Here is a 71,750-nt window from a genome sequence, read left to right as displayed (position 1 = left end):
TGTATGGTGTTCCCCGGAGTGACATTGTTAGGAGCCTGGGCTATGGTGTCAGACGGACACTTGGAGTATTTAATTCCTATAGACCTCAGTTTCTACTCTGTAAAATGGGTGAATAATAGTATCTACTTCCAGGGTTAACGTGAGAAGTAAATGAGATAATGCCTATAAAGCACCTTCCAATCATGCTGGGCACATGGCAAGTGTGGCAAGTGTTAACTAGCATTAGCCTAGGACTTCAACTATGCAAGCTGAGGGTATGGGGACGGCTCTGTATTTATCTCAAGACATGAGATGGAATTACGTTTCTTTCTAAGTTGCTTAAGTTGTCACCCCACCTTTGTTCCCTCCTTCTCTTCCTTTCCTGTTTATTTTTCTACTTGTATTATCTAACTCGACAAACCTTCAGGGAGAAAGGTCACAGATATGAAATTACTTGGTGTTTCTTACATGAAAAGAAAAAGAGAATCAATATGGAAATTGAATTCTGTTCAGCATTCCCAATGGTTATTTATAAAATCTACCCGGAGGGAGAAACAGAACTCTAAATAGAAAAACCACGTGGAAACTTCAGTTTATGGGGCCCCAAAGTACTTTATTTTTGATTTATTACTATCGTTGCAGAGGCTATTCAATTTCAGACATGGGGATGTGGCCGGGAAACCCCAAGTGAATTCTGCCCATGACCTTTCTGGGGTCCAGCGGGAGGGGTGTTGCTGTGCTTGGTCTTCAGAACCCCAGCACACATCAAAGCCAGCTTGGTGGTGGTTTCTGGCAGCATACTTCCCTCACCCCAAAGCAGTAATGAAGCTACAAAGTGAAAGTGATCCTATGAGGGGTTCCTGGCTCAGTACGCCCAGGGCGTAAGAAAGCCATATCCGGGTTCCCCATCCATTGCCTGAGGGCAGGAAAATAGCCCTTGTTCTCCTGGGCTCCCAGAAAACACACTTTTATCTCCCTCCCTCTACAATGGCTGGAATGATGCCTCTCAGGAAAAAATAATTGGTCCTCATAATTACACTTGGCATTTGGGCCACACTTTATAGCCATTAATTAGTTAAATGTACTCAGCACCCCGTGAGACCAAGAAAGATCCCGGGCTCTGCGTTGTGCACAGGAACAAAGAGATGGGAAGGAGGACCTCAGACTATTGTTCAAGGCAGAGTGAGGTTGGTATCCAGACCCTGGTCCCCTCCAGACCGGGCACAGCAAGCTCTGGGAAGCCAGCATGGGTTTTACCTTTCCTCTCCTCCAGTCCCCCCAGAAGGACAATGAGGTGGCGTTTTCCTTCTGCTATGGTAATGGAAATCGGAATCAGTACGCTCTGAGCAATCTCTACATTCATCAGAGGCTCTGGTTAACAGGTCGCCAAGCATCTCTTGAGCTTTGACTATAAATGGATACGTACTTCTCTCTGTGCTGAACATCCTGGAAGAGAGGCATGCCTCCACTCCTTCCCTCCCCGAGTCCATAACCTAGTTGGACTGGGTACACAAAGCAATCAGAGAGTAAGCCAAAATGGAGAGAGTGGTATGGAATGGAGTTGGCTGAAGGTCAAATGAAAGAAGGACTTGAGGTTGAACTTGGGAGCACCAGGAGGGTGTGCACTGCGGATGTGATTGAAGAGGCAAGGGTACTGGTTGGGGAGGGGTAGTCTGGGGCCAGGAGGACTTGTTGCTCCAGCTCCCAGGAGTGCTGGGGGAGGATACCTGCCGCTGTCAGCCACTGCACAGGGTCCCCCAAGTGCAGAGAGTTGCCTTGCCCAAGGTCATGCTCCTGCCCACTGTGGCCTATCTAATGACAGAACAGTGCAGAAATGTCAAGGCCCAGCCTCTCAGCCCGTCTTGGGCCAACTCTGAAGGCCACTAACTAGGGTGACATTTTAACTCCAGAGCTCCCTGTGGGGTTGGCCACGGCTACTGCTGGGTCTGTTCTCAGCTCCACCTCTTCTTCTTCCCAGTCCTTGTTCCTTCCCTGACCTTCGGCAGGTGTCCCTCTCAAAGTCACTCCTGGAGAAACATCCTTTGTGCTAAATTATTCTGTCTCAGAGTTCAGTTTCCAGGGGACCTGTTGGCAGAAAGTGAGATGAGTGGACTTCCATCAGAGGCCACTCCAGAATGTGGAGGGGGAAAGTAGGGTGTGGGATCTGGGCAAGACTAACCAGGCTGGGATAGGTAAATGGGTAGAGGAGCAAGGGCAGCGATGGGGATGAAAAGAGCAGCAGGGACCAAGAGGTGAGGAGGAGCTAGACGGGTCGATGGCAGGGGATGAAGAGAATCCGAGAGCCAGTATGAAGAAGGAAAAAAAGACAGGAGTGGTAGCAAGTTATTTTTAGAGAAAGAAAAGGCAAAGATAAAAGGTTTAGTCTATGTGTTTTTTTAGGTTACCACATTCACAAAATAATAAGATTATTGAGATGGTTTTGTGATAAATTCTGTCTTAGACTTGAGTTTGAGTTGACACAAGACTTTCGAATGGAGATATCTTGTGGGCCATTTTGTGTATAAAACAGGCATAAGGGGCGCCTGGGTGGCTCAGTCGACTAAAGGTCTGCCTTCGGCTCAGGTCATGATCCCAGCGTCCTGGGATCGAGTCCTGCGTCAGGCTTCCTGCTCAGCAGAGAGTCTGCTTCTCTCTCTGCCTGCCTCTCCTCCTGCTTGTGCTCTCTCTCAATCTCTCTGTCACTCTCTCAAATAAATAAATAAAATCTATAAAATAAAATAAAACAAAACAAAACAAGAGTAAGCCTATCAGGACAGAAGAGGTGGGCTTGGGAGCTATGTCAGACTGTAGCTTCCAGAGACGGCCGAGATACCTCCCATCCCACATGCTCTTCTATACCGGGACCTGGCCACTGCCCGCATCGAGAGGTGGAGACTAATTCCCTTCCCCTTGAATCTGGGCAGGCTCTTGACTGCTTGACTAAGAGAAAGAAGGTAGACGTGATGCTGTGTGACTTCTGGGCATGGGTCACAAAGACCATGTGCCTTCTGCCTGTTTCTCTGGCAATGAAGCCTGAGCCATGGAAGAAGTCGGACTGCCCTCAGACTGCTCTGCTGCAGAGGCGGTGTGTGGCAGATGACAGCCAATGCCCAATGCCAACCGTGTCAGTGACCCACCGTGGGTACCCGGTCCCGAGGAGGTGACTAAAGCGTCAGCCAACATCTGACGGCAACAACATAGGAAATTTCAAGCTTCAACTGCCCAGGGTTGCCCTTCTCAAATTCCTGATCCGCTCTTGTTTTAAGCTGCTAAGTGCCGGGGTCATTTGTAATGTAGCGACGGGGAGGGGTACAGGAGTCATCAGCACTGGGGAGAAGAGGCTCACATCACTGTGTCTTGCAAAATAAGTTCCTGTCCTCCAATCTGGTTCTACCCGAATCTGCATCCTGTCTCACCTTCCCTACCCCACCACCATTCACCTTCCACCAGACGGCCTGGGTGGCTCAGGTCATGATCCCGGGGTCCTGGAATCGAGCCCCGCATCGGGCTCCCTGCTTAGCGGGAAGCCTGCTTCTCCCTCTCCCACTCCCCTTGCTTGTGTTCCCTCTCTTGCTGTGTCTCTCTCTGCCAAATAAATAAAATCTTCCAGGGTTCCAAATGGCCTGCAAAGGTCTCAAATTTCAGGATGCACTCAAATATCTGGTGGTGTGGTGGTTAATTGTGATGACCATAGGGCGCCCAGGACCAGTGGTCAAACATTATTCTGGGTGTGTCTGTGAGGGTGTTTCTGGAGGAGATTAACATTTAAATCAGTAGACTGAGTAAAGCAGATTGCCTCCCCCTAATGTGAGTGGCCCTTATTCGATCAGTTCAAGATCTGAATAGAATAAAAAGGCTGAGTAAAAAACAGCAACTCCTGCCTGGCTCATTGAACTGGGACATTGGTCTTTTCCTGCCTTCTGACTCAAACTGAAAAGTCGGCTCTTGGGGTCTCCAGCTTGCTGAATGCTGATCTTGGACTTGTCTATACTTACGTCTCTATCTATCTATATCCTAGTGGCTCTGTTTCTCTGGAGAAGCCTGACTAAAATAGGTAGGGCCCAGGAATGTGCTTTTTTAAATGAGACCCACCCACCCCCCAGGGGTGCTGGGTGGCTCAGTGGGTTGGACTACAGAGTCTTGATTTCCGCTCAGGTCATGATCTCAGGGTCAGGTCATGATCTCAGGTCCTGGGATTAAGCCCTGGTAGGGCTCCCTACCCAGCGGGGAGTCGGCTTGTCCCTCTTCCTCTGCTCCTCCCCCTACTCTCGCTCTCTCTCTCAAAATAAATAAATAAATAAATAAATAAATAAATAAAATCTTTTTTTATTATTATGTTATGTTAGTCACCATATAGTACATCATTAGTTTTTGATGTAGTGTTCATGATTCATTGTTTGCATATAACACCCAGTGCTCCATGCAATACGTGCCATCCTTAATACCCATCACCGAGCTAACCCATCCTCCCACTCCTCTTCCCTCTGAAACCCTCAGTTTGTTTCTCAGAGTCCATAGTCTCTCATGGTTCATCTTCCCCTCCAATTTCCCCCCCTTCAGTTTTCCCTTCCTTCTCCTAATGTCCTCCATGCTATTCCTTATGTTCCACATATGAGTGAAACCATATGATAATTGACTTTCTCTGCTTGACTTATTTCACTTAGCATAATCCCCTCCAGTTCCATCCATGTCGATGCAAATGGTGGGTATTCATCCTTTCTGATGGCTGAGTAATATTCCATTGTATATATGGACCACATCTTCTTTATCCATTCATCTGTTGAAGGGCATCTCGGCTCTTTCCACAGTTTGGCTATTGCGGACGTTGCTGCTATGAACATTGGGATGCATATGGCTCTTCTTTTCACTACATCTGTGTCTTTGGGGTAAATACCTAGTAGTGCAATTGCTGGGTCATAGGGTTAAATAAATAAATAAATAAAATCTTAAAAAAAAAAAGAGAGACACCCCCCCCCAGGTGATTTTGATTCTGACCCTGGTTGACAAACCCCCGCCTACAAGGATACAGTCCTTGGCAACCCAATATGCTGCTCCCCCTTTTGTTAAACAGAAAAATCTCACCAGACCCTCAAGAGGACAGTGACTCTGTTGCAGAATCCCTGTATCTTCTATATTTCTCTACCAGCTTTGCTAGTTTGAGCTTCAATTTTTGTAATTTGTATTATAAAAACAATAATTTTGTTCTCGTTGAGATATAAGTGTATAAAATTGAACATGTAAATAATTTATATAATGTGGTTTTACATATGCATGTGCATAAAATTTATCAGTTAAATAATAACAGTAGGAAAAAAGATCTCTTTCAGGTAAACGTCATCCCCGTCACCACCCTTTTCCTGCCCCCAGGGAATCTGATATTCTGCCCCACTGAGTTGAAAATTACTACTTTAGCCAGTAGGGCTTCCTGAAGACCCCCTATTCATACAAGTCGCTCTGTCTGAAAGGTTTTGTGTTCCTCTGACAATATCTATTAAAGATTTAGCATGTGCCAGGCACTGTGTAATGTACCATATTCCCCTCCCACAATTGATTCTTTCTCTGGGGCCACAGTCCCCGAGTTTGTACTTCTATTATAGCCTTGCCATTCCATGATCCTCTAGCCTCTCCTTCACTGGACTTTGCAGCTCCTAGATCAAGACTGTATCTTGTTAATTTTTTTATCTCAGTCACTGGCATGGTGCCCGGTATCCAGTAGGAACTCAATTAATGTTGATGAATGAGTTAATAAATGAATGATGATGGCCCAGTGTCTGGCACATCGCAGATGATCAATAAATATTGGTTAAAATGCAATTGAATTGAAAGTGCAGGCCACAGAAACAAGGGCAGAGAGATTTTCAAGAAGGAGGCTTATGGAGCACTGTCAAAAAGACACCAAAAGATCGAGGAGGGTGAACACTGGTGGAAAAAATGAAAACATTGGATTTGACAAAAAGGAAGTTAATGTTAAATCCTAGAATAAATAGCAGTAGACAAAATGTTTATCACAAAACCAACAAGGGAAGATCAGTATTTATTTACCCTCAGAGTGTTAGTGGTGTCTCTTTAAATCCAGTTACTGGGTAATATCCTTTGACCCCTGTGGTTTATGATGCCGCAGTCTTCCGCTAACTAGCTAGTTAAAATACCCATACATTTTAGGGGCGCCTGGGTGGCTCAGTTGGTTAAGCAACTGCCTTCGGCTCAGGTCATGATCCTGGAGTCCCGGGATGGAGTCCCGCATCGGACTCCCTGCTCAGCGGGGAGTCTGCTTCTCCCTCTGATCCTCCCCCCTCATGCTCTCTGTCTCCCATTCTCTCTCTCAGATAAAAAATAAAAAAAAAAAAAATAATAAAATAAAATAAAATACCCATACATTTTGAATCACATGCCCTACACCTAAAACTAATGTAACATTGTGTATCGACTATACTTCAATAAGCCAAAGTAGCCATCCGTTAGCTATCAAAGCTTAAAACCTTCCGTTCACGGCTGAGTTTTAAGTTTAATCATATGATTATCCTTTCTATTAAAAGATGGGGCCACTAGCTGACCTGTGGTCACTCCAGAGACTTTCTCTCTTGAACAAGTACTTATTGTGGTACAAATTCTGCTGAGTAGAGTCCATTCTTTAGCTAATGATGCAGCTTCTATTCATAGAGATTGTTTGTGCTTGTGGCTTTATTTTTAAAATCTTAAATTCTAGACTTGCCATGGCAGCTTCACTCCTGGGAAATTCCTCCTAGGAACCATTTAGAACTCTTCCTGCCGTTTGCTGGCTCCAAAAACAGCACTCACAGAGGCATCCAAGGGCTCTCCCTTGAGTAGAAACGGTGCCCAGAGTCTGTCCTAGAGGACCCTGGCTTACATTCTGTGGTCAAATCAAGTTGAGGGCTTCTTGACTGTAGGACCTTCCAGAGTCTTTTATATGCAAAGACACATGGGGTAGGGGTAGAGGCTTGGATAACATGGCATAAAGCATTTACTAAACTCATTTCACTTTTTTTTCCTTAGGACCATTTTATGGGATATTGGGCAATACTTGTATAGATGATGTTCATTCATTCACTCAACAAAAAACTGTGTGTTTGTGTGCTAATTAGGTGCCTGGTGATGTGCTGAGAACTGGACATAAAACGGTAAGTAACCAGACACACAGGCCTGTCCTTATGAAGACTTTGGGGGAGATAGACATGAATCAAAGGCACTCAATTGCAAATCAAATAATCACAACAGATGTAAAATTGTAAATGTGACAGGTGCAATGAAGGAGATGCACATCACATGGCCAGATTGGGAGAGGAAACCAAAGGGACCCTATGAAAGAAAAAGCTGGGTTTTTTTTTCCTTTGCTTCTTTCCCTGCTTCTATTCTTGGTAGAACCTGCACCCCTACTTTACACACGCCTAATGAATGTCCACCTTGTAAAGGTCAAGGAGTTAATGATATCTTTGGAGACTTCCAGCAGAATAGATAGATAGCATCTAAGGAGTGACCAGGTGAGGTCTTCATGAACGTTCTCCAAGACCACTGACTCCAAACACCTTGATGCTAAGACCCCTGACTCCAAGGCATAAATGACTTATGGAGAACACCTGAGCACTCGCCCTTGTTCGATCAGTTCCTGGATGCCTGAGAGACACATACACCAGACCACTGCCCTCAATTAAAAACTCCAGACCCCCAAGCAAAGACAAGACTCAGGATTTTCCTTTCCAAGTCTCCCAAACACTGTCTGTATCTGCTTTCTCTTTGTCTTCAATCATCTCTGCTCTCACTTCCTCTCAGCTCTTGTTTGATTTCCACCCTGCATGAAGCTAAGGACCCTCTTGGTCCTCAGACCCATCCTGCCTGCGTCAACATGACAGCCTAGAATAGGGAACCTCAGTCTGGTCAGGGGAGGCTTCCCTGAGGAGGTGACCTGGAACTGGTCCCTGAAGTATGAGTAGGAGTTCACATAATGATGAGAATGGAGAGGAGCATATGCTCTGGGATGGTAAGCATTCAGTAAGTGTGTGGGACAGAAGAAGAAGGCCAGTAGGGGATGAGTCTAAAATGTAGAAGAGGCCAAACCAAACAGGGTCTTCTAGGCCATGTTAGGAATTTTTGTCTTTATGTGAGGAGCAATGGAAGCTATCAGATTTGTGTTTCAAGGGATGCCCAGGTGGCTCAGTCAGTTGTCTGCCTTCGACTCAGGTCAGGATCCCAGAGTCCTGGGATCGAGTCCCACATCGGGCTCCTTGCTCAGCGGGGAGCCTGCTTCTCCCTCTCCCTCTGCCTGCCGCTCCCCCGCTTGTGCCCTCGCTCTCTCTGACAAATAAATAAATAAAATCTTTAAAAAAGAAGAAGAAGAAGAGGAAGATTTGTGTTTCAAGCTGCTGAGTGGAGAGTTGATAGGCAGTGGGCCAGAGTGGATCTAGGTGGACAGTTTAGAAGGCTACTGAAGTGGTCCCAGATGATGGTGGTGGAAGAGATGCTGAAAAGAATTCATTTTCTCAGGTCTGGATCAAGTCTCCCTTCTCCTACAAAGCAGCTGAACCCACAGAGCTGGCTTTTCAAAAACACACAGAGAGCCATCCACTTCACCAGAAATCTCCTCTCTGAACCTCAGGGATTGGACTGAGGAAGGGGGAGGTCTGCCCTCACCTCAATTCATTCCAGCAAAGCACTGTATGGAAACATTTGTCTTAGGAATAGAGATGCACTCGGCAGCATCTGTCACTGGGATCCAAAGAGAGCCCCAAGGTCCTCTTTCCAGTCTAGTCCCCACCTATAACCATGTTCTTTGGGGTCTGTCCTTTACTCTATGTGACTACAGGTTTGATTCCAGATATCTGGAAATTTCAAAGCTGGGAGGGATCATGGAGATCATTTCACCCTTACCTGTTGCAAGGATTCTTCCTACATATCTGAAGCTAATTCAAACAAAAGTCAATTCATTGTACCCCCAATTACACTAATGATTAAGATCGCAGATATAGCTTTCTCACCCTGCCCCCCAACCTCTGGGGTCTTTAGAAGTTTAAATACCATCTCACAACCACCCAGAATAATTCCTCACATCCTCATAATGCACATACTACCTCATTTCCTCACAATAGTTTCAATTGACAGAGAGGTTAAGTAACGTATCCAAGGTTACACAGTAGGGAAATGTAGGGTTGGCGCCCTTTACAAAACATTGCTTGGAACTTAATCAGAATTTTACATTGTGCACTCTGTATTGCCTGAAATTTTACAATGAACACATATAGCTTCCCTGAGTCCGCACTGAGCACTCCCATCATGAAACTTTTATACTTAACTCTTTAAATTTTACATTTTAATAATTCACAGATTTATTTTAAGTGTACCTGATTTTTGTCCCCATCCAAGCAATTCTGTGGGTCATACAATTCTCCCCATATTTTCACTGTGCTAGGCACAAGGGACATGCTTTAAAAAAATGGACTTAGTGATTAGTTAAAAGGCCTCATAATTTTCAAAAAGTCATGGAAACACTGTTTATGCTCATGTTATGTACACACAAAGATTTGCTGAAGCCCATTATTTCCACCAGATGATTTACGGCTGTGTCGAGGGGCTGGGTTTCTCCCCAAAGCTGGTCTCCTCTCGCTAACAGTGGGCTCACAGAGATGGCCTATGAGATCTCAGGAGCTAACTGCATTTGTGCGAGAAACGTTATGTACTAAACACATCAGGACACATCTGAATCTTTTTGTCCAGCTGAAACACCATTGGTGACAGAACGACTCACGTTCCATTCCTTTGTTCTGTTTTTTTTTTTTAAGATTTTATTTATTTATTTGTCAGAGAGAGAGAGAGAACACAAGCAGGGGGAGCGGCAGGTAGCAGGGAGAAGCAGGCTCCCCGCTGAACAAGGAGCCTGATGCGGGACTTGATCCCAGGATCCTGGGATCATGACCTGAGCCACCCAGGCATCCCACGTTCCATTGGCTTTGTAACCACACTGGTCTTTATAGGTGGGTTGATAGGACATGCGAGAGATAGAAGACTATATGGAATAGACTATCAAGAGCTCTAGGGTAGAATCTTAACCTGACACAGGCAGCACCATGAGGATTTTGCCTCATATCCAACAAGGGGCAGCAAATCAAGCTTTAACTGCCTGTGACTTTGGAAGCTTTGTACAGTAATTGAGAGTAATCGAGAGTCCCCGAATCCCCATATCCTTTGCAAGACACCTAATTTTTGTCTTTACACTACCTACAATCAAATGAAATGCTCTCTTCCGGTTGCTATGAACTAGAGTTTAAAGCACCATTCTTAAAGTCGGCAGATAATAACATAGTTACCATATATTTTTCCATTACAGTACTGACCTATGGAATTGTCTATACCACTTGTTACAGAATTTTCCCCGTCAAAGGATTTTACCTGTGCACAACAAAGGAGGGGAGAATGGCTATCAGTTAGGCAATCAAGAGTGTTACCCATAATATGTAAGCATGACTTCAGATCAAATGCTTTTCACAGACCAGGAAAAACACAACTCTTCCAGTGTACATATATTATTCTTCTTAAATATTTAAAAAATATATTGGGTCTCTCAACTGTTTCCTTACCTGAGAAAGAGGAGTATAAGCCTACCTATCTTCTGGGGCTATTGTAAGGGTGACATGAGCTAATGTGAGGGATGTTTTAGCAGAGTGCCTGGTAATGTATATGCACTCAATAACAGCTGGCTTTGGTTTTTATTACCTGTGAATAGGTTATGTAATAGGACTTACTTGTTTGGATTTCTACTTTTGGGAAGGAGTGGCGGCTGCTGGAGGTCTGTGTCATTTCCAGCAACCTAGTTCCTATGGGATACAGTGGAAAGCGCCCCACAGTGGCCATCAGTGGACCTGCTTCTGTCCCATACCCTGCCGATTTATGTGCCACACTATTGAGAATGTCACAGAACAAAGAATTGCAGGACTTTGTGGGAGGTAGATTCTGTCTAGAGGAGCTAGTCTTCTTCTAGTTTGCAGCTTATCTTTTCATTAATTTGTTGCTAGCACTTTTTGTATCTTGCCTAAAAAATCCTCTTCAGTTCCTCCAACCCTGCTGCCAATATTTTTACCTCTGTTAAAATTTTGTTCTGTCTTATACATTTTAGAGTCAATTCATCAAGTTCCATGAACATCTGTCTATGATTGGCGTTTCATTAAATCTATGGATTAATTTAGGGAAAGGTAAATGCTTTGATTCTACTGCCTCCTTCTTTAAAACAAATCGAACAAAAACTACCACCAGCAGCAACAACTATAATTAGCCTGAGTCTTGGTTTCCTAATCTGCAATTACAATCATATTTGTCCTAACTCATATGATTACTATGAGGATCAAATTGGATAATGCAAGTGAAATCGTGAAATGACATGTTTTAATTGAATCCTACTAAGCACCACAAGCTTTGCATGCATCATGTCATGGAATTCACCCACAAGGTAGTAGTAGAAGACACTGCTGGTTGACCCCAATGTCTACTCTCCCCCTTTTCCTTAGCAATAAGAGCCCTGATTTTTAGCGTGGCTAAACTAAATAGAGAATACACTTCCCAGCCTTCCTTGCTGCTAAGTGTGGCCATATGTCTATGTTCTGGCCAATGAGAGAGAAGTGGAATTTTAGTGAGTTATTTCCAGGTAGTGTCTTACAAGGAGGAGGACATGCTGTTGTTCCTCCCTCCTTCTTCCCTGCTGGTTGACTGGAATGCTTATTTGATGGCTGGAATTTGCAAAGCTGTATCAGATCATGAGGCAGTATAAGGGGAATAAAATAGAAGGAAATGATCCATTTCTTGAAAGTTTTCTGAAGCATTTAGAATGAGCTGGAGTTATTATCATGTCCCGTTCCAACCTTAACTATTTCAGCATGTGCTGCTGAGATCAAAGGCATTATCTTGATAACCACAGCATAATGATCAAACTCGGGAAATATAACATTGATACATTATTATTAGCTAATTCACAATATATATTCAGATTTTATTACTTGTCCTAGTATTCTCCATTACGGCTTCTGCCCCATCTAGGATATAATGTGGCATCATGCACTGATTTTATTGTCACTGTTCTTGAGCTTCCTTTACTTTGGAAGAAATTCAACATCTATTCATGATTAAAAACTCTTAGCAAACTAGGATAACAAAAAGCAAACAGACAAAACATGTAATAAACATCATCCTAAATGGAGAAACATTGGAAGCATTCCCTTTAAAATCAGGAATAACATAGGAGTGCTCACTATCATTCTATTTAACGTTGTGTCAAAGATTCTAGTTAGCAAAGTAAGACCAGAAAAACTTAAAATTGTAAGGATTAGAAAGGAAGAAATACTCTTATTACCTGCAGACAACATGATTGTCTGCATAGAAAACTCAAAGTGATCTACATACTAAATTAATATAAATGGGACAGCTTAGCAAGTGGCTGCAATTCAAGTCACTGATGACAAATAGAAAGTATAACTTTAAAAAAGACACTATTAACAATAGCAACAAACCATAGTAAAAAAAAATGCAAGGGTACTTATAAAACTACAAAAATTTTGCTGATGGAAATTAAATAAGATCTAATTAAATGAGAGGATATCCCTGTTCACTGAAAGAAGGCTTAATTTTTTTTTTAAGATTTTATTTATTTATCTGACATTGAGAGAGACAGCGAGAGAGGGAACACAAGCAGGGGGGGAGTGGGGGAGGGAGAAGCAGACTCCCCGTGGAGCAGGGAGCCCGATGGACGGACGCAGGGCTCGATCCCAGGACACCGGGACCATGACCCTAGCCGAAGGCAGACGTCCAATGACTGAGCCACCCAGGTGCCCCAAGACTTAATTTCGTAACGATGTTACCTTTCCCTAAATTAATCCATAGATTTAATGAAAAGCCAATCATAGACAGATGTTCATGGAACTTGATGAATTGACTCTAAAATGTATAAGACAGAACAAAATTTTAACAGAGGTAAAAATATTGGCAGCAGGGTTGGAGGAACTGAAGAGGATTTTTTAGGCAAGATACAAAAAGTGCTAGCAACAAATTAATGAAAAGATAAGCTGCAAACTAGAAAAAGATGTATCTATTCTACAGAATATTAGAATCAAGAATATATGAAAAACTCCTACACATATAAGAAAGATCTAACTCAGTAGATGAGCAGAAAACATGATCAGATATTTCATAGATGAAGAAACATATGGCCAGGAAACTTAAAAAGACATTCACAACCTCACTGTAATTGGAGAAATAAAACATCAAAACCACAGAGGGATATTATTTGACACCCATTTGTTTGGAAAAAAAAAAATTATAATCCATGCCAATGATGCGGATTAATAAGACCTCTTATACATTGCTGGCAAGGATATAAATTGATAAAAAGAACACTTTGGAAAACAATTTGGCATTCTCTTGTAAAACCGACCATTAAATATTCCTTTTAATCTCGTAGTTCTCTTCCTAGGTATCCCCTACCCACCATCTCCCTATCCTATCCCAGAGAAATTTTTGCATGTGTGCCTCAAGACACATGAATAAGAACCTTCATAATAGCACAAAAACAGAAAATGGCCCATATGCCCATCAGAGGAAGAATGGATATATAAGTGGTGGTATATTTAATACAATGGAATATTTTACAGTAATGGAAATAAACTATAGCTACATATGATAACATGAAAGAATCATAGTAACATTAGGAATGAAAAATGCAAGTCTCAGAAGATTACAAATATTATATTGTATAAAGTTAAACAAGGAAAAATAAAATACTATTAAGGTGCATGAACATGCACGCCCATGCATGCATGCACACACACATACAACACACACACTTTTAAAAATTCCTTTAAAAAATTCTTTAAAGTTCTTGGGGTGCCTGGGTGGCACAGTTGGTTGAGCATCCAACTCGTGGTTTTGGCTCAGGTTGTGATCTCAGGGTTATGAGACTGAGCCCCACATTGGGCTCCATGCTCAGTGGGGAGTCTGCTTGAGATTCTCTCTCTCTCTCTGCCCCTCCTGCCTGTATTCTCTCTCTCTCTCGAATAAATAAATAAATCTTTAAAAAAAGAATAAAAATTTCTTTAAAGTTCTTAAAACCAACCAAAACAAAAAATTATTAAACACCAGATTTAGGATTGTAGTTACCTATGAGAGTAGGCAGTGGATAAGGAATAAGGATAAGGTATTTAGGTAAATGTAAATTATCAGTAACATTCTATTTCTTGGACCAAGTGGCAGTTTCATAGGTATTCACTAGGTTGTTGATAAAGAAATGAAAAATTTAAAGGCCCATGGATGGGCCATTGACGATTATGTGTCATGAACTAAGGATTATGATTAATCCAATTCTAGGTACCCAAGTTCAGAAAGAAAATATATTAGTAATAGCAAACATGTTTATAGTGCTTACCATGTACCTGGCACTGTTCTAAGACCTTTATATGTTTTAACCCATTTAGTCCTCCCAGTGAAGATCCTAGGATTATTCCCATTTCATGGATGAGAAAATCGAGGCCCAGAGAGATTAACAGTAACTCTTCTGCCCACAGCAGAGCTGGGATTTAATCCACACTGGCTGGTTCCAGCATCCATGCTCTTAGCCACTGCCCTATAAGATGTCTAAATAAATGAAAGAGATAATCATATTAGGGCTTAGTCATGCAGGAGAAGTTATAGTAGAGTGCTTTCTGTAACAATGTTAAAAGGATGAACCGCATACAGAGCTCTGTAAGTATACTAAAAACCACTGAGTTCTATACTTTAAATGGGTGAAATTTATGGTATGTAAATTATATCCTAATAAAGCTGTTAAAAATAAAGGCCACAAACCACAAATAAGTAAGTGACTTTAATAATGCAAACTGGGTCCTAAATGATTGTTTGCTATTTTAGGATTTAATATATGCCTATGGGTAAAATACATGCTTTTTCTCCAGACCAACAAACTAAACCTCACTGTCAGGAGACCACTCACGTTTATGAAGGTAGATGAAATCGAAAATTTTAATCCACTCTTGTGGGTGGGAAAATATTTCAATTCCCAGCTTCAGGCCTTTTGCATCTGCCAGGAAATCAAACAGCTCTCAGTTCCCAAGATCAATTTCATATTGCAATCATAATTGTCTGTGTACTGAGGATACACAAACAATAAAACCTAGGAAGAGGGTGGAGTGAAGACATTTGATTGAAGACATACTGATACCTTTTAATTATGCAGTTTCTTCCACAACTTTTATTTTGCTTTTTCCTCTTAAATCTAAAACTGATTTTAAAGGATATGGAAAAAGCAATTCCTAGAGAAAGCTAGTTGTGGCCACTTTCCTGCTGGGCTGTGTCCTTGAGGGCCTTTGAATCAAAGCTTCAAAGGACCAACATTGACACCAGAATGCGCTATGGCAGCTTTTTCTCAACTCTATGTCTTGGTTTTTGACAAGGTGTTCACAAGGCCAGATGAAACCTTGAACTGGACCTCAACAACTCCATCACCAATGCCAGAAAAAGGGTTTAAGGTCCTGGCCTTCTAAACCATGGGTCACTTTTATCCTCTTTCAGCTCTCTTTAAAACACATGTGCAAACATAGGCTGATACGATCTCACTAAGCACCTTCATACTGTAAAGAACACAAAGGAAATGAAAACACTCATTTTGACTACAACATGGCCATATTATGTCATTATCCAATTCTGTGTGGACATACACACACACACACACATCAAGGTTATATTTTGGCTTTGTAACTAATAACAGAATCCAGGGCTTTTCTGTCTACCCATTCGACTTACCAGTCCTTGGCCACCAATCCCCTTAGGCAAGCTCTCCTGCTGCCGAGAGCTGTGTGCAGTAGCTTCCATCAAGCTCCCTGGTATTTCAAATGCTAAGCCACTAAGCCTAGCAGAGCCTCAGGCACTGCTGCACATACTGGTACCTGCTCCTTGAACTCTTTCCCTCCATTCTTGTGCTCCCTCAACCCCTGTCATGTTTGAGAAACTATGCTGATTTGGTCATTACTTTTTCTTTGATCATTCAGTCACCTATGCAGGTCAGTTTAGGCCAAAAATAGTCATTCTGGAGCCTGATTTGGATTGGCTATTACATTAAGTAATCAGATAATGGCTTAACTTCAATTTTGTGTTGTATTTAATATAACCTTGAAACAGATTAAAATCCCTAACAATGTAAAGCCTTTTGTTTTATGCTTTTACAAATAATGTGTTGGTTGTTGTTGTCTTTATCTCCTAACATCCAGATTTTTATCTTTAAATATCATTTCTCACTAAAAGCAACCAGATCTCCTTGGAGAAACTGGCTGATTTCATGTCTAGGGCAGGAAATGTATCAGATAAGCCTGTGACAAAATAACAAAGCGGGGGGCACCTGGGTGGCTCAGTTGGTTAAGCGACTGCCTTCGGCTCAGGTCGTGATCCTGGAGTCCCTGGATCGAGTCCCGCATCGGGCTCCCTGCTCGGCAGGGAGTCTGCTTCTCCCTCTGACCCTAACCCCTCTCATGTGCTCTCTCTCATTCTCTCTCTCTCAAATAAATAAATAAAAAATCTTAAAAAATGGGAAGAGAGTGTATAGGAAACAAGATTGACAGGAGTTGGTAATTGTTGAAATTGGGTGTTGGGTACACCGGAGTTCTTTATAGTATCCTACTTTTGCATTTTTTTTTCTTGTTAGTTTAAGGATTGCTAATTAAAAAAATGAAACAGTAATAGCATGCACATGGTAAAACAAGTTTCCTTTTAATAATGCAGAAAGATATACAACGGAAAGTTGAGTTTCTCTCCCACCCAGACCCTCCACCGGCCTCTCAGGGTAATCTTAGTAACCATAACCAAAGTACTCTCAATGAAGTTTCTATGAATGTATTAACAAAAACACGTGCACCTACGCATATATATTATTTTTTAAAACCACAAGTGGTAGCATGTTATACATTGTTCTATGCCTCATCAAGTTTTAATAGCTAGTCTTAATACAGCGAGTAAGTCTACATACTACAGTGCCGCGGATTTTTATGCTTTTACATATTAGGCTTCTTTCAAGCTTTGATCAAATCAAGAGATAAAATTCATATTCACCTTCCTCAAGATTATCTAGAAAGAGAAAGATGGCTAAGGCAGGGCTAAACATGTTGCAGTCCTAATCATAACACAGCTTTCAAGTTTAGGTTTCAGTTTTGGGGACATTCGCATTACCTTGAAAAATGTTATGTTAAAATCTCATTCTCTCCTACATACTGGACTTGAAAGAAGTGAGAGGAGAGGATCAACATAAGAACTCTCGTAACCTCTGCCAGACCTGGGAGGACGGCAAAAAGCCTAACCGCTGTGGTGAACTCAGCACTTCCTTCACCTGCCAAAGAGCAGCACCTGCCACAAGTGCTTTATTTACCTTTATGAAAGTTGGGTTTTGAAGCAGACGATGCCTGAAGGAGGCAAAGAGGTTCCTCTGGAGAGTCGGGAAGGCTGTGCTACTGGGTTCTTATACTAACCTGATGCCGGGAGGTACGAGAAGCCGCAGAAAAAACGCGACACGTCTGCATATGGAGCGTCAATTTGACTCGATTATTTAACGGGGAGGGGCATTACATATACAAAGCCAACGGACCTAGATCGCCAGATTTTGTACAAAATCCAAACGCACGCGGCTTCGCAACAGAAAACTGGGAGCGCAGAGACGCGCGCGGGCGGCGGGGCCCGGGCGTCGGGTACCCGCCCCTCCGGTTACGCTGGGTACTTGGGCTGGAGCGGGGAGCGCCAAGGAGAGCCAGGCCCCGGGCGAAGGCTGCAGCTCGAGTGTGCTGCCTCCCGGCTGCGGGCCCCCGAGAGCCCCAGGTGTTAGTGGGACCGGTACTTGGCGAACTGGGAACCCGCGGCCAGCCTGCCCCGCGGACCCCAGGGCCCCAGCTTTTACAGGCTGTTCTGAGGTCAGAGGGACTAAGATGGTGTCCGCTGGGAGCCCCGGGCCGCCTTCCTGAGGAATTCGCCCCGACAGCCCCTTGTCCCAGACAAGTAACTAAGTGGGCGGCCCAGAAGTTTCGGGTTCCAGGGGCCGAGGCACACCCAAGCACGCCGCAGGACCAAATAAATGAGGAGAGAACGCCGAAAGCGCGAGGAGGCGGAGCTAGCTCTGGGTCACCATCTCGCGACGTCTTAGTGACGTCGCACAGCAAGCGCGTGTTCTACTCTTTCACCTTCAGTCAGCCTTCTCAGTATACGAGCCTACCCCTTTAAGCGAATGATGGACAGTTATTTCAGCCTATCAACTTCCTTGTCAACATCCAATCAAATTTAAACTTCTTTGAGCCGCCGGAGGAGTTGGAAAAAGAGGTCGAAAAAGGGAACGCTTTCTCTCTCGCGAGAACGCTGTAAGCGGGCCTCTCAGAAAAAACGCCAGAACTGATGGCCCGACTTCCCAAATAGTGAGTTAAAGGACGGAGTCACAAACCAATGAAAGGAATGAAGAGGTGGGATCACTGCTTTTACCGCGCTAGAAGTACCGTTACAGGGCAGACTTTTTGTCCAATCAACGCCTCCAGACTTTGGGTCAGGTGACCCTAGAGTGCGAGGGGCGGAGCCACAGCCTGGCGCGAGGAACCGTTAAGATGGACAACAAATATAACCAATGAGGTACTCAGACTAGGGCGTTGGGAACCCAATAACAGTGGTTGGGCGGGCGCCTTTCCGGAGCGCGGGGAGATGTAAAGACAGACAAATCGTTTTCCCAATGAGACTGTAGAAGAGACGAGCTAATTGACCAATGAGGACTGCGGGGCGGGATCCTTTACCGCGGCGGAGTCCAAGATGGCGGCGTGCGGTTCCGCTGTGTGAAACGAGCGCGGGGCGGCGGGTTAATCATCTCCGCGGAGACGACCTCCGACGACCCGCAACAATGAAGGGAAAAGAGCGCTCTCCAGTCAAGCCCAAACGCTCACGTGGAGGTGAGGACTCGACTTCCCGCGGGGAGCGGAGCAAGAAGTTAGGGGGCTCTGGTGGCAGCAATGGGAGTAGCAGCGGAAAGACCGACAGCGGCGGCGGGTCGCGGCGCAGCCTTCATCTGGACAAGTCCAGCAGCCGAGGTGGCAGCCGCGAGTATGACACTGGTGGGGGCAGCTCCAGTAGCCGCTTGCATAGTTACAGCTCCCCAAGCACCAAAAATTCCTCGGGCGGGGGCGAGTCGCGCAGCAGCTCCCGGGGTGGAGGCGGGGAGTCACGTTCCTCTGGGGCCGCCTCCTCAGCTCCTGGCGGCGGGGACGGCGGGGAATACAAGACACTGAAGATAAGCGAGTTGGGGTCCCAGCTGAGTGACGAAGCGGTGGAGGACGGACTGTTTCACGAGTTCAAACGTTTCGGTGATGTAAGTGTCAAAATCAGTCATCTCTCGGGTTCTGGCAGCGGGGATGAGCGAGTAGCCTTTGTGAACTTCCGGCGGCCAGAGGACGCGCGGGCGGCCAAGCATGCCCGAGGCCGCCTAGTGCTCTATGACCGGCCTCTGAAGATAGAAGCTGTGTATGTGAGCCGGCGCCGCAGCCGCTCCCCTTTAGACAAAGATACTTACCCTCCGTCAGCCAGCGTGGTCGGGGCCTCTGTAGGTGGACACCGGCACCCCCCTGGAGGAGGTGGAGGCCAGAGATCACTTTCCCCTGGTGGCGCAGCCTTGGGATACAGAGACTACCGGTTGCAGCAGTTGGCTCTTGGCCGCCTGCCCCCTCCACCTCCGCCACCATTGCCCCGTGAGCTGGAGAGAGAGCGAGACTACCCGTTCTATGAGAGAGTGCGCCCAGCATACAGTCTTGAGCCGAGGGTGGGAGCTGGAGCAGGTGCTGCTCCTTTCCGAGAAGTGGATGAGATCTCACCCGAGGATGATCAGCGAGCTAACCGGACGCTTTTCTTGGGCAACCTAGACATCACTGTGACAGAGAGTGATCTAAGAAGGGCTTTTGACCGCTTTGGAGTCATCACTGAGGTAGACATCAAGAGGCCTTCTCGGGGCCAGACCAGTACCTATGGCTTTCTCAAATTTGAGAACCTAGACATGTCTCATCGGGCCAAACTGGCAATGTCTGGCAAAATTATTATTCGGAATCCTATCAAAATTGGTTATGGTAAAGCTACGCCCACCACCCGCCTCTGGGTAGGTGGTCTGGGACCTTGGGTGCCTCTTGCTGCCCTGGCCAGAGAGTTTGACCGATTTGGCACCATTCGCACTATAGACTACCGCAAAGGTGATAGTTGGGCATATATCCAATATGAAAGCCTCGATGCGGCTCATGCTGCCTGGACCCATATGCGTGGCTTCCCACTTGGTGGCCCAGATCGTCGCCTTAGAGTAGACTTTGCAGATACAGAACATCGTTACCAGCAGCAATATCTGCAGCCTCTGCCCTTAACTCATTATGAGTTGGTGACAGATGCATTTGGACATCGAGCACCTGACCCTTTGAGGGGTGCTCGGGATAGGACACCACCCTTACTGTACAGGGATCGTGACAGAGACCTTTATCCTGACTCTGACTGGGTGCCACCCCCGCCCCCAGTCCGTGAACGCAGCACTCGGACTGCAGCTACTGCTGTGCCTGCTTATGAGCCACTGGATAGCCTGGATCGCAGGCGAGATGGCTGGTCCTTGGACCGGGACAGAGGTGAGCGAGATCTGCCCAGCAGCAGAGACCAGCCTAGGAAGCGAAGGCCGCCTGAGGAAAGTGGGGGCCGGCACCTGGATAGGTCCCCTGAGAGTGACCGTCCCCGAAAACGTCACTGTGCTCCTTCTCCTGACCGCAGCCCAGAGTTGAGCAGTAGCCGGGATCGCTACAACAGTGACAATGATCGATCTTCCCGTCTTCTTATCTTGGAAAGGCCCTCTCCAGTCAGAGACAGACGAGGTAGTTTGGAGAAGAGCCAGGGTGACAAGCGAGACCGTAAAAACTCTGCATCAGCTGAACGGGATAGGAAGCACCGGACAGCTGCTCCCACTGAGGGAAAAAGCCCTCTGAAAAAAGAAGACCGTTCTGATGGGAGTGCACCCAGCACCAGCACTGTTTCCTCGAAGCTAAAGTCCCCTTCCCAGAAACAGGACGGTGGGACAGCCCCCACAGCTGCAGCCTCTCCCAAACTCTGTTTGGCCTGGCAGGGCATGCTTCTATTGAAGAACAGCAACTTTCCTTCCAACATGCATCTGTTGCAGGGTGACCTCCAAGTGGCTAGTAGTCTTCTTGTGGAGGGCTCAACTGGAGGCAAAGTAGCCCAGCTCAAGATCACTCAGCGTCTTCGTTTGGACCAGCCCAAGTTGGATGAAGTAACTCGACGCATCAAAGTGGCAGGGCCCAATGGTTATGCCATTCTTCTGGCTGTGCCTGGAAGTTCTGACAGCAGGTCCTCCTCTTCTTCAGCCACGTCAGACACTGCCACCTCTACTCAGAGGCCACTTAGGAACCTTGTGTCCTATTTAAAGCAAAAGCAGGCCGCTGGGGTGATAAGCCTCCCTGTGGGGGGCAACAAAGACAAGGAAAACACCGGGGTCCTACATGCTTTCCCACCCTGTGAGTTCTCCCAGCAGTTCCTGGATTCCCCTGCCAAGGCACTGGCCAAATCTGAAGAAGATTACCTGGTCATGATCATTGTCCGTGGTGCGTCCTAAAGTCCATGTGTAACTTGTATTTACTACTTTGACATGGTTCCTGTTTTGTGATGTGTAATGGGATACAGCATCAGATGAAATTTTCTTTTGAATTAGTTTGTTTAGTTCTAGCTTTTTTCTTTTTTATATTTTTATAAACCTTTACAATAGAAGTCAGGACAGTTTAGCTATTATTTTAAGTGAAAGGGATGCCCTGAAGGTAGCAGGCGGATGGATTTATTTTAATTAGGAGTTCCTACTCTTACGAGTAACTTTTTTCCTCTTTTTCTTCAGTTTTTTTTTTTTCCTTTTTTAACCTTGAGCTTAAAAAAAAAAAAATCCTCAGAGTTACAAACCCAAAATTTTTGAAAAGTCGGGATTTGGAGAAGAGCCCACTGACTTTATAAAGATGATAATATACACCTAAAAATGGCTTGATTGGTATGTAGGTAAATAATTCCTGTACCAGAAATGTTATTTGTGTGGCTGAAATTTGATCAGGAATTTTAAAAGTACAAGCTGGTAAATTGTATAGCAATGTAATTATTTTAATCAGGTATTTGAGTATTTCTCTTAAGATACATGGTTTATTCCCGGAGAGTTTGCTTTAACATACACATTTTTTATCATTAGTTCTTAAGTTCTGTATCCCGTATATGCACTTTTGGTTTGTAGCTATAACTGTTCAGTAAAAATTGAGGAGTAGGTTACAAACCATTTATGTCTTATGCTAGTATGCAAGAAGTGAGTAGGTGTTTTTAAAATCAGAATTCTTTGGTTAGTTATTGGTGTGTGGTGGTGTTTTTACTGACTTTCAGAGAGGTATAGCAGGTACAGGTCTAATTTAATTGTGCATATTTCAAAACTTAAGTGTTTTTCATCAAAGATGAGTTTTTTTGTATCCATGCAAATTTCTGATTTCAATAATAGAAAGAAGAGTTGTCTGCAGGCTCATAAGTCAGCTTTTGTTTTAGTGGGCATTAATCAGCCATATCTGGATTGCAGAAATTTTTAAAGTCATCGTGAAATGCCTTTGACATGCTCTTTTTAAATTTTGCCTGTATTTTTATTTTCATATATAAACAGTAGCGATGACATTACATTATTGAAAATGTTGAATATCTTTGAAATTTTGTGTTTAATATATTCACTGGTGTCCAACTACAGAGAACTGAAATGTCAGCGTAGGAGAACCTCTTTTTATTGTTTTATTTCCCAAACACCTGGAATTAATACAGAATAATTTAACCCACCCTCACAGTTTTTTTCAAAGCTGAAGGTTATATCAATTCCTGGTTCTTAACAAGGGCTTTTGCTGCAAAACAGTAATGGATGATTTTCTTTTTTGTCTTGTTTCTTTGATCTGTCCCTCTGTCCTCACCCCTAGTTTCTCAGGTCATTAGTTAAGTATATTTCCCCCTTTGATTTTAAACACTGAGGACTTTAGCTAAGGCCCTTGATATTTAATTATGATTAGAAACTCTACGACCTTTTGGATCATGGTCATGTTTCTATTCTGTGAAAGTGACTTATAGAAAGCCTGGCAGAACTCAACTGTTTTCTTTCTGTTATCAAAGCTGGTAGTTTTGAAATAGCACCAATAATAACCCAGGGAAATGTCATGTAATTTTTTTATTTTCCGTTATGACAGGTGTCTAATGCATGTCAGCATGAAATCCTCAACACTGCTGTGTCATCCTTTTTGGTTTTCACCATGCATTTATAAATTTTCTTTTTAAGTTGGGAGGTGTTTGTGGATTTTTTGTTTGTTTTTTAAACTGGAAAAACTAGCTATTTTGACAGAAGGAAGGTACTAGGCTGTGAGCACAAAGGTGTCCTTGGTGTGCCTGTAGGGAGAATATCTGAAATCCTACAAGTAAGACTTGGTGCTTTTGCTTTTAAAAAGCTTTGCTTGGCACGCTAATATGGAGGAGACACTGTTCAGAAACTAATGCAGGTTTGCAGTGTGTGTATACATGGGGTCAAAGTACAGTTTGGCTAGATACATTTTTCCAGTTTAAATAATCTCACTAACCATTAACTTTTGAATATCTTTTGATAAGGCTGGACAGATGATTTTGCTCTTTTAGAGAGTGAAGTCCACAACATTTAATTTTACTCTAATCCAAAGTGTGGTTTTTCCCATTTTCCTTTTTTTCTTTTTCTTTTTTTTGTTTTTTTTTTAAGTTGATGTGACAACTTACCGAAGAGTACTGTGGTTTTTGCTCCATGTTTGTTTGTTTGACTCTTTATCTGACATGGCGGCTTTTGTTAGATCTGCGCAATTTGTGCTTCTGTGTTTCTGAAACAATGGCTTGATACCATTTCTAAATGTATGTATTAGAAATAACTAATTATGTTTAGTTTGGTGCTTACCTACAGAGTGCCATCATTCAGATGAATCTCTTATTTGTGTTGCCCATTCTGTTGTGCAGGTTCATAATACTGTTAAACTATCTACTTAAGCCTTCAGGATGGAATGAAAGCAAGAGTCTAAAGCTATCTGGTTCTAATTCTCATTAGCCAGAATTTCATAATTTCAATATTGGATGTTCTTTATAACAACCACTTGTTTCTTTTACTTTAAAAAAAATACTCGTTTAGCTAAATTGATTTTTCTGGAACTCTGTTGAAATGAATGCAAAGAAAATTTCTTCAGTATATCATTTAATGACTTATTAAGTATTACTGGTGAAAAACATCAAGCTAATTAACACTTAGATCACAACTTCAAAGTTTATGGAAAGTTAAGCAATCATTCGGCTCCTAGCCAATTTTTTAAATATTATTTTGTTGGTTGTAACCGGGATTCCTATAAAGAGTTTTCCACACAAAAATTTAAATTCCTGGTTTAACATGTATACTTGGACTCTGTAGCTAGAGTTTTCCCTTTAAGGATTACATCTTAAAATGTCCATCCTCTGGCTGGTATAAGCTTTTTGTCACATTTTGAAGGTAACATACTCTGGCCCTTAATTCATTTAGATCATTTGAGATACAGTAGGAAAAGTGAGGTGTGTGTGTGTGTTGCTTTCAGAGTCAAACACTGTTTAGGTTTATTTAAAAATTTTATGAACAGGTTTTCACTGACAGTATTTGTTTTTTAAAATTTGAAATCCACGTTCTTTAGACCATGAAATTGCTCGTTATGCAGGTACAGCTTGAACTTCAGTTTGGGTTCATATAGGAACCATTCACCAAAAACTCTGTGGTAACAGAATTAGGAAATCCTCTTGAGGAGAGGGCCTTAATGACCTTTATGTGAAAAGTTTTGGAGAGAATTTCTGGACTTTTTTTCTGTCTCTGCTACGGTGTTTGGTTTTGAGATGGCAGTTAGGTATGAGAACAAGAAGAGAAGTGGAGCTGACCCTGTTAACATTCTGGTTATAATGATGTCCCTAAAGGGAGAAAATGATTTCAGGTAACCACAGCGAACTGTCTAGCTAAATAAAAAGGTTTCTATGTTTGATTTAAACAGTTGAAAAGTAAAAGTCCTAAAATGTTCTTTGGCTGTTTAGCAATTGTTCTTAATGAGTTTTCTTAAAAGAACAGCTGCTGTCTTTGGTAACACAGATGAAGGTGGATTTTTAAATGGCTTCGTATCTTGACCCCTTTCTACAACGGAATAGTTCTGGATTGTTCCATATAAATTATGGAATGAAACCAGAGAGGGTAAAAGTTTGACTAAACTCCACCTTTTTTTAGTTTCATTTTTTAAGTTATATTTAGAATATATTGATCATAAATTGATTATAAACTTTCTTTTTTCTGAAAATTTTTGACATGTTTTACTCAGTTACATGAGTATAAAGGGTATTTTCAGTCCTGTAATCTTTGCTTAATTGCAGTCCTTAAAAAAATCCACCCTGTTGTTTTACTTGTTATTTGTCTATTCATACAGTAAATTCATTCAAGGTATGTGCCAGTGGGTATTATTGGTGCTTTTTGAAGTCAAGCTGGACTATCCAGGAAGGTCTTGTTAATGTTATGTTCATCTATAATGGCATAGGGGAAATATATATATTTTTAATATTGTAAACATTTGTACTGAATAACCTTTTTTTCCCCCCGCAAGCAAAACTGGTGAACTGCGGATTGAAGATATGGAATTCAAAGCTCTAATGGACCTTTTTGAAGAGAAGTTGTGGCTTATGTGGAGTTTACATGGGCCTCTTGATGGAAGAAAGCTAATCTGTTTAGTATTTGTGCATTTTACTAAAATGGCAGCTTAAAGTTGTGTATCTGCTATTGTGATGCCAATGCCGGTGTTTTAAGTGGAAAAAAAATGACCTCTTGCTTTGTGCTGTGTACACAAGATTTCTGGAAAAGTAAAGAAAAACCCTTTTTATGGCTCACACAGCTTAAAAGTAGCTGTCACTCAAACGTGCGCTCACAGTTGAGCTGCTTTTGTTTTATTCTAAATAAATTGTTTCTTTTGAGGAAAATGTTTTTCTGCCTGGAAGTGAATTGACGGCAAACCTTTGACCCCTTTGTTTGCAGCCGAGGGGGTACTTGCTGCTGCTCAGATCTTGTATGTCTTGAGCAAGAAGCAGGGAGACCATCATTTTGACTATCACGGTGTGTCAATTCTGAAGGATCACTAGTGTTACTGTGACCCCCTTTGTTTGCAGCGAAGGGGATCCTTTGCTTCTCAGTCCTCAACTTGATGAGGAAATGGTGCTGTTTGCTGGCACGCAAGAAGCCGGGGCAAGCACCGTAAGCCTCACCACAGTGCACGAGTCGGGGGCTTTGCTGGTTTGAAGAGCCGGAGTTGCTGAAATTTAAGTTTTGATTTATTTTGTTCACCCATCACGTTTGGCCTTAGTTTCATTTTTAATTTGAAGAAAAGTTTGAAATTGCTTTATCTTGCACTTAACATTTGCACCAAATTGCCAAAAGAAGGAGAAATGCTCCGTTTGCTTTTTAAATGTTAATGATGATGTTAATAAAGCCTTTCCTGACACATTTGAGGAGCTCCTCCATCTCCAGGGGCTTCTTACCAGAGTTATGCAGTGATGGGTTTAGTTCTGAATGGATGAAGAGTTCCTGAGAGCTAGCGTTTGTAATTAGAACCGTTACTTGGTATCTGTGCCTTATTTGACCTGTGGTTCCACATGCCTTGGATGTGCATGCACCGTGACGGTTTCATAGGTACGAACGCACACTCAGGCCCAGTCACTTCGGTTGGTAGTACAGATTGTGAGGAAAAAATGGAGGCATCCTTAAAGAGGAGAAAGTGTTTGCCTTTAGTTCCTGCGTTATCCTGTACAGGGGCTCCTGAGCTTTGGAAGCTGTTCCCAGTACAGGAGAACAACTCCCCTGTTTGCAGCAGGAGACTTCGGTGCACAGTGACAACGCTGCAATTCAAGAGGAAGCCAGCAGTGCTGCACCAGTGGCTTCAGACACCATTGTCGTTTGCCAGTTTTAAACGTAACTAGTTGCAGACGAAGACCACCTTGAAATGCAGGCTTGTTGGGCTTGTTTTGAATTTTAACCTCGGATGGAAGAGCCCTAGTGCTGTCTGTCTCCATGCGGGATGATGCTTACTTAGGCAACAGGTGATTATCAACCAAGGATGCCACGGTTATGCTCTGCAAGGTGGTGTTCCAGTGGCAAACAGCTGTATAAACTCTTGTAAACAGGTAAGAGGGTTTTTAGAGGTCAAAAATGCATTTGATTAACAGGGTGAGGGCTATTACTGGTTGGGGTATTGTTTCTCTGATTGAAAGTCTTTAGGCGCTCTGCTGCCATGAACTAGCTTCCTCTCCTCACCAAAGTGTTGTGTTTGTAAAAGTCTAGGCCGGAACTTTTGTTGTACTTCGTGTTTATATATTTTTTTAGTTTACTTTAACTCGCGGAAAAATTTTTTTATTGTGGGAGCCAAAAGTATTAAAATCCTGGTTGTGGGTTTGGGATTTACAGCCTGATGTCCTTTAAAGTTTTGACATTTTCCATTAACCGTGGCCTTCACCCTCTGTGGTGATTTAATGGTACTGGAAGAACTTACTGCTGTAAAATGTTGCCATTACGAACGCTGATTCTAAACCTCTGGGTTAGTATATAGCACAAAAAGAAAAGTACCGTCAGACTGGGAATGATAGATAATTTAGCCAAAATGGTTAGTTTTCTTCTTGGCTTACAAAGAGATTGAGTTATCAAAATAGGCAACTATAGTTTTAGGGACGTGAATAGGCAATGTTACGAGAAATCTAGCTTTTGTCTGCGCTTGCCATTTTCATTGTCCATTTAGTCCTACCAGCCTTCTGAGCCCTTCCAATCCCTCTCCTCTCCCCCCAAATTAATCAGGTATGAGGCTTTGGCAACTTAATATAAGCATGGCTTTTTTAGTGTATGATACAACTAGGTTTCCTTTAAGTGGGGTTGAAATGTTGAATTTTTCTTTTTCACAAAATTCTGGTTTTTCATCTCTCTTGAAAGGGGAAAAGTGAAGTGCAGTGGTTGTTTTTGTTTTTCAGTTTGTCATTGTGTGACTGACAAGTTTTTAAAAGCTCTGCTTATGAGTTGGCTGTCATCTAAAACTGCTAGATGATCTCACCTACATTTCTTCAAACGTTTTATACCTGTTGGGAATGTCAGTTTCCAATGTATTTTCTTTCTCTGGCTAGTCCACACTGAAAGCCCATTAAGTAGTTTTTCCAACTAGTAAGCAAGTATTTTAAATCACTATAATGATTTAAGGAAGATTATGTGACACTCTACATATTTCCACATGTTTGGTATCTTTCTAAGGTCTCAGGTTTCATCTCAAGAACAAGAAGAAAAGGTTGCGAATTGAACATTTATTTATTTGTATATGAAACGATATCATGCAAAATGGAAGGGTACTCAGCATGACAATCTTTTGAAACTACTCATGAAATCATTTTATTTCTAGCTACACCATGAAGGAAAAATTCTTAATTGGGTTGAGTGTTAGATCTAGACTTCTGGTTTTATAAATTGGGACCTGCCTTTTTGAATTCTTTGTTTGGTTTCTCAGTATCTTTCGTATGGTCTAAATTTAGGATTCTGCTATAAAGGAAATTATTCCAAGAACACCTCTGAATTGACTTGTGCTCATTTTGAAAAGCCAGGCTGTGGGTATTAAAATTGAAAATAGGGAGTACCCTGATTTTTAGTAATACAACTTAGATTTTATAAATTGCCACTTCTGTAGCTTAAGTCACATTGTTGTTTACAAGCTGTTTATCTGAGGCAGTAAATTTAATGCTTATGGCTGGTTGCAGCATCTATTTTTCTTTTTACAATGGGTTATCTGATTATGGCTTATCTGACCACCACTTCCATCTCCCTCTGGTTCCCTAAGCAATTTATTGAATGACAAAATTCCTTCAAACCTCACACAAGATTGTCCTTAGCAGCCAAGAAGAGATTTTGAACTTGAGGTCAAATTACTTAACATGCTTCTACTCAAATGCTGTAACATTAAGCTTTCAGGTAGAGTTTCTGTATAATCATTTGAATGCTGACTGTATCTTAAGAAGTAAGGTGCTGAGCATATAGATGAAAGTATCAGTCTCTACACATCTCAGCAACTTATACTGTAATTGGGGAAACTAGATATCAACAAGTAAATGGTTAAATATCAGGGGAAAAGTTCACAGTTTAAGACAATTACAAGAGGGATGTCATAGGCCAGTTTTTGATTAATTGCTAATGAATTTTTACAGGTGATAACGGGTCTATGAGTATATGAGCTTAAAGGTTCCTTTAGGCTGGGATAGTCAAGAAAGACTACAAAATAATGTGTTAGGTGGAGAAGGATGTGGAATGATGAGGGAGATTGGGATTGAGATGTTGGGCAGGCAAGCATGAATAATAAAACAGCTTGTTGATCAGTGGAAAAGTTGAGCAGGCTGAAGCCTGGAAAACTTGTAAAATGGTCAGGTCAACAGAAATAGGGAGGGAATCCTGAAAGGCAAGGCGGTTTGAGGAAGGTGGGAAGTGAGGATGCATAATCAGTTTGAGGCAGGTTGACAGAAAGCGACGGTACTAATAATAGCAATCATTTATTAAAAATACCCATTTTAGGCCACGCATTCTGCCAGGGCCTATGCATACATTGTCTCAGATAGGTTTCACTACAGACCATAATCTGACAGCTAGAATTGATGGAGCCAGGGTTCTAACCAGGCCTTTGTTCCAGCTAGAGTTCTTGGTTGCTGTACTGTCCTACCTCACTACTTTTTTCTGGAGGCTGGGATGGGATAAAGCTGCAAACTTGAGAAAATGTCTGGGCAGTGGGTTTCAAACTATAGAGTGTATCACCATTTGTGGTTTTTGGGAAACATGCAGGCCTTTGGCTCCCACCCCACGCATTCTGGGATTTGTTAGGGCTGGCACGGCCCAGGAGTCTTTGTTCTTCTACGAGCTTCCCCAGTAATTCTGATGTAGTCTGTGGTGATTGGCCACATGTTGAGCATCACTGGCCCACAGAGAGTAGAGTGCTGAAGTGTAAACTTGGGGTTATGTCATATATACGGCATGGGAAGGGGAGATGGTGTGGAAAAGAATCCCAAGGAGAAGAGCCAGAGTAGTAGTGTTCTGTCTCTGAGGCTGAGAGGAGGTTATTTCCAGAAGATAAATTCAAAGCTGTTACAGAGACAAGCAGAATGAAACTGCAAATGCCATGGAACTTATCACTTAAAATCGTCAGTTAAGTAACTGTTTTATAGTCGTGTAATTATTTTTCCAAGGAATTCAGTCTAGCTTAGTATGTGATTTTTGCCTTATAACAGTCTGTAAGAAGGGCCACTCTTTAGAAAATTTATAAAATGCTAAAGGGATACCAGAAAAGTTTCGTGAGTTTGGCTAGGGGATATACAGCCAGGAACTGATTGGGATATCCTTGAGGTTTCGGATGTTAATCTAAAAATAATGTGACTGTAGTCTATTTTAAATTAAAATGAAAGCGATTCTAGGATTATGTATATGTGTATGTACATGAGCAAGTTGTTTTTTGTGAATGAACCGGCACCTATATATACTACCTCTTAAGCAGGTTACTGATAGGATTGAGGCAGAATGGAATTATAAAGTTGAGTGTATCTTTGACTTCTAAATGGTTAAAGGATTTCTTGTTTTGGGTTATCTAACCTGGGTTTGTCTTCAGTTAGTGTGGAATTAATTCATTCTTCAAATATTTATTTATTTATTTTTAAAGATTTTATTTATTTATTTGACAGAGACACAGTGAGAGAGGGAACACAAGCAGGGGGAGTGGGAGAGGGAGAAGCAGGCTTCCTGTGGAGCAGGGAGCCCGATGTGGGGCTGGAGCCTGATGCGGGGCTTGATCCCAGGACCCTGGGATCATGACCTGAGCCGGAAGGCAGACGCTTAACGACTGAGGCACCCAGGTGCCCCCATTCTTCAAATATTTAGTTATCTGTATGTACCAGGAATTATTCTAGATCTTGGGAGTATATTGGTGAAGAAAACAAATTTCTCTTTTCTCATGGAGCTGACATTCTGATGGAAGAAGGGAGATAGTGAACCGTAAGGGCCAGTTGCCAAGGACAAATGCTGAATGCAATAGAAAGCCACTGAAAGTTTTAAGGAGGTGGAGTGCTGTGATTTGATCAAGATTTGACTACCTGTCTCAGGAAAGTAACACAAATTTCCTTCAGCTATTCCCAAGATGTAGAATAATGCCTGGCATGTAATAGGTACCCAAATAGTTGAAGAATTAATTAGCTACACTAATTGAAGACAGACACAATATAAGTAATTCAAAATAGGAAATCTTTCAGCTGTTGACAAGTCAAAGATAGTATTTCCTCCAAAGATATGTTAGCATTTCAGATTCACTGTAAGACTGAAAATGTTCTTGTTCAGAGATCAGCAGTGTTCTTTTATTTAAATAACCATAGTAGAGATTGTATTTCTTCTTCAGGCTCAAAGTTGCTGGCCACCCGGAGATTTCAAAGCAGTCTTCTCCTAGTATATCCCTATTTCCTCAACATGTCGTTTCTTATTCTTTCTGTTTTCAGGCCACGGTCAGGAGAGCTTCCACTATAGTCATATACAGTTTCTGCTACATTAGCTTCTACGTTAGCATCACCTGAGGAACTTTTTAGTGCCAGTACCTGGAAATCACTCTCTCAGATTCATTTAAATTGATCTAGGTGGAGTGGGACTTTGCCAAGGCCCCGGTATTATTTTTTTGTTTTAAGTGCCCCAGATGATTCTCATGTGTAGCCAGGGTTGAGAACCATTGCTCTAGAAACAGATCTTAAACAGACTCACAAACACACAGAATCAACCTCTTAAGCACTGTTTGAAAATCAAAACCAAAAACGTTCAGAGTACAGTATATATGTTGCTTAGTCTTCCAGAAGCCTTAACCCTTTAAAGTGTGGACCTCAGACCAGCAGCATTACCATCATTTGAAAACTTGTTAGAAGTATAGAATTACAGGGTCTCACCCTGACCCATTGCGTGGAATGAGATCCCCAGGTAATTTTTATGTACTTTAAAGTTTAAGAAGCAATGCTTAAGATGTAGATACATAAATATTCTTTATGCTAAAAATGGGATGATTAGAATCTTATTTCTCATGGGTAAGATTTTCTGATTTGTTCATTAGTATGTGACATTTACTTTAAAACATTTAGAAAATATTTTCATCAAAAAAAGTAGGAACAAAGAGTTCTTAGGTAGTGAGCTTCTGGTGACCAGAAAATTACTAGAGGTCTCTGTCACCAAGACAGGGGGAGGGGTTGCTGTTGCCTGTCTTGGTTGGTTCTTGCTTATTTTGTTATGCTTCTGTCTTTTTTTCTCTCCTTCCTATTCTCTTCTGGTCCACTCTTTTCCTTGTGAGATAAAACATGTTATTTTTTACAGACATGGGTGAGGATAGTTGAGACACTATTTGCTGATAGCTGCCCCATACTTGAGAAAATTTGGTAGAGGTAGGTTTAGATCTCTACGGGGATGGATATAGACAGGATTGAGGTGTAGGTTTGAATTGCTTTAATTTTTAATTGTAATATGATAGTAACTTCATAAATAAACTGCTTTTCCTCACATAGCAACAAGAATCAAGAATCTAATTCATATTAATCAGTGACAAATAACATAATAAATATTAAGATTTCATATATTAAAGGGAATGGTCTGGTATGAATGTTCAGGGAATACTCTAAATTGCAGTATATCAGTTTAGATACAGGAATCATTTATACTGTGTAAATTTTTATGATAAATGATTCTAAAAAACATTCACCAAGCAATCCTGTTGATCTCAAATGAAGAAATGCAGCAAGATTATTCACATTCCATAATGTTTTAATTTTTAAATTGGCATATGTGCTTTGGAGGCATTTTTCATCTAGCACAGCAATGTCAGCTTCTCCAGAAAACTTCTCTAGGGTTCATTTCTGACTTATAGATTTCTCCTGAGACCTGAGATGTTTGTTTTTAGTGGAGACTTACTACCTATATCATCATTTATCTCTCCCGACAAACTTCATTTGTGAAGTTTACCCTCTGTGATGTTATAATCTTACTGAAAATACATTTCACAAAAAAGAATGAATTCATCCAACTTTTAAGGTTTGATGGTTGACGATACTTTATTTCTGTGATACATGAGTGGTTTTTCTCTTCAGTGTGTGGGTGTAAAGGTATTTTGAACCTTCAAAGACACCTTTTCTTCAATTTGCTGCTGCTTAAGTTTAGAGATATCTAAAGCTCTAATAAAATGTTTTTAACGTGTATGGTATTGGATCAACCTCCTCCACTTTTTTTAATAGCCTTTTTTAAAGGAGGGAGCGTATTTAAGTATAATAATTGGTTAAACATCTTTTTTTTCCTCCTGGGTTTCTTTTTAGGAACTACTGACAATCAAAAACCTATAGCCGACTTTGGGATATGACTTTATTATTCAGCAACTAAAAGATGAGTTCTAATTGGCAGACTTCTGGCACTGGCACTTGTCCTCCTGTTTCTATAAAAACTGGGTTGGAAGTCAGAGCTGCACAAAGGGAAAGGGTAAGTTTCTTTTAAACTCCATATTTATAAACCCATATCTTATTAACTGTGGCATGGTGTCAGTTTTCAATAAATCCATGAACTAGAACGCAAACATGAACTACTAATTTTCATTTCAGTGGAAACTGACATCAAGTCATTAAATATAATAGGAGGGTTTAAATATGGATTTATTTTTCTTGTGACTCTGACTTCACATTTCTTGAAATAATTGAACTCAGTATGACAATTCTCACTTTCAGTTATTTCTAATTTGGGGGTTATAAAATTGATTTTTATCCTCTTAGATCTTATTCTCTTGAACCTTTCTGGTAAGTGAAAATTGGAAGATAAAATACGTACAGAGGACATTTTAAAAGTCTGCATGAATTACAAGTCTCTTCTTTTGCGCTAAGTCCGATTTTTTCCATTATAAAACAAGTACTGTACTACTGACCAGTTTTTTAGTTTCTCTCCTCTCTTTGCCAAGCAGGATGAGGTCGTCTGTTGGGCACATACATTTGTTTTCATCCAGGCAGACATCCATTATTCGTAGACCCTAAGACACCTGCCAGTTGGTGAGTCATCTTACTGCTATGGCTTCAGAGGGCTATGCTACACAGCTGGGGCATTTAGGCTGGAAATTGTTTAATCAAGTGTGATAAACTCCAGTCTACAGGTTGGTGTATGCAAATAATTTATGCTAAACTCTGACTAGTTTTGAGATAATTGGAAGGAAGACAATTTGGCCCTTGCTCTTTAACACTTAGCTTTCTCATTTCCTTGGTCCTGACAAACTTCTCTTCCCTGCTAAAACATTAATGTTGGTTGACATGAACCAAAGAGTGGGACATCCTGGCTTTATTTCAGCTCAAATCGTCACTTCTATAAAAATAGTAGAAGTGAAAGCTGGAAGTCTTCCATTACTTCCAAGTCCCTGGTCAGTTAATGCCTGAAAGTGGATTCTCATTAAAAATGTATGCCTCCCTTCCTTAACTACTAATGTGTATCCTGTTTCTGTTTGCTTGCTGGGGCTTGAATGAGGTAAAAATAGAATTGAATTTGTGATTTTCTTTTTTGGGGGGGTGGCTAGAAGAAAACTTTAGGTTTTAGCGTGTGCTGTCAAATATCTAGACATTCTCTGCTCGTTAGTAAGGGTGGCCAACTCATCTTGGCTTTAAAACTGAAAGTCCTGTGTCCCAGGAACGCTCTTGTTTCCAGCCAAACCCAGACAGTTGGTTACCCTATCTTAGTTTATTCTCTGTATCCCTAAAAAAAACTTCACTAGCTTACTATTGATCATTATTTTGTATAGAAGATTTCACAATATACCACCTTCTGTTGGAATGTTACCAGAGATTAGGTTCTGTTTCTTTTTCTCTTCCTTTGTTTTAATTAAAAAAAAATTTTTTTTTAAAGATTTTATTTATTTAAGAGAGAGGGAGAGAGGGAGCACGAGCAGAGGGAGGGGCAGAGAGAGAAGCAGCCTCCCCGCTGAGCAGGGAGCCCTATGCTGCGAGTCTCCGATCCCAGACCCCTGGGGTCATGACCTGAGCCGAAGGCAGACTCTTGACCGACTGAGCCACCCAGGCGCCCCTCTTTCTTTTCTTTCTTTCTTTTTTTTTTTTTTTAGAAATGATTGTCATTTGAGTCAGTGACCATAGGTAATACCAGCTTCCTCTCAGAAATGAAACATGAATTTTAACTAATTTATTTAAAATTGATTCCAGCCACTTTTGTTATTTTTCGTTTGTGTATATGTTAATAACTTAGGTATAAATCTGAGACCAGTTGGGTAGATATTTGTGGGAAATGAGTAGGCAAATGAGGTAAATATGTGTACATAAAGCCTACAAGTTGGTTTTGGGCTAAGAGAAACACTTAAGGATTTTAAAAAGTTGGGCTTTTTTTTGTATTGAAGTCTTTAGAGAAACTACTGTCCATGTTTTTGTATTGTCTTGCATAAAAATAACTAAAATACTAATATGGTGTGTATTTTCTCATGGAAAAAGCTGATTTTACAGTTGGACAAGTTTATTAGCTAAGCTAATTTTTTGCAAACAGCATCACATATATTAATATGCCTAGATTATTTGGAAAATATCACAAAATTATCACCTCAGTCCATTTAAGTGTAGCTGTTGCTTTCATTAAATTTTAACCTTCTAGACAATCATTAAGGGAAAGCCAGGGGCCGTGATCTAATCAACACTGGTAGTTAGGTTTCAGAATTGGCTCTGTTAAAGACTAGCTTTGTAACTTTAGGCAAATAACGGTCTTAATCTGCTTTTGTTCCGTAAGTATAAAATAGGAATAATAATACCTCTTCAACTTCCTTACAGGCTTGACATGATGATAATGAGATAATGGGTAGGAAAGAACTTTCAAAAGTTAAAGGTACCATAAAGGTAGAGTTTTAGTATCAGAAATAGTACTTAATGAACAACATATGTAGAAAATTCCATCTTTTGTGATGATTGTATGGCACTTCTTAGAGTAATAGCTGCAAGAAATGGTATCTTAACAGTTTTATTTATTCATTTATTTTTTAAAGATTCCACTTATTTGACAGAGCCCAAGCAGGGGGAGTGGCAGGCAGAGGGAGAGGGAGAAGCAGGCTCCTCACAGAGCAGGGTGAGCCCAGTGTGGGGCTTGATCCTGGGACCCTGGGATCATGATCTGAGCCGAAGGCAGTCGCTCAGCCAACTGAGCCACCCAGGCACCCAACAGTTTTAAATATAAGCCAATAAGTAGTTGAGAAGAAAGTATGCTGAATTTTTATGTTCAAATTATCATAGCTCTGCTAAATAAAAAAACATATTTATGTATGTTTCAAGGCTTAATATAAACATTCCAACTAATATTTTAGTACTGAGGAATTAATTACAAGTGGCCTATACTCAAGCATTACCTTCTTTGGTAAGATTCAGTGAATATTGAAAGACCTAAAAAAGTTAATTATCGTTACAACTACATTGTTACTGCACTGTACCAGATGTCTTTTGTGGCTTTAATTTTAATTTGTTTTGGTTCTTAGGTACTTTGCATTCTCCTTTTCATTTCAATCTAGATATTATAAAATTTTATGCCAATTTGAGTTAGAACAAATTTATAACTGCTTTCAATTAAATCAGCTTCATAATCTTGTGGTACTGCCAAGAAGTCAGAGTGATCTAGAGAGGACAGTGTAGGGTTTCCTGTCAGTCTGTATGAATTGTGACTTCACTGTTTACTGGATGTTTAATTTCTTTGACTTTAAGCTTATTCATTGGAAGATGGCATCATAGTATCTGTTTCTAAAGGTTGTGAAGATTAAATAAGATAATATATAAAATGTGCCTCCCTCAGTGACGGGTATATATTGGATGTTGAAATAAAGTTGTTCACTACCCTACCACTCCAGACACACATGGTTGTGTATCCTAAATTTAATATTTGTTCTCCTCTTTGTCCCTAGGAATCTCTTGAGGGGGAAGGGGAAAGAAAGTCAATGAACTGTTTTGATTTTCTTGAAACTGAGTATATATCTGAGATAGTATTTCTAGATTATGGATTCCTAAAAATGTGTTGACATCTTATAATATTGCCCAAGAAAAGTAATAGATGAATAGGAACATCATAAGTTAGTTGTTATTACAAGGAATACATTAGTTATAGCTGTCTTTTAAGTTCTTGCAGCCTAGGGAATCAGACTTTCTTAATCCACACCACCCAGGTTCAGAGGGCTATTGCCGTTGAGCAGATGAAGAGTTGCTCTGTTGCGTAAGATTCATAAAGCCCGTCCAAATCAGAATTTAACTTGGAGTTCTTTAGTTGGTCCTACTTAAAATGTACAGTCTGCTTTCTTAGGAGGAAAGAATCTCATTGTTCTAGGTAAAGTCTCTTTTGAGAAAAGTATTGCTCACAAGAGAAGGGGGATAGATGAGAGTGGTTTCTAGTAAATCGCTGATTTTTTGTCTTCTGTTTTGACATGGAAGGGATGTAGAAAGCAGAAGAAGGGAAATTAGCAGCTGCTGTGTCTGAGGGTTATTTTGCTTAGTACAGGAGTATTTTCATTTAGGCCTCACAGTGTATCCGTGAGGTAGGCTGGTACAGTTATCCTCAGGTACAGGGGAGAAAACTGGGGCTCAGATTGAATGACTTTGATGAGATCAAAGGGTAACAAGTGGCAGAACGGAATTTATTATCAACTGTTTTTGCTGTCTGTATGTGTAAGAGGAGTGGTGTTTGCTTTTTTTTATATTGTCTTACATCTAAAATACAAAAAGAATGTTAGACATTTATATCTAAATGAAAAATCTATGTTTAAAATAGGACCAACTACTGTTTTTAAGGTCACTGAGATTTGAATCCAGATTAATTTGGTTCCACAGTTTATGCTGGGGAATAAAAAGATGGGTAGAACACCATCCAACTTGCTGATCTTGCAGACTAATGGAAGAGTGACAATATGAGCTCATGTAGTGCTCTTTTAAAAGGTAGATGGGATTCCGAACAGAGAGTGACTTCCTGCTGGGGGAAGTCTCCAGAAGAGGTAGCCTTTGAGTGAGTCAGCTTGTGAAGGGTGAGACTGTGTCCAAGGGAGAAAGGCAAGCTTTGTAAGTGGTGGCAAACCTTGCACAGAGACATACACAGGGAGTGAGCGGGTATGGTATTTTGGAGCTAAAGCCAGGCTTTCAGTTTAGTCTTATCCTCTGTAGTGAATCAGTAGATATTTTAAAGCAGAGAGGAATGGAAGGATAGAATAATGATAATAAATTTTAATTTTTTAATTAGTTTAATTTTAAATGATTTATTTTAATTATTTAATTTTAATAACAGTAGTTTGAAAGAGTCTTCTGAAAGAGATTGTAAGGGAGCTTGGTGTTACAGAGAACTCTAGGTATTTTCTTTCCTCTTAAAATAACCCAAATAATGAAATGAAGGGCTCTCTATTCACATGTAATTGCTTAGCCTGAATGACATTATTAACTAGTTAACATAATTATTCTATATTTAAAAAACATAGTTTAGGGCTGCCTGGGTGGCTCATTTGGTTGAGCGGCTGCCTTTGGCTCCAGTGATGATCGTGGGGTCCTGCTCAGCGGGGAGGCTGCTTCTCCCTCTCCCTCTGCCTGCCTCCCCCTGCTTGTGCTCTCTCTGTCAAATAAATAAATAAAATCTTTAAGAAAAACCAAAACATAGTTTAAGTGTATCTTCCATTAAAAGCTACTTATTCAACGTTCATATAAAACTTGTAGTTCCTTTTTTTTTTTTTTTTTTTAAGATTTATTATCCATTTGAGAGGGAGAGAGCATGAGTGTGTAGGTGAGGGGCAGAGGGAGAGGAAGAGAACCCCAAGCAGATTCCCTGCCAAGCATGGAGCCCAACATGGGGCTCGATCCCACGACCCCAAGATCATGACCTGAGCCGAAACCAAGAGTCAGACGCCCAACCAACTGAGCCACCCAGGCACCCCTAAAACTTGTAGTTCTAAAGACACATCTAGATCATTTAGCTTGAATATTTTATATATTCTCTCTCTCTCTTTTTTTAGATATTATTTATTTATTTGACAGAGAGAGAGAGAACAAGCAGGGAGAGCGGCAGGCAGAGGGAGAGGGAGAAACAGGCTCCCCGCTGAGCAGGGAGCCTGACGCGGGGCTCGATACCAGGACCCTGAGATCACGACCCGAGCTGAAGGCAGATGCTTAACCGACTGAGCCACCCAGGCGCCCCTCGCTTGACTATTTTAGATAATTAGATGTAGTGAAAAGTAATATAGGGGCGCCTGGGTGGCTCAGTCGTTAAGCGTCTGCTTTCGGCTCAGGTCATGATCCCAGGGTCCTGGGATCAAGCCCCGCATCGGGCTCCCTGCTCGGCGGGAAGCCTGGTTCTCCCTCTCCCACTCCCCCGCTTGTGTTCCTGCTCTCGCTAACTCTCTCTCTCTGTCAAATAAATAAATAAAATCTTTAAAAAAAAAAAAAAACATAATATTGTTTGGATGGGCAGGAATACTATTCAAATGATCTTAAAATAAAGGTTTGGTTTTTTTTTAGCAATTTTTTTTTTAAGATCTTATTTATTTGTCAGAGAGAGACAACTGACTGAGCCACCCAGATGTCCCTTTTTAAAATTTTTTAAAAAGATTTATTTATTTATTTTAGAGCACGCACACGAGCGGGAGTGGGAGAGGGACAGAGAAATTCAAGCAGACTCTGCACTGAGCATGGACCCCTACACAGGGCTCAGTCTCACGACTCTGAGCTCATGACCTGAGCTGAAACCAAGGGTCGGGCACTTAACCAACTGCACCACCCAGGTGCCCCCCCCTTTTTTGGGCAATTCTTATTTTTTATTACATAGCAATACACATTTATCATAGAAAATTTAGGAAACAAAATAATGAAAACAGATTACTTCTAATTACTTCTAATAAGGAAAGATAACTTTCTGGAGGATGTATACCATTCTAATCACTCAACAAGGCTTTAATACTCATTCAGATTTCAGAGTCCTACTCAGCCAGTGGCTACATTTAATACTTCTTTAAGCTAATGAGAATGGTTTTTCATCTCCACATATTTTAGTGGCTGAATTACCAAGGCACAGTTGAGAGTTTGGTCAGTTTATTATTAAGTAATAATTTATTATTCGGATTTTTACTTAATACCTAAGGTAGTTGTTTTGACTGATGAAGATTTTAGCCTGTTTGATTAAATACTAACAAACGGCTTAGTTTAAGTGGCTATTACTCTTCTCTCACTATTAATTAGACATTCCTCAGAATGCAAAAGCAAAAAGGAACCTTAAAAATTATCTGGTTTGCCTTCTCATTTTACAAATGAGGAAACGGGTTTCTTCCAAGCTTTTGTTTCCAGTGACTTCTTAGTTTAGATTGTGTTTTGTTAAGCTCTTGCTTGATTGCAGTCCTTTTCCTTTCTGGTCAGGCTCTGTTTTTCCATCTCTCAGCCAGCGGTACAAAGAACAGGGAAACTGAAGAGAGGAGAAAGCATATGCCAGAGAAGTAGAAGGAGCCAGTGTATGTCCGGGTGTGATCATATAACCAGCCTGGAAGGAAGGAGTGGTCTCTGTTAGTGAAGCAGACCTTTCAGGTAGTAATTCTCAGCCATCGACTGCATCGAGGGGAGGAGCCTCCTGTACTTACTAGTATGTATTGTGACCCATTAGGAAGTTAGTCTAGCTGCTTGCCTTATTTTCTATTGATGGAGTTAAATCTGTTCCACTTGAGTTAAGGACTTGACCCTGTGGGGGAAAAAGTCGTCATGGACTCAGAACTCATCTGCAGTCTTACTGTGGAAATTGGGGGAAATTAGGGACGTATACAATCTGATTTTACGATATTTTTTTTTTTTTAAGATTTTGTTTATTTGAGAGAGGGAGCACAGAGGGAGAGGGAGAAGCAGAGACTCCCTGCTGAGCAGAGAATCCGATGTGGACTCGATCCCAGGACCCTGGGATCATGACCTGAGCCGAAAGCAGAAGCTTACCCGACTGAGCCACCCAGGTGCCCCTGCTTTTATGATGAGTCTTACTAGAAAGCCACTGTTCTTACGAAGAAAATAATTGTGAATTACTACTATTTTCCAAAGAAAAAAGTGAGAGTATTGATTATCTTTTTTCCCTCACTGAACAAACATTTCAGTACTTACTACGTTCCCAACAGTGTGCTAGTTGTTGGAGGAGAGAATGGTAATGAGCCAAAACAGATGTGCTCCCTGCCCTCACAGACTGTACAGTTTCATGGGGAGTTGGGTATTAACTACATGACTTACATGTGTCATAAGGGCTATGAAGGGAAGGTTCAGGAGGCTGTGAGAGCATGTGAAAAGGAAGTGACTACTTGGGATGCCTGAGTGGCTCAGTCGGTTAAGTGTCTGCCTTCGGCTCAGGTCATGATCCCACGGTCCTGGGATCAAGTCCCACATGGGGCTCCTTGTTCAGCAGGGAGCCTGCTTCTCCCTCTGCCTGCCACTCTCCCTGCTTATGTTCTCTTCCTCTCCCTCTCTCTCTGACAGATGAATACATGAAATCTTAAAAAAAAAAAAAAAAAAAAGGAAGTGACTACTTAGGTGGGTTAAATGATGACTGTAAGTCCCCCTGAAATCAAGATGTTCTTTTAAAGCAAGAATAAGTGGGTCCACAAAATCATTTGGCTAATGGCACATACCAGAACTTTTTAAATGAAACACTTTTCTTAAAAACCTGTGAGTGTATGGTGGCAAAGAATATTTGTGCAAGGAATTGGCTTAAACATTGTTGTACAAGTCAGCCCTGTGAAATGGCAAATAACGTCCTAGTATTATTATTGTGATAGTTTTAACCTCCGAGGCTTCGTAAAAAGGTCTTAGGACTTCCAGGTATCCACTGACCACACTCTAAGAACCTCTTTTCTAGAGTATTGTATGCAAATTATGTTTGTAGATGCAAATTGGTTTTTAATCCTAAAATACCTTAAAAAGTTAAAGCTGTTCTTCTGATCATTTATTCAAAGAAGTTTTGGTGCTATGTGCCAACACAGTTCTAGGTACTGGGGGTATATCTGTGAATGAAACAGATGGAAATATCTGCCCTCATGGAGCTTATGTTGTATCTTTTCATTTATATTTTGGAACATGATTTCTCACTGAATGGGTAGTGTATACCCTCTTCTCTTTTTGGTCTGATTGTGTATGTCTTTATCTCCTGTCCTTTGTTTTTTTAATTTGGTTCTGATATAGACATTCAGTTTTTTTGTTTGCTTCATTAGCTTTATGTTTCCTGTTCTTGATGTAATGAATGAATGGCATGTTTTATAGCCTCTTAAATTCAGCTGACTTTAACTTGCTTTTTACTATGTTAACTCCTTGTTGGATCAATGACTTCAAATGTTTCTTGGAGTTAAGCAAAAAAGTGGAGAGAAACTAACCAGGACAAGTCTTTGTATTATGTTGATTGTGATTGCCCTTTAGATATCAAAGAGATAGGTAGGTGACAGTCTCAAATTTCTAGAAAGGAGGAAGTATAGAAAGCACCAGCACCCTTTCCTATCCCTTGTCATTCTTGCTTTAGTCCCACCAGTACAGGAGATGTATGGAATTGTAAGATAGGGATATTAGAAGTAATGCTCTGGAAAAGACTAGTAATTCTTAGATAAGGAAATAGATTGTGCTGCTAAAAGGTCAGGAGGGTGTAGGTAAAAATAGTGGAAATGGGTGGTGGTGGTGGTGGTGATCTTTATAAATCCTAGAAAACTGGTAATAAGCCTTTGATTTCACATACACATTTAAATTTTTATTGTTATGTTAATCCCCATACATTACATCATTAGTTTTAGATGTAGTGTTCCATGATTCATTGTGTATAACACCCAGTGCTCCATGCAGAACGTGCCCTCTTTAATACCCATCACCAGGCTAACCCATCCTCCCACCCCCCTCCCCTCTACATTTTATTTTTTTTTAAAGATTTTATTTATTTATTTGACAGAGCGAGAGAGCACAAGCAGGGGGAACAGTAGAGAGAGAGGGAGAAGCAGGCTGTCTGCCAAGCAGGGAGCCCGATGTGGGGCTCAGTCCCAGGACCCTGAGATAATGACCTGAGCCAAAGGCAGACATTTAACCATCTGAGCCACCCAGGAGCCCCATCACATACACATTTTAAAGTCAAAATGTTGTTTCTGAAAGATTAAAATATATTTAATATATTTTCTTGCCAGGGCAGGGAATTATCTGGCATATTTTAGAACTCTCCATGTATTTCCATACAACATTTAATGAAATAATTAGTTTTAAATCTGTTTCTCTTGGGGCACGCAGGTGGCTCAGTCGCTTGGGCATCTGCCTTCGGCTCAGGTTATGATCTCTAGGTCCTGGGATCAAGCCCCGCATCGGGCTCCCTGCTCATGCTTCTCTCTCAAGTAAATAAAAATTTAAAAAAATTTTTTTAAATAAAAAATAAAAAATTTGTTCCTCTTACTCATACTTGATAACTGAGATATTAGTAAATTTAAAAAATTATATTTCTAAGATCCAGTTGCCATTCAGTAGGTTAATCATGTGTAGTTGAGTATTTAGTTTTTTATTTATAAAATTCGCAAATACGAGTGAAATGTAGGATGTGGGGCTATTTCATATTGACTGTTTTGTGGAAGTATTAGCTGTCATAAGCTTAAATTTACATGGTTACTAAGTAAGTTAAATTCAGAGTTTCATTAGTATTGAAACATCTACTATATTTGGTTAGAATAATCAGCCTTTTCCCACCACCGTAAAAGAAGACTGTATATTTGTTCTGATTTTATTAGATCTCTGTGCTTTTTTGGTAACAGTATGGAAAATCTGTTTACAAATGCACTTTCAACCCTAAACAGTTTAAGGCTCCTGCGTGTATATTTTTAAAAGAAATGATGGTTGGTAGTTGAGAACCTATCATATTCTAACGACTTTAAATGTAAACAGCTAAGTTGACATTCAAAAGACAGGGTTCCTTTGTGGTCATAGCAAAAGCGTTGTGAATGACAGAGAAAGACAATACACCAGCCATAATCCAGAAGCATGTGCATCCATCTAAATGTCCACTCCATGCTGAGTGTTAATGTATGTAGCCAGCAGTCTGAGGAGTAGTACACTGGCAGCTGGTACAGACTGCCTAAGCTCAAGTGCCCTGTAAGCGTTTCCTCAGTGTTTACAGACTGCCTACCCCAGATTCATCTGAGATGCATGTTCATCGTGCAGATTCATTGGCTTCCCTTAAGCATAATTCATCATGGCGTGACCCAGTCGAGTCTTAAAATAAAATTGTAGTCCAAATTATTTTCTTGTCTATGGCTGTAACCCTTATTTTAAGCAGGAATGTCTAATAATATTTCCTTTGATAATTTAAAAAAACTAAGAAGGTAGGGCTCAGCTTCCATAAACAGTTTTGCAAATGAGTTTTTTTATAGTCTATCAAACTCGATATTTAATATAGGGTTCTAAATTTTTTTAGATGTCAACACTTCTAAACTCTTCTGCATCATTTTTTGGGCAAAGCCATATATGTTTAAAAATGAGTGTAACATCCTGTCTAAAAAGTACCTCTGGGGCACCTGGGTGGCTCAGTTGGTTAAGCATCTGCCATCGGCTCAGGTCATGATCCCAGGGTCCTGATATCGAGCCCCACATCGGGCTCCCCGCTGAGCTTCTCCCTCTTCTTCTGCTTCTCCCTCTCCATCTACCTGCTGCTCCCCCTGCTTGTGTTTGCTCTCTCTCTCTGTGTCAAATAAATAAATAAAAATCCTTAATAAATAAATAGTACCCCTGATATCTCAGAACTAGATTGTTGAGCTGAGTTATGAATCTTTTTCTTTTTTAATTAATTTATTTATTTTAAGAGAGAGGGCACTTGAGCAGGGGGAGGGCCAGAGGGAGAGAAACTCAAGCAGACTCCATGCTGAGTATGAAGCCTGACGCAGGGTTTGATCCCTTGACACCAAGATAATCACCTGAGCCGAAATCAAGAGTTGGATGCTTAACTGACTGAGCCACCCAGGTGTCCCATGAATCCTTTTTATTAGGATTACTACTCTAAGTATATTATTGGTCATCCTGTTAAAACTTGAAATATACCCATAAAGCCATTAATTCCCAAGTTCCTTGATGCTAGTTCAAATTAGTGGTTGAAGATTCTGTACGTGACTAGCGGGTGTTGAACCAGAACTTCCAGCTGTTGGGCAGACTTCCAAGGTGTACAGAGACAATGATCTTTGGTCATCCCTGGAGTCACTGGAGCCACCGGCTGGCTATTAGCAGCCTTTTCATCTTACTTCTGGTGTGCTATATAAACATTTTTTATATGTGCTATGGTGGGAAAAATCTTGGGAAACATGGTTTAGGAAATTTAAACTTCATTGCCCTTTTTTTTTTTAGGTTTTTAAAAAAATTTATTAGAGAGCAGGGGGAGGAGCAGGGAGAGGGACAAGCAGATTCTGAGCACAGAACCCCATGCGGGGCTTGATCCCACCACCCCGAGACCACTACCCGAGCCAAAACCAGGAGTCAGCTGCTCAACCGACTGAGCCACCCAGGCGCCCCAAGCCTCACTGCCTTTTAAGACAGGTGCTCTCTAAAGTCGCTATGTAAGTAAGATTTACCACGAGTGCTTTAAGTATTTGCTTTATGCTATGAGTTTCATTAAAAGGATTGTGCTCTGGGGGCACCTGGGTGACTCAGTCATTAAGCGTCTGCCTTTGGCTCAGGTCATCCCAGGGTCCTGGGATCAAGCCCTGCATCGGGCTCCCTGCTCCACGGGAAGCCTGCTTCTCCCTCTCCCACTCCCCCTGCTTGTGTTCCCTCTCTCACTGTCTCTCTCTCTGTCAAAAAATAAATAAAATCTTTAAAAAAAAAAAAAAAGGATTGTGCTCTGTGTTAGGATTTTGAAGCTTGATTTTTTTTGGCTTTGTGAAGAAAAGACTATTCCACCCCTACCCTCTTTTTAACCACAGTTGAGAGCTATTTGGATTTTATTTTTGATGTTTTTATAGGGATTCATCAATCTTAGGAATACTGAATAAAATTATAATTCTTTGGGGCTTTATTGTTTATGGGGAAAATAATCAGAGTAATTAATGATCTGCATTATTTTCTTTTGATTCTTTAGGGTATAATACATTCCTCAGGGTTTAGAGGACAGAGAACTCTGCTCTGCCTTCTTACTTCTCTCCACCTACCCCAGCCTCCAAAGTGGATTTATAGCAAATCAAAAGGTTGAGTTGTTTTATTTGTTTTCCAAATAAAATTTCAGGTCATAGAGAAGTTTTCAACTGATTGGCCAAGATGATAAAATTGTAGAGGGCATGGTTGATAAAAGATGGAGTGAGGAGCAGGTGGAGTATTTGTTTCATGTTGTATCTGAAATGAGGATAGAGTAGAGAGAGGGAGTGACCATTTCATGAGGAGATGACCTTATCTGGATTAATGGGACAGAGACAAGCTTAGATGGATGAATTTCCATTTTAGCCATTGTCTGCTCTTATAAAACACAGGTGAAGAGTTAGTGTAAAATTACCAGTTTCCCTCCATGGTATTTCTGATGAGGTGTGAAGCTGACAAATAATAGCAAGAGAGAGATGTACTTCTCCTTTAGGAACTACTTAACTTACTCTGGAGTAGAACTAGCTTATGGTTGTTCAGTGTTAGAAATGGCTTTCCTTGAGTTTGTCGAAAAAAATCACTTTTGTGAAATAACCTACTTGATTGAGTGAAGCTTCAGTTTTTTTTAAGGTCATTTTTACTATACCACAGCTCAGGATGTCTTCATTTAAAGGTAAAGCAGAATATGTATGTATGTATGTATGTATGTATGTATGTATGTATGTGTGTGTGTATAATGGAATATTACTTAGCCATCAAAAAAATGAAATCTTACCATTTGTGAGAACGTAGATGGAACTAGAGGGTATTATGCTTAGCGAAATTACTCAATCAGAGAAAGACAATTATATGATTTCACTCATGTGGGATTTAAGAAATAAAACAGAGGAGCATAGGGGAAGAGGGGGGAAAATAAAATAAGATGAAATCAGAGAAGGAGACAAACCATAAGAGACTCTTAACCATAGGGAGCAAACTGAGGGTTTCTGGAGGGGAAGGGGTATTGCGGGGTGGGGTAAAGGGGTGATGGGCATTAAGGAGGGCATGTGATGTAATGAGCATTGGCTGTTATATACAACTGATGAATCACTGAACTCTACCTCTGAAACTAATGATACACTATATGTTAATTAATTGAATGTGAATTAAATTAAAAAAAAGGTAAAACAGAGTTAACCAGTTTTCACAATAACCAAGTTATAGTGACTTAACCAAATTTTCAATTAATGAAGTAGAGAAAGAATGTACATTCTAATCTAAATTTAGAGGTTCTAGACTACTGTCCTTGGTATTAATTTCTGGCAGTGTATGACAGTGCTGTGCCATGACCCAAGGTGCTATGGAAGAACTGTAAGAGAATATAAGAGAGTAACTTTTGTCTTTTCTGTGTTCCCCATAGCAGCTAGGAGAGTGCTATGCTAATAAGTTGCTTGATAATTATTGAATGAATTCCGAGTTATGATCAATAATTATTGATGGTGGTTTAATGGAGTTTTCAGATTATATTTGTGATTGGTTTAAATATGTATAAAATATATATATTTGCATAATATAGGCATTCATCAGTTGGCAGTGGGTAGGGTATGTGGAAGAGAGGGGAACTGCATATTCAGTTTTATAGGCAGCTGATAAAACCTTGGTTTTATTTTTAAGTGAAACTGAGCCTTTAGCATTTTTGGGCTCACATATCAAATGCCTTGGATACAAGATTAGAAATTTCACATTCCTACTTATATGTTGGTGAGTATGATTATATGCTTTGTTTGCTTAAGGCATGAATTTTGTATTTATATTGCTTTTTGCAGGTTCATTTTTGTTAACAGAGATTAAATAGAAATATAATAAGGTTTTAAAATATCAGTACTTTTTCTTTTTTTTTCTTTTTAAGATTTTATTTATTTATTTGACAGAGAGAGACACAGCGAGAGAGGGAACACAAGCAGGGGGAGTGGGAGAGGGAGAAGCAGGCTTCCTGCTGAGCATGGAGCCCGATGCAGGGCTCGATCCCAGGACCCTGGGATCATGACCTGAGCTGAAGGCAGACTGAGCCACCCAGGTGCCCCAGTACTTTTTATTTTTCTACAACCTTCTAAGGCTTCCATCTGGGCCAATTTGTAGCTCTGGATGCCATCCACCAGCAAAAAACAGCACTTGGGTTTGGATGAGCAGTGACATTTGGCCTACACTTAGGTCTGTTGACCACCCTGGGTCAGGAAACCTAGAACAATCCTAAAAAACTGTCCTAATCTAAAGCAGATCCTATTATTAACTAACACTGAATTTGTCATGGAGTGTTAGAAAGGAATAGCAGGGGCTGTGGGGTGGAAGAAGCTCTGTGTGTATGGGGAGTAATTTTTCAGTTTTTTCCATTTCAGTCCCTGTCATTTTCAGTCGAGATCTGATACATTTTGTTGCTACTATGTTTCTTATCATATTCAGAGTTAATGAAGGTCTATAAATAATTTTCTTGCCCATATGCTCTATTGCCTTTTTTTTTTAAGATTTATCTTTTTGACAGAGAGAGACACAGCGAGAGAGGGAACACAAGCAGGGGGGGAGTGGGAGAGGGAGAAGCAGGCTCCCTGCTGAGCAGGGAGCCCGATGTGGGGCTCAATCCCAGGACCCTGGGACCGTGATCCGAGCCAAAGGCAGACACCTAACGACTGAGCCACCCAGGCGCCCCTCTATTTATATTTTTTAAAAGGAAAGTATTTTTTAAAAACTCAGTAATATGATTCCTTTGGGTTTCTTATGCTTTTTTTTTCTTTCCTCGAATTATTAAAATATGCTGTATAGGGGGCGCCTGGGTGGCTCAGTCGTTAAGTGTCTGCCTTCAGCTCATATCATGGTCCCAGGGTCCTGGGATTGAGCCCCACATCGGGCTCCCTGCTCGGCGGGAAGCCTGCTTCTCCACCTCCCCTGCTTGTGTTCCCTCTTGCTGTTTCTCTCTCTGTCAGATAAATAAATAAAATCTTTAAAAAAAACATGCTGTATAGGACTAACTTGTTTTTCTTTTTCATTTCCATACAGGGAAGGAGAAAAATACTGTTAATGTAATTGATGTTACAGTTTTTAACTAGTGTTAACTGAGGGTTATTGTGAAAAATTTTATTGTTTGCTAGATTCCTAATTTTAAAAATGCCTGTAATGTTTTGTAGGAATTTCAACTTCTGCAATTTGATAATAACAGATCTAGGTAAGTACAAAATGAGCATCTCCTACATGCGGAAAATCTAAATTTGGTTGAGAATGTAATACTTTATAACCAGTAAACCTTTTGATTTAGTTAAAGCTGAAGATGATAAAGTGACTGCCCATACCTGTCGAGAGCTGAGTGAATCTGTAAATCAACATCTTTGATGTTTCTTTGGTCCTTGCTGCTGGAGTCAAAAGTTAGGAACAAATCTAATGGCCTTTGTAAAATTCTCTTTGTTGTTTCACAGAGGAATGGCTTACATGAGTAATGACCTTACTGAAGTTTCTCCCTTTAACAAGATGCTTAGCACAGCGTTGCAGTCAATGGGAGATCATGGTATAGAGAAGGAAATTTAACTGAATTTTGTATTATTTTAATCTTGTTTAAGATACTGTGAGCAGCTCCTAGACTAAAAATCTATAAGCTATCAGCAACAGCCTTATCACTTCCTTTGACTATTTTGTAGAATTTATAAAATTTATGATTGCCTAGATAATATTTTCAGAATTGGTGGGCAAAAATTCTTTCATGAGCTCTCCTTATCCTCACATACAGTGCTAGGGTATTGTGGACGTTGGGTAATAAAAGGCTTGTAAATTTTTTTGACTCATTAACCATAAGAAATATGTTTTACATCACAAATATATGACATAGGTGTGTGTGTGTGTGTGTGTGTGTGTGTATGAACTAAACATTTAAAATAAAGTGATGCACAGTGTTTTTTAATGTTCTGTTGTAGTCTATTTTTCTTTTCCTAATAAGATTTATTTATTTATTTTTGAGAGAGAGATCGAGCGTAGCGGGGAGGGACAGAGGGAAAAAGAAACTTAAGCAGACTCCATGCTGAGCACGGAGCCTGACACGGGGCTCAATCCCAGGACCCTGAGATCACGACCTGAGCTGAAACCAAGAGTTGGACACTCAGCCGACTGAGCTACCCAGGCACCCCTCATCTGTTCTTTTTCATTAAAAAAATTTAAAAGATCATGACCCAACAAATTGATTCAATACCCACACACACATCTCTCGTTCTTCCCTTTAGAGTAATAGTCCTCACAAAACTTGCCTTGTCTTCTCATGTATTGAACTCTTTAAACATTTTAAGATGTAGGGGCGCCTGGATGGCTCAGTCTGTTTAAGCGTCTGCCTTCGGCTCTGGTCATGATCCCGGGGTCCTGGGTTCGAGCCCCGCTTAGTGCTCCACACTCAGCGGGGAGCCTGCTTCTCCCTCTCCCTCTGCCCCTCCTGCCCCCACTCGTGCATGCTCTCTCTCTCTCTTTCTGAAATAAATAATTTTTAAAATAATAAACATTTTAAGATATATATAAAAACATACAAAACTTGAAATCTCTAAACATGTTACTGTTTTTATCTTTTGAATAAGATACTCTGTGCCCTGGTATTTGTTACCTCCCTATATTTTGGGCCTAATAGGCTTGGAAAGTTTTAAGGCATCACGGGGATGGCCATTGAAGAAGGATCAAGATTGAGAAAATGCATCGGCAAGCTATATTTGAGTTCTGTTTTTTCTAGCTTGCTGACCTGGGCACCAGCCGTAGAGCTGCTCTGCTAAGCACATCTGGTGTTAGTCTCCTGTTACCAGCCCCTACGTCACAGTCCTGGGCCTCACTTTAAAATTCGAGCCTGCTTTCCAGGTGTGAGGTGTAGGCTGAGCTAGACCACATGGGCTGAGGTGGGCTCATAAACACAAGTAGGAGTTGGTTGTATATTTGTATAAACTTTTCCTTTAGAAGAGATACACCTAAATTGAACATCAGATAATGGTGTGTTTTTTCCATTCAATAATAATTTTTGTTACTAATTTTATACTTTCCCTTTTGCTGTTTGCCTTTTCTAGGTCTTACATTTAGGTGCAAACCTAAATATTAGCATTTAGTTTTTAAACAAAGATAGTGAGGCAAGATTGTATTTTTCTCTGTTTCACTTCAGGACTGAAGGAAGTAAAAGGAAGTTTTAGGCTGAATACCTTTTTGTGGGTGATTGGAAATGCTGTAGTAATTTAGACATTTTAACATTGAGAACCTGTAGTATGTAAAATACTAAAGTTTAAGTCTGTTTCCTCGAAATATTTCTGTGTGAGTAGTCTTTTGAGAGTCTTGGATTAAATGTTCAGCAAGCACGGAATGTCCATTTAAGTTAAACCTGCATACAAAACAATGCTTTAGTCTTAAAGCTAGCTTAAATATCAGAACTCCCCCAATTTTTCCTGCGCTTGTATTTAATATTCACCAGTGACGGGCCCCACACATCCTCTCCACAGAGATTCTGGCCTGTAGGCCAAGTATCCTCCCACCCTTGGACCAGATAGAGTATGAAGGGCCTCCATCATCCCTCTTGGAAAATCAGAGATGCTGGGAAGCCCTGGACAAGCTGTGTAGTAGCACATCTGAAGAGCAGGAGGGTCAGGCAGCCTTCAAGCTCTGTAATGACTCCTGCTCAGATAAAAGATGCTAGTGGTTGGTTGGTTTGTTTAAGGCATCATCGATCTTTGAGAATCTTCTAAAACGCTGGATTGTCTCCCTAGGCAAGTAGATATACACACAATCCCTGCTCTGAGACTCCCAAGATACTGTAAGAAGCTGCTTAGTTAACCTCTTATTATCTGTTGAGTGAATTCTCAGATTCTCCTGGGTTGGTGATGGGATGTGAAAGTGAGTGTAGGAACAGCAGAGATCTCATCAGGCTTTTAACCTGATACTGTCATTGCATGTTACCATTCATAATGGATCAGCATTTTCTTTTAGCTATTGAAGTTTGCTCAAAATATGGCTAAGCTGTTACCTGCTATAGGTGGTCCAGAAAGGACAGCCATCCCAGCAAAGAAACCGGCAAGTCCCAAGAACCTGTGTACTCTAGAATTCCCAGACAGATCAACCTGTAGGGATTAGAATCCAGTGTTAGCCATATTGAAGGTGAAACTCAGTAGAGACCTGTGCCTGCAAAGAGATAAATACTATGAACGATTGACTTCTGAGGTGATTTGGTTGGCCTTTTGCCTTGATATTCTACAAGAGCTGAGGCAAACAAGGAAGAGTTATTGTGCTAGGCAGGCAGTGTTTTCATTTTATTAGTAAGGAACATGAGGCTTCTTATTTTAAATCTTTGAGACAACTCAGGGGTACCTTTCTTCCCTGATCCTCATGGCTCTTCTCTATTAGGAAATGGTATTTACATTCTGAGCTGACAGTGGTATTCTCAAATCCACCTGTGGCTAAATACCAGCTATTGGTTGTAAGAAGTCAGTTTTTCCAGGTTGATTTCAGCTTTAGAAAGTTTGGTTTTTACATAAGCTTCATATAATATCCTACAGCCCTTACGCGAATATTGATATCAGGCCAGAAGAATCCATGAAATATTTGTGTAAGTATTTCCATTCCTTTGGGCCCAGGACTTTAAGTCAATTTGGGGTAAAAGTAGAGAGGAAATGAACAATGTCCCTATTAGAGTACATAGAACTACTCTCAACAAGAGAGAAGCCACACTGGTCAGGAAGTCACTTTTTCTCTCAAGGAACTCAAGATGGTGTCTTAGAAGGAGCCAAAGAAATTTCTGGAGCTGAAGGAAACAAGTAAACACAAACCTAACCTTTTGGGGGACTGAGAAAGTGAAATCCTGCTGATCCCCTTTTTGCTTTCATTTCTTTTTTGTCTCATATATGTTCTCTCACCATTCCTCCCCCAAGGGTAAGATGAAAACTGGACAGGATACAGCTACAGGGTTTCGGAGGCCTTGCATATGATTTTTTTTTTAATTATAAAATTAACACAAAGTATGTAATCTCTTTGGGGAGGTTATTATTAATACGTGCTTTTTTCTAAATGGTCTAACAGTGTTAATGAGTATGTCTACTCACCAGTACAGGAAGTATCATTGCCAGGTAACCACCAGCGAAAATGGCAAAGAAGATGGTATAGGTCATAAGTAATGGAAATGTGGTCGCCAGAGGAGCAAGGAGGTTAGTGATGCCGCAGAGGATGAGGTAAGACTTGTGGTAATGATACTTCTTGATCCAGTTTTGATCAGCAACCCATCCAGAGATTATCTGACTGACTGCCTCAGTGATACCTGGAACAAGATTGAGAAGACCTTATGAAATCCGAATTCCGTTTCCCTAGCCCCTTTGGAAAGTGTAACTGCATAAGACCTCTTTTCCTGAGTAATACAACTTCTTCCTGAGGTGAGGACATATGAGCAAAAAATGGTCTCATCTGTCTGTCATCAGATTCAGTCATTTATTTACCTACTCCAAATACATCTAATACAATGCCAAAAAAGACTCCTCTAGAGTTGGGTAGAAGACCCCTCAGGTGGTTTTTTTTTTTTTTTTTTTTCCTCGTCGGGTTTGGAAAGCTTGTACCACCTAACTGGGAATCCCTGGTTACAGAGGCCCCAGCGCTCAGGAAGCCTTCCTCAGAGAGGTCCTGCAGGTGAGGGAGTGAGAGTTCTAAAAGACTGGTAGACCCTCTGGGCAGTGCTGGGGAGTCAGATGGTGCAAGACTGGACATTATAAATAATAAAGTCTTATGTTGAAAATAAAAATAGATGTTGGGACTCTTTCTTATGGTTGTACCTGAGGTTTTGGTAATTAAATGCTCCCCTCAAGGTTATTATGCTTGGAAATAGGAAATCTGTTTTGTTTGTTGTTTTGTTTTGCTTTTTTTGGAAATAAGTAGGAAATCTGGAAATGTGTGATCATTTTGAACATTGGAGCTATGGTGTAAACTTGAATAAAATTTGAGAATCATATTTTTCTTTCATGATAACAGGATATTCTTATTTTTTATCGATTATAAACTAATGTAGCAGTTAAATAATAGAACATTTTCACCAAGAGTAGCATGAGCTACAGTTGCTTTGTACTGTAAATTCTTCCTAAATTGCTTCACAAAAAAGGGTGGGGGACAGAAAATGCATACTACTATTTCTCTTTTTACAGTTACTTCCTAGGATACATACGGAAACTTTTTGTTATGTTCTTTGGTCCCATTGCATAGCCTAATCTGATCTAAATTGATGACTACCGGACATTTTAATTAAAAAAAACAGTTTAGTTATGTATTTCTTGCGTACACAAGCTTTAGTTGACTGAAGTGTGTCTTTGCAGTTGGAATGGCGTATAGTCAGTTTTGTAAGGACTGTGTAAGCAGTCTTTTCAAGAAATTAGGGAGAGAAAAGTTAACATCAAGCTACATAGAATTTCCACGTATTTAGAATAGTCCCGTTCCATGTCAATTCACTTTTTTAGGCTACCTATTTTGTCCATTGAGAGAATCCACCTCTTTTGAATTAAGCATTTTGCTTCCTTACGTTTTTATAAATACTCAACTAAAATGATAGTTTTCATTTTTAACTTAGTATTCTAATTAAAAAAAAAAAAAAAATGATGCCCAGTCCATTAGTGAATGACCTTAACGGGCATATTTATCTGTCTTACTATGAGTGCAAGGGGAAAAATTCTTAGCTACCCATACTAATAGAACATTACTGAATGCTTATGATGGGCCAGGCACTATTCTAAACTCTACATGCATTGCTCATTTAATCCTGATAACCTTTTGAGGATAGGTACTATTATCCCTGTATTACAGATGAGGAAATTGAGGCACAGAGAACATGAGTAACTTGCCCAAGGTCCTACAGCTAGGAAATACAGAACAAAACGTGAACCCAGGAAGTCTAAGCTCTAGAACCAGTCTAGCCCTGTGCTGTCTGCCTATGCTTTTCCTGCTTCCTGGAGGTGGCTGTTGCCTACTTTTTAAAATCAAGTATTTATGCAATAAATACTTAATGTGTACTGTGTCAGACAGACACTGACATGAAAACGAACAAGACTTGCTTAGGGGCCACTGGTGTAGAGCTCCTGTGTGCAAGGTGCAGTGACAGAGATCTGGGAGGGACATGCCTGGTGCTCCTGCCAGCCTCAAAAGACTTCCTTTTTCCTGGCCCTCCCATAACTCCTTTTCTTAAAAAATTGTTTTTCTTTAGTTTTTTATAAAATCGAATAAATTTTTGTAAAATTCATTTTTCCTTTTGAGTTTGAAGTCAAAGTATGCTTTCTTACCAGCTACAGAAACGAGGAAGGAGGCATCCATGATGTCAATCCCCAATGTTCTGGCTCTGGCCACCAGGTGAAAAGTAGGGATGAAATATGCCAACTGACTGAGGAGAAAAGACCAGGTAAATATGTAGAAGAAAGGATTTTTTAAAAGGGAGAGGTCACAGAGTTTTTGTTTACAGCTCCATGAAATAGCCTCTTTCTCATAACTGTCCCCGTTAGGCTCATTGTTGAACTCTCTGTTTTGTGAGACTGTTAAACTTGTACCAGGTTGTCCGGCCTTTTGCAGAGCACTGTCCCTGATGGTGGCTTCTTGTGTCTCATTGCAGGATGACGTTTCTGTTGCACCCACTGCCCCTGGATTACTTGCAGATAAGCTGCTGCCTTTATTTTTAATATCAGAATTGTTCTTGCTTTTGATATGGATGGGTCTTAGGAGCATACTAGAAGGCACCAAATTCAGTGTGATCCCTGCAAGTAGTATAAGAGCACCTAAATGGGGGAGAGAAAGTGAGAAGTTAGGTTAAAAATGACCCCTCTCATTTCGCAATACTCTCTGTTCTTAGGCTCAGAAGGGGCCCCACCACAAATATATTCAGTCACAGTGCAGTGATTCCTGAAAACACTACTTTGTCCCCTAAATTTAACTGAAGTATCTAAATCTGTTGACTTCATTTTTAGCCCTACACACCACTGTATCCTTGTGAAAACAGGGCGACCTTTGAAAATAGAAAACCAGAAAGCTGCACCAGGAGATGATGTGGAAGGAGAGAGTGTTATTTGTGCGAGAGGAAGAAAGAATAGTTTTTTGGGGGAGCGTGGAGGGGGGGGTGGATATTTGAAGTGTTAGAAAATTACGGTGTTTTAAATAGGGATTTAAGATATCCTGAAGTGGGGATATAGATTTAAGGATAGAAAATACAGAATTCTAGAGTTAGATGATGAGAGTCATTCAGAAACTGCCTTAGGAGAGGGGCCAGCCTTTCATCTCATGCCATTTTTAATTTCCTTGAAAGAAGACAGATGCCAGTCTTGCCTTGGAAGCTGAGTAGTTGCTTGGTTTCAGCGTGGTCTGACCAAAGCTGTGAGTTGTGTGTGGTGCTTTCAGAGATGGAATTGGCTGTAGATTCTGCTGTCCTGTCTTACGGATTTGCCAGCTGGTTCTGTTTACCATGAAACCACTGGTAGTTTTTCACTTGGGAAAGGAAAGCATCAACTGTAAGGCTCTGTAGGTAGAAATAGGTTTGTATATATTCCTATATATGTACATGTACATATACATATATTTTTCCAGTAATTTAAGATTATTTCAATCCGAATGTTTTAGGTCAGGCACAAAGAAAATCGTGGAGTGAATGGTTTTCATTTGTGAAAAATTTATAGCTGATGGTATATAAAAGATTTAGGAACATAATGCTCTGTTTACGCCCTTCTTTTTCTCGGTCTATTTTAGTGAGTCAGATGGATGAGGTATTTTTTAATGTGGAATTTTTTAAGAGAATATTTGAAAAGTGAGTGCTTTAGCGGTAGAGGAGGAGGAGGGAATCCGTGTGTCCCCAGGAGTATCACTTTCCCTGCAAGGTGTTTTGCCAGCTTCACAGAGTGGCCTCCATCCCCTCAGACCTGAACCGTGTGAAGTCTGAGTTGCTGGGGTGGTCCGTGGCGAAGCCTGCAAGTAGTTCAACATGCCTTCTGCTGTGTTCTCCAAGGAAGGGGAGGCACAGGTTTATGCTACTTTAGAAATCCTGCTTATTTCTTCCTTGGCTCAAAAAGTCTTCACTTCCACTCATTAGAGGGAAAGAGCTGAACATACCTTGTGGAGTTGATGGTTCAGACACAGAATGACTTACCTGTCCAGTCATATAGATCTATCAGGACTTTTGTAAAAGGTGCTATTAGAAACGTCAGTCCCATCCCAGAACGGGCAATAGCTGTAGAAAGAGCTAATCGTTTCTCGAAGTATTTGATAGTTACCACAGCAGCTGCTTGGTACAAGAAAGCAGAACCCAAACCTAAAAAGAAAAACAGTAGCTTGGAATCACATGAAGTGGCTTGGTACCAGATGAGATATTCTCCTGGAACTGAGATAATTTAAGTAGGCCTTTTGGGCCCATGGACAAGACGGTAAAAGAGAAGGTTCCTAGTTCCATCTTTTACAGTCTTATTTTTACCATGAACTCACCAGGTAGAAGTCCCATAGTCACACAAAGAAAGGGAATGTTAGTAGCCCAGCTGCTGATCAGATATCCACCAGTAACAAGGAAAACCCCAAGAATGGAGGCAGTCTTCTCTCCAATTATGTCACAAGTAATGGCAACCAGGGGACCTCAGAAAAAGGAAGAAAGGCAAGTACAGGTAAATACGCTCTGGCATTTCTTATCTTCTGATGTGCAATTTAAATGAGCAACTGAAGGAAAACAAGAGGACTTGACTTTGGAGTATTGTATATCCTTTAGAAAGGTGTCTGTGTTGGGTTTCATAATATTCCCAGGCCCACACTATTGTGCTTTTTGGAAAAAGAGTTGTTTGTTTTAAAGAGGATTGTAAATAAGCAGGTTTGATAAAACCACAAAACGAGGGGCGCCTGGCTGGCTCAGTCAGGAGAACACGTGACTCGATCTCAGGGTCATGAGTTCGAGCCCCACGTTGGTGTACAGATTACTTAAATAAGTAAAGCCTTAAAAAAAAAAAAAAACCCACAAAATGAGATTGCACCTAGTTACCTTTGACTAGAACAAAGTTTGATCATTAATCTACCCTATCATGTTTTAGCCCCAAATAGAAGCAAAGGAAGAGGAATTGGTTCTCTGTGTTGTTTTGAATATGCTTAGATGTTGGGCTTAAGAACCCTGTGGTCTGATTTCCCAGAGAGACTGGCTCACTGAACCCGTGTTCAGGCACTGTGAAAGAAACAAGGTGTGAGAAATTGAATCATGGACTTAAATAGTTGGATTCTTAAGCTCTTTTTGAACCCTATTTCTTCTGATTTTGTCAAATCAAGTAGAGGCTAAACACTTCAAGTCCGTAACTTTTCTCAGCTTTACCTATTAATGAATCTGAGTTTTAGCAACGCTTCAGTCTTAAATGACTGACAGATGAATCTTCTTGGGATTGCCCTTTGTGGTGCTTTTCCTTGGACAGCAAGCTTATTGCCAGCTTTATACCTGCAGAAAAACGAAGTGATGACATGATGGATCCAATCCAACCAGTTTGCTCTGAGGTGCTTTCAAATTCTTCTTGGAAAACCACAAAGAAAATTGCAAACGTCTTGACCATCCCCATCACAAACATGTTTACCTAAATCAAAGCAGACCAAAGAGTCCAAGTCAGGTGGTGAGTGAGCCATTACAGAGAAGTTTACAGCTGCTCGTTCTTAGGACCCTGCCCCGCCTGGCCCCAGGTCACCGGTATTTACCAGTTTGTTGGTTCCACGTTATGCATCTTGTATTTTGTGGGGCGGCCATCCTCTTGGAGTGTCTAGGTACTTGACACAAAAGCATCTCCTTTAATATTCATTCCAAGGCTATGGAATCAATGTTTTTTTTTGGAAAGTGAGGTTTAGAGAGATTGAAAGTCGCTCAAGATGGGGGTGCCAGAGGTGAGATTTGAACCCAGATAGACTGACTCCAGACCAGTCACTGTACTGTTCTGTTGGAATCGCATCCCTTAAAGACAGCTAATTGCATTTAACTCTTGTGAGAGAAGCACGTTGGTCCAAAAGATGAATTGTTCCCATCGGTTCTTAGATTAGCTTTGCTTTAACTTTGCTCTTAAACTGAGTGCCCTTCCTCACTTGATATATAAATAGGGAGGCCATATATCGTCCAAATGGAAATACTTGAGGGCGGAAAGGAACACTATTAATTTATGCCAGAACAGCAAGGGTAAACAGGTTAGAGGGTCAGCTTATGGTTGGTTATGTGCCCCATCCTTTTCTTTTGTCCCAACTAACCCTCCTTGCCAGTACCACCATTCTCCCTTCCACTAGGAGGAATATCCCTTTTGAGGTCACGTTTCTTTCTGTGGCATATTAACATTTGTTCTTAGAATTCCCATTACCCTGGGGGCAGTGAAGAGCAGGGGTCAGCAGGGGGAACCTGAAGGGAGGCCGCCGGGCCAGGGTCTGTAGGCACTTAGCACGGGAGCTGCGTGCACTCGCTGTCTCCAGGTGCTTTCAAGCTTCCCCTTTTTTTTTCGGTGGCCTTAGCTTTCCAAGGCCACTTTCTCCGCTTTCAACCTGGCCACGCTTCGCTGACCAGCCACAGACCTGGGGCTTCCTTTCACCTATTCCACTTTCTCTGTATTACCCCCTTGTCGTTCACTCATGTCACTCTGTACCTGGTCTGTAGACAATCATTCACTTGAGGTTTAAGTTACCACCCACGTATTCATAATGTCATGGTTACAAGTACTGTTCTGCGGTCAGCCTGTCTTGGCCTGAATCCTGGCTCCACATCCTATGAGAGGTGTGACCTTGGGCAAACACTTCACAGAAGTTAAGCTTTCTTTTTTGTAAAGTGAAGATAAAGGAAATGTTACATTTATAGAACTGAAGATTGAGAAAATTCAGGTAAAGGATAGCACTTAATACTCAAAACTTAACTGTGATTTTGTTACCTCACGTAACCATTCTGCTTTCTCAAGAGCTTCAGACTCGTTTGTATAACCACCATATCTAACTCAGGTCAACCCATCCAAAATTAGACTCTTCTTTCCCTTATCCCACACCTAGTCTTTTCATTTCTCCTTTCATTGGGCCCATCCACTTGCTCACCCAAGTCAGAGCCTCTCTTTCCCTCAGCCCCCGCGTGCTACATAACCAACAGCTTCCTCCTCAATCCCCTTCATTTGACTCTTGTTTCAAACTAGTATTAGTTCTTGTCTGGAGTAAGGGACTAAGAACCAGTGGTGCTCCGAGGTTGCAAACGTTGGGCGTGGCGAGAAGGGGGTCCCTTAATGTACTTTTCCCATTTTGATTTGATAGTAGCAACAAAATTGTCCTTATTCAGAGTGAACAATGCCACGGACACCTGGGCTCTACATTCACAAGTGAAAAAGACATTTTATCAGGCCCTTGTTCAGGCGATTTATAATCCTCCTGTTCCTCAGAGTTGCTTCTATCAGGAAATGAAGCTAGAGAGCATAGCAAACCACAGGCGGCCCCCACTTGTTTTTCTCGATTCGGAATGCAGAGTGGTGATTGCAGCCTCTCATGAGCAAGGGACACCACAATGAGGCATCATCATTCTGTAAAATTTCCTTCCCTTTTTTCTGTGGACATGGTTCCATGCTGGTGTCTAGACAGTGCTGACCTCTCCTTTCTTAGCCACCTGAATTTGGCTAGCTTCTTGTATCCCCTCCCCCACCCCGCCCCAGTTTAGGACCTTTCCTCTCCGGTCTGTCCTTGATGTCTGGGCATAGCAGCAGTGAGTGGATAGGACTTGTCTGTGATAAGTGGGTCTGTGCTTTCCACTGTGTGTCAAGAAAGCCAAGGACACAGCCTTTGCATCAGCTCTGCCTCCCTCCCTTAACTTGTAACCTTCCAACTTTGTTTCTATTTTGACTCCGATATCAAAACTCTTTTTCTCAAGATCTGAATTTTCCCTTAGTTATCCAAGCAGACTAGGTACATCTATATTCTGCTACTTCATTACTTCATCCTGGCTTTCAACTAAGGTAGGTGGGTTTCAGTCCTGTTCCAGAGTCCACCTCAGACATTGTAAATGGGCTCACCCAAAAATAAAAGCCCCTAGAAGTTCTCCTGTGGCTGACCCAGCCCCCTTATTTTCTTAAATATCTTTAAAGTATCTTTTTTTTTAAAGTCAGCTTTTTTTTTTTTTTTTAAGATTTTATTTGTTTATTTGACAGAGAGAGACACAGCGAGAGAAGGAACACAAGCAGGGGGAGTGGGAGAGGGAGAAGCAGACTTCCAGCTGAGCAGGGAGCCCGATGCAGGGCTCGATCCTAGGACCCTGGGATCATGACCTGAGCCGAAGGCAGATGCTTAACGACTGAGCCACCCAGGCGCCCCTAAGTATAAAGTATCTTTAAGAGCACCCCAGACACACACACACACAAACACTCATACACAGTAAGAGCTCCCTCACCAGATCACTCATTAGAATATTGTCTTGGGAAAGGGCGCTGGATCAGCCAAAGGGGCCCCTTTTGAATAGAGAGCATCAGGCTTGGTCAGAAATGATTGGGTAATTGTTGTTTAACAACAACTTCCGTCTACTCTGGGTCTCTCTCTCTTATCACCCCAGCTCTTCCTTCCTGGACTACACAAACTAGAGAACAGTCTGTCAGGTTATCTCTGCTTCCTCACATCCCACCATTGACTGTAGGGACGCTCAGCAAGGCTATCAGAAGCTTCCTTGTTGCTGAACAAACCCCGTCGTCAGTTCTGGCATTTCACCTCGAGGCAGCATCTGTTCATCGCCCTTAGCTCCTGGACATTTCTGCCTTTGCTTCTGTGATGCTGCATCCCTGCATCTCCCACTGCTTCTTAGTTTCCTCCGTGGGCTACTCGCCGCCCGACCCCTAACATCAGTTTTCCCCAGGCTTCTGCTGAGTTGCTCTTCTCCCCCTCCCTGGCGATTTTCCCCATCCAGCCCTTTGGTTCGAGCCAACCAATGTATGCCGATGACGCACAGATTTCAGTACGAGATCCCGTGCTCCACCTGTGCGTGGGCTGCTGAACACATTTCTGCTTACGTCACAGGTCCCATGGTCCCTGCCCAGGATTAAGCTATCCAAGCATCTTCAGATGTTCTTCCCTTCTTCTTGTGTCCTCCAACTCAGTGAGTGATGCATTATCCTCCAAGTTGCCCAAGCCAACAACCCAGGACTCCTTGACTCCCTTTTGCCCTGATACTCTGTTCCTGTCCAAATCTTATAGGTCCATCTCCTCCCTATTGCACGGACCTGTATTTTCTCCATCCTCACTGCTGTTGCTTTAATTTAGGGCCTTTTTTGCTCACCTGGATTATCACAACACCCAACCAGTGGATCTCCATGCTTCCAGGCCTATCCCCTGCCAATCATCATCCACCCTGCAGGTAGAGCTATTTTCCGGAAATGCACATCTGATCCCATCCTTTCCCCTGCTTGCTTTTTTTCATTAGCTCCTCAGCCTCAAGATAAAAACCAGTGTTTTAAACATGCCCCTACAAGGCCCCTACCCATCTCCAATCTCATCATAATCACTTGCTTTATTCGTAAGTGTGTCCATCAGTCAGTTCATCCCTCCATCCATCTTACCCATCCACCAACAGGTATTTATTGAATGCCTACGATGTCCCAGGCTGTTTGCTATGAGGGGCTGGTCTTACAATGGTGAGCAAATGGTGGTGAGACATGGTACCTGCCATCATGGGACACTCAGTCCAGTGAGACAGACTGAATACAGAAAAAAACAACAAAACTCATGCAAATATATAGTTACAAAGTGTGGTAAGTTAGAATGAGTCCTTTTTAAAAAACTTACTCTTTTGAGACGCCTGGGTGGCTCAGTCAGTTAAGTGTCTGCCTTTGGCTCAGGTCGTGATCCCAGGGTCCTGGGATCGAGCCCCGCATTGAGCCCCAGGGATCAAGCCCCGTAGCCTGCTTCTCCCTCTCCCCTGCTTATGCTCTGTCAAATAAATAAAATTAAAAAAAAATAATAATAAACTTGGGGCGCCTGGGTGGCTCAGATGGTTAAGTGTCTGCCTTCGGCTCAGGTCATGATTCCAGGGTCCTGGGATCAAGCCCCACGTTGGGCTCCTGGCTTAGCGGGGAGCCTGCTTCTCCCTCTCCCTCTGCCTCCCCCCTGCTCATGCTCCCTCTCTCTCTCTATCTCTGTGTCTCAGATGAATAAATAAAATCTTAAAAATAAATAAATAAATAAACTTTTACTCTTCTTAAAGATTTTATTTTTAAGTAATCTCTACACGCAACATGGGGCTCAAACACACAACCCCATAATCAAGAGTCACATGCTTCACCAACTGAGCCAGCCAGGCGTCCCAAGAATGAGCCCTCTTTTTTTCTTTTAAAGTAGAGCACTCCCAAAGAACATTTTGTTACTGGATATTTCTTTTTTCTTCTCTTTTTTTTTTTTTAATTCTTAATAATTGTTGAACAAGGGGCCATGCATTTTTATTTTGCACTGGATCCTGCAAATGATGTAGTCACCCTGCCTGGAGTTTAGGGCTGTTACCACCCCTCTTCTCGGAGGGTGAAGCTGGCCTTGAGAGATTCAATCACTTGTCAGGGGTCCACAGCTACATGACAGAACCAAGATGAGCCCTTGAGTGACTTAAACTCCATCCCTGTTTCTTCAGGGTTCTGGCTTCTCCTTGCTCACTCATTTTCCTCTCCCATGCACTTGATTTTTTAAACTCTACTGAAGAGCCTTTCTGTACCACTTATTTATTAACTGGTTAAAACATAATTACTAGGCTGATAATCTGAAAAGAACATTTTATAATAGGCCACAGGATAGACTATAGAACTATTCTGTCCAATACAGTAGCCTGTACATGTTGCTGTTTTAATTTTAATATTAAATGAATTTCAATGTCGTTTTAATTAAGGTGGGGGCTAATTCTCATTTAGTGTAATTTTAATTAAGTTGGGTGCTACATCAAAATATACTGGGGCTTCCTTTTTCAAATTGAGCGTGCATGGTTGTATATGGAGGGACACGGGGGTCCCAGGGTGTGAGGTCAGGACTAGGGGAAGGGGTATGGAGTTCACACTTGACTTGAATGTGCCCCTGAGGGTGTTTGTATGAATATATTGCACATTCCAGCACCTTGTTTTGTTTCGTTGTTTCACTAAATTACAATGTTTCAGCCCCCTACCCCCCCATAATGTAGTTTCTCAGTTGCACTAGCCACATGCTCCAGGATTTTTTTCACTCATCTTTTTAGAAACTCATCTATTGTAGAAAAATATACTTGTAACTCATGCAGACAGAAAACCATAATCCTGTAAGTATCCCCATATCACTGCAATCACGTAGCTGGAGTTAATTGTTAACACTTGAGGACTCAGTATATTCTTTTGTGCTTTCATCAGCAGTGTCGCACCCAGAAAAGTGGAACACTGAACATTGTTTAATAATCTGGTTATTAGGCAGTCTTTCTTACCAGTAACTACATTGGCCAAATAACTTCTCTCCCCAGAGGAGAATGTTGGAAAAGTAAGGCTCGTTACTGGGGAGAAAGGCGGGAGATCTGGAGACCCTCACCAGCGATGCTAGCTCTGCAAAGCCCGTGCTTTGGGGAGGTGGCCCAAAGTCTGGGAGGGCTCTCAGACTTAGGACATCCTTAGCTTCCTTATTAGTAACATTTCTGGGAGAAAAAAAAGTGAGTATACATTCTTTGGTCAGGAAGCTAATGTTTAACAAATAGTTCTCCAGTTAGGAGGTTTGTATTACATAAATCATGCCTGAGGACCTGGGCCGCTACTTTCCCGTCCTCTGTCACTAGGGAGGAGGAGGTATGATGTTTTCCCATTGTCCTGGTTATGGAGCTCTTGCATCACATTGTGGACTGCAGGATTATTAGTAGTCACCAAGACCCGCAGTCCCGTCTTTGTGAGCTTCTTACTGTAGGGCGGAGCAGGGGAGGAAGACAAGAGGGATAGGGTGTCTTCATGAGTCCATCTCAAAGTTCACTGATCTGGGAACACTTATGCGGAATGTGGAGCTGGTGCCACTGTTACAGGCTTGTTTGGGGCACAGCTGGGATGGGACTCACCAGTATTCTAGAATGGCCATGCTGACATTTCACATCACCACTGTCTCACAACAACCTTAAGAGCCTCTAGGTGGATGAGGGAAAGAAGTTAATTAGGAAATGGAGTGCCCAGTCCAGTTGCTTACAGATGGAGAAAAATCAGTCTCCAGTTTCAGAATCCACATACTTCTCTCCCTTTCCAGACATATCAGAAATGCACACTGGGCCTAATTCTAGCATAAGTTACGGTTGTGAGGATGGGTTGGGAAGTGGACAGTAGGGAGAACAGAGAGAAAATGTCCCCATCCCCTAGGAGAGAGGGAGGTTGCTGCCATGTGTATGCTGGGCTGAGCTGGGAACCCACCCAACAGCACTTTTTAGCACCTCCCACTGCTACTTCTGGGGTGCTTAAATGTATGATTATCTATGCATCCTAATTGCCATGCCGCCAGGGTGGAGCTGCTGCTGGTGGCTGGAACATTGTGTAGGTTTTGGGACGGCAGCGAGGAGGGGGCTGGAGGGAAACACTTTGTCTTTCACTCAAGGAGGACATTTTCAACTTTCTTCCGAGTTCAGGGTGGGCCACTGACTTTGGCAGCTATTGGCAGTTCCTGGCTTTGCTCTGAGCCTTTCTCCAGAAGAGCTCTCTTTTGGGCAGTAGAAAAGAGGAAAGTAAATTCTTACCAGGAAGAAATGAAATACAATCATCCATCCCCATCCTCCGTCCAGGGCTTTAGTGTAAGGTTGGGCCTTCCCTGCCCTCTGCATCATGATGGTTGGTCTCTGTGACAATACCAAGACAGTTGATTCAGTTGACAAGAAACTGATCTAAACTTTTAAACTTTATTTTTCTCTGTGGTATAAAACCCTTTGTAATTTTTTTTAGCCCACCCCTTTAAAAATGGATGATTTCCTCATTTCTAAATTGTTTACAGGCTCTGATCTCAACCTCAAAAATGCAAGCAGGGCTTTGTACCATCTTTGGGGACTTTTCTGGAGGCCTGCTGCCTAGCTTCACCTGGCAAGTCCAGATGGCTTTGACAGTTATCCTGGGGTATGTCCATAGTTACATATAAAGTCAGTCTGACTATGTCTCCCTATCCCTGTTTATTCCATACTCACAATCCAGGCAGAACCATGGGAAAGGTGAGAAAAAGCTAATGAAAAGCCATGATTCGAGGGACATCAAAGCCATCAGAGAGATCTGAATGGCATCTGAAAGATGACCCCTCCGTTTAGTTCAGGCAGGAATTGCAAAGGAATTAACTACAAAGCCTGACCTCACTGTAAGGTGGCCGCTCTTAGCACTGGCCTCCGTGGCCTAGGTCTGCAAGCCACATCCTAGGGGAAGTTGTGCATCACCCTCTGGTCCTCTGGGTGAGCTCTTGACTTTAGAGAAACAAGGAGGGGAGGAGGAGCCTCAGGTTTAGGAATTCCCTTTACAAAGCAATTGCTAAAATGAAAATATTCTAAGGGACTAACTAAATAGATGTGACAACAAAAATGCCATGACTGCTCCTTGACTGAATTCTGGACCAGGAAACAAGTCGTAAAGGACTTTAGGAGATCACTTGGGGAAATCTGAATTCTGGACTTTCTAGTAGACCATGCGGTCGTGGTCTTGGGTTCTGCTAGGAGCATGTTCTTGGTCTCGGGAGCTGCGTGCTAGCAAGCACTCAGGAGCGAGGTATCATAGAACCTGCTATTTTCTCACAAGTGGTTCAGTAAAAAAAAAAAATAGAGAAATAGCAAAGAGAAATGTAAATGTCCGGAAGAAAGCATGCGGCATTCTTTATTTCCCTCCGTCAGGTTGGCAGGCAGGCTGTTGCTTCCCGGACAGGGCAGGCTGTCTGGTGAGCAGGCCAGGTGAGGGAGGTGGGGGGCTGGGGGAAGATGCCGGTCATTCAAAACATTGCAGAAAACCAACCCAACACACCGTCCCGTCTTTATTTTACCTTTGATGTGGTCTTCAGCAAAGGAATCCTTCACCGATGAGGCAATCTGGGAAGAAAAAGTATAGGATTGTCGACAAAGTTACTCCTTTTTTTAAGGCATTTCATTCAGCTGCACTGTGAACACAAGCGAGCATTCTAAGTCCGTGCGGCTGGAGTCAATGTGGTCACTCCTGCCAGTGGACTTTAACTTCCTGAGGGGTGGAGGAAACACTGTGATTTGACACCATCCCAGGCCCTCCCTCCACCCATCCAGACTCAGAAAGTAGAATTTTTTACCATAGGCTCAGAAGCAAGCATCAGAGTAAACCAAGTAGAAAATCCTTTTGGGAACTATGGTTAAGTTAATTCAACAAGGAAGCCCTTACACAGAGGTGGCTCTAAGGCCCAGGGTGGTTTCTGCAAGCAAACCCAAATCTAAGCCCAGTCAATGCCACAAAGGTACCAAATGAAAATGGTAAAGACAATTCATCACAAGGAACTAGGCTTCAAACTATATCAACAACTTCCTTGCTGGGGCGCTGGGCTGGCTCAGTCAGGAGAGCATGTGACACTTGATCTCAGAGTCCTGAGTTCCAGCCCCATGGCAGGCATAGGGCCTACCGAAAATCAATAAATAAACTATCTTAAAAAACAACAACAACAACAACAAAAAACACCAAAAACTTCCTTGCTTTGCTTCCACCTTTTTCTCTGTGAAAGTCTCTCCCTGAGCTCCTGTCGATGGAGTGCTGCTAAATCCTTCTGATCTGACACTGCCTGATTTGAATAGATTTTTCCTCAAATAAACTCTTAACCTATTTATTTAATATGCTTCAGTTTATCTTTTAACAGTTCTGGTATCAGAAGAGGGAACAAAGGAAGGAGACCTCTGACCCGCCCCCCCCCCCCAGGAGCAACGAGCAAGGGACGCAGGTCCCCACCCAGCCCCCGGAGCTTGAGGCTTTCTCGGGCCTCTACAGGCTCATGGGCAAGTCCCTCTTAGGTCCTAGCTCCACAGTGTTTGTATTCCACACTGCTGGACTTCATTCAAGCATTTCTTTTTAGGGACTGGGTCCAGAAATTGACTGGGTTCAACTTAAACACTGGCATGGGTCTGGGGGCAGACTAGGACCAACTTAAACTGGGCTGGGCCCAGTGTGAGGCCTCAGCTGAATAAAATATTGTGTTAAAGCTGAACAAGCAGGTTAACCTTACCAAAGATAATCTTCAATGCCAGTGGCCACAGTGGAGAATTTTTAATTTAGGTGAATGTATCCATTTATGCGGTTCCCTTGAGAAAAAAAGGGTCTTAGCCAAACACTCACATTAAAAGGTGGGGGAAAATCATTTTTCCTCCTCTGCAATTTCTGGTGACCAGAATGAGACCTCCTGGGATACCCCACTCACTCCAGAGCCTGCAGATGGGATCCTGAGAAAACCGGCAGAAGCCAGCAAAGGGTGAGCATTCCTACCAAAGTTAGCTCTCCTGGATCTCTGTACTGCCTGGGCGAGAGCGGAAGTAAACTTCATGCTGTCCCTTCCTTTCCAAATTCAGATTGACAAGCGAAAACCAGTTGAGAATTAGATCTTTGAATTGTGGCTCATGAATTTCTGTTTGGGTGCCCACTGGTTATCAATCCTTTTTTTTTCCTGGAGACAGCTATTGCTTTCCCCTTTGTCTCATTTTGTGTCATGAGAACTTGGCTTGGCTTTTCTGCCTGTCGGGACACACAGGTTATTCTTGCAAGTGCAGGCAGCTCAACGGTAGGGTTGGAGGCCCTAGAGCTATGGCTGGACAGAAATATGGGTTGCATCCCCATATGCAGCTAGTGTCCTCCCAGCCATGCTCAGCCATCAGGGGGATTGTCTAAGTCTCCTTTTGGGTTCTCTTTGGGAGTAACTCAGGGTCTCAGGAGGTAATATCTCTTGCACCCTCCTTGGGGGCACCTCTTCTGTCCATGGTTAAGTCATAAAAGATTTGTTAGTTTGGGTTTTGAGTCATCTGATAGGGATACCTCTGGTTTAAAAGAAGAAGAAAAATTTTTACTGTTCGTCCAGCTAAGAAGTATTAATAAGATATTTGAAAGGATGTTTAGTGAGCTCTGTGGTCAGAAGTTGGCCGGATTGGAAGCTGATATTCAGAGCCTGATAGGAACTTTTATTTTTTATTTATTTTTTTTAAAGATTTTATTTATTTATCTGACAGAGAGAGAGAGAGAACAAGTAAGCAGAGAGACAGGCAGAGGGAGAGGCAGAGGGAGAGGGAGAAGCAGGCTCCCCGCTGAGCAGGGAGCCCGATGTGGGGCTTGATCCCAGGACCCTGGGATCATGACCTGAGCCAAAGGCAGCCGCTTAACCGGCTGAGCCACCCAGGCGCCCCCGCTTATAGGAACTTTTAAAAAGGCCTTTTTCCCTAAACTAAAGTGAAACTATGTACCTAAAGGGAAAGAAAAACATTCCCAAACCACTGTGAAAGGATTTACTATGTCATAAAGGCACACAGCTCTTAATCTAGAGCGTGAGAATCTTAATTTCCATCTTAGTTGAAATCCCCCTAATGGAGGCGCCTGGGTGGCTCGATAGGTTAAGGGTCTGCCTTCAGCTCAGGTCGTGATCCCAGGACCCTGGGATTGAGTCCCGCATCGGGCTCCCTGCTCAGCGCGGAGCCTGCTTCTCCCTCTCCCTCTGCTGCTCCCCCTGCTTGTGCTCTCTCTCTCTGTCAAATAAATAAAAAAGAAAAAAGAAAAGAAAAGAAAAGAAATCCCCCTAATGAATAATAAATAAATCAGCAAATTGAAGATCATGCGGGTGGATGGGAGGGTCAGTCAGCCTCTTGATATCATTCAGGTTGCAACCCAGTTCTTTGAGGAATTAAAAACAACTGTACTGTCCTGACAAATCTCATCTTTACAAGAACAGAAATGTGGCTCTAGAAACGGTTCAAAGCACACTATCCATTTTACCATCCCCAAACGTCTCCTGTTCATCTCAAAAAACTTGCAGGGTACTATAAAACATCTGGATATAGGGAATAAAAATCCTTTTTGGTGGAATTTATATCTTTTCCCTGCGCCTTTGAGATGTAAATGTTCTACTTCTGTTCTCTAGGTACCCAGAGCCATTTCTTTGAAATGCAGACTTCAGGGAGGTAATTCTTTTTTTTTTTTTAATTTTTTTAAATTTTATTTTGTTACGTTAATCACCATACAATACATCATTAGTTTTTGATGTAGTGTTCCATGATTCATTGTTTGCGTATAACACCCAGTGCTCCATTCAATACATGCCCTCTTTAATACCCATCACCAGGCTAACCCATCTCCCCACCCCCCTCCCTTCTAGAACCCTCAGTTTGTTTCTCAGAGTCCATAGTCTCTCATGGTTTGTCTCCCCCTCCGGTTTCCCCCCCTTCACTTAATTCTTATCAGAAGGGACAAAAAGAACCTGGGGTTGGGGGTAGGGGTGCTGCTTGGAAACTAGGAGAAAGTTATATACTAAGTTAGGTTAAATGACGAATATTCATGAATATCTACATCATTTCCAAATAAGATAAAATACTAGAATACTAATTATTGAACTTAAGTTTATTTACTTTTGGCTTTTTATACAGAGTAACTAAGGATGTTTGAGTCTATCGGGAAGTATGTTTTGTGCCACACTGAGAAATTTGCTACGAGGAAGGACACACTACTAGAAATTATGAAATTTATAAATTTGCCAGTCCACGGAATACCAGTGTAACAGTCCACAATTGGTTGCTTCTCTGTTTTCATAAGAAATTCAGGACTCCAAGGGTTAAGAATTCTAATTAATATATGTAATTAAAACTACTTAAAAATAGTAAGGGTGAAAGGAAACATCTGTATGAAAAGCAAGGAAGGAATGTCGAATGTGTTTTTTATTTTTATTTATGTGTAAATTTCTTGTAAAGTTTATTTGAATAATCTCTACACACAACATGGGGGCTCGAACTCACACCCCGAGATCAAGAGTTGCATGCTCCACCGACTGAGCCGGCCAGGCGCCCCTTATAATTTTTAATATACCTCAGTTTATTGTTTAGCACTATGCTGAAGGTGGGGTGTGGGGACCCAGAACTTTGATCACGGTGCTGCTCCTCTGGGAGCTCCTCAGGACATGCTAATTTTACAGAAAACGTACAACTCTCCCAGACTTGGGAGATGAGTTTCCTGGCTACGGATGGCAGTCTGCAGTAAGTTCTGCCTATTTATGTGACCTTTTGTGTATTGACTAATTTTACTTAGTAATCTAGAGTTGAAGCCCCATTTCCTTTTTTTAATTCTTGATCACATTAATTCCAAACACCTCCCATGGAACGTATATACTTGTAGTTTTAATGAAGCCTTTCTTCTTGCGTTTTGGAAATGGTTAAGTTTCCTCGAAAATGACTGGGAAAATTCAGCTTTCTTATTCCATTTCCTTCCTCTGTCCCACCCTCCACATCAAAAAAGAAAATATAATAAAAAAGGCAACAGGAAATCGCCTTTCATCTCCCCAGCACCAACATTCTAGGTTTTGAACCAGAGTGTGTTTTTCTTGTTTTATCTGGAAAATCTGCACATATTTATGCATCCTCCTTTATAAAAAATAAGGGG

General features: G+C 41.6%; 2 protein-coding genes across 2 annotated transcripts; one reads left to right on the top strand and one right to left on the bottom strand.

Annotated features, from left to right (window-relative positions):
- The first annotated feature begins 18,745 nt into the window (after positions 1–18,745).
- On the top strand, positions 18,746–26,046 carry RBM15 (RNA binding motif protein 15). The gene is made up of 2 exons (XM_036076414.2): positions 18,746–21,611; positions 25,677–26,046. Exons 1-2 carry the CDS (start codon positions 18,746–18,748, stop codon positions 25,721–25,723), a joined length of 2,913 nt encoding a protein of 970 aa, XP_035932307.1. The 3' UTR covers positions 25,724–26,046.
- A 14,433-nt stretch (positions 26,047–40,479) lies between these two features.
- On the bottom strand, positions 40,480–67,300 carry SLC16A4 (solute carrier family 16 member 4). Its single transcript, XM_036076417.2, has 9 exons — positions 67,156–67,300; positions 65,885–65,983; positions 58,640–58,772; positions 57,658–57,801; positions 57,326–57,487; positions 55,482–55,967; positions 53,274–53,485; positions 52,202–52,295; positions 40,480–40,642 (listed from the first exon to the last, which is right to left on the bottom strand). Exons 2-9 carry the CDS (start codon positions 65,969–65,971, stop codon positions 40,518–40,520), a joined length of 1,443 nt encoding a protein of 480 aa, XP_035932310.1. The 5' UTR covers positions 65,972–65,983; positions 67,156–67,300; the 3' UTR covers positions 40,480–40,517.
- Positions 67,301–71,750: the final 4,450 nt, after the last annotated feature.

This window comes from Halichoerus grypus, chromosome 5, assembly GCF_964656455.1.
Source record: "Halichoerus grypus chromosome 5, mHalGry1.hap1.1, whole genome shotgun sequence".
NCBI classification, from domain to species: Eukaryota; Metazoa; Chordata; class Mammalia; order Carnivora; family Phocidae; genus Halichoerus; species Halichoerus grypus.
Note: the sequence above shows the minus strand (reverse complement) of the source record. Positions and strands in the feature narration are given on the sequence as shown.

What these genes read in the sequence shown, in the direction of transcription:
- SLC16A4 (XM_036076417.2), bottom strand. Translation starts at nt 65,971, where the DNA reads ATGATGCAGAGGGCAGGGAAGGCCCAACCTTACACTAAAGCCCTGGAC. An exon ending in TTGTATTTCATTTCTTCCTG is followed by an intron (nt 58,773 to 65,884) that starts GTAAGAATTTAC and finishes GCTTTGATTTAG; the next exon opens with GTAAACATGTTTGTGATGGG. An exon ending in TTCTGGACCACCTATAGCAG is followed by an intron (nt 40,643 to 52,201) that starts GTAACAGCTTAG and finishes CCTTCCTTCCAG; the next exon opens with GCTGGTTATATGATCACACC.
- RBM15 (XM_036076414.2), top strand. Translation starts at nt 18,746, where the DNA reads ATGAGGACTGCGGGGCGGGATCCTTTACCGCGGCGGAGTCCAAGATGG. An exon ending in GGTCATGATCATTGTCCGTG is followed by an intron (nt 21,612 to 25,676) that starts GTGCGTCCTAAA and finishes TCCCCCCGCAAG; the next exon opens with CAAAACTGGTGAACTGCGGA.